The sequence below is a fragment of the Lepisma saccharinum genome, unplaced genomic scaffold (assembly GCF_977018435.1).
Source record: "Lepisma saccharinum unplaced genomic scaffold, izLepSacc3.1 HAP1_SCAFFOLD_656, whole genome shotgun sequence".
Taxonomy (NCBI): Eukaryota; Metazoa; Arthropoda; class Insecta; order Zygentoma; family Lepismatidae; genus Lepisma; species Lepisma saccharinum.
The window spans coordinates 8,096-69,325 of record NW_028143327.1 but is presented as its reverse complement, the minus strand read 5'-3'; the positions used below and the strand labels follow the sequence as shown (position 1 = coordinate 69,325).

The window sequence follows — 61,230 nt, the reverse complement described above, 5'->3', positions numbered from 1 at the left end:
AGTTTGAAAGTTATGAGGGGAAGATCAGGGGCCGAGAGCAGGTGAAACAACTTGTATCTCAGTGCTTTATAACACACAAAACCCAATATGAATAGCTCTTTCATATTATTAACGTTTATACAGGGTTTGTCATAAGTCTCCATACAAATGGTGAAAACGGTGACTATGTTTATTTTTCCTTTTCAGGCAGGTGAACCAATTAAAAAGAGATGCCACTAACGAAGGAAGAACTGATTGACATCATTCTGTTGGCTGGGAGTGGTACCACACATCATGTAGCACGTACATTCAATGCAACCCATGGAATGCAGCTAACCCATGACACCGTGGCCAAACTTATCAAGATATTCAGAAGGGCTGGTTCTGTCGCCGACGAAAGCAGGCCTGGAAGACCAAAGACAGCAACGAAACCTGTCCTGAATTTCTTGATAAGTTTGGCCACGGTGTCATGGGTTATCTGCATTCTGTGGGTTGCATTGAATGTACGTGCTACATGACGGGTGGTACCACTCCCAGCCAACAGAATGATGGCAATCAGCTCTTCCTTCGTTAGTGGCATCTCTTTTTCATTGGTTCACCTGCCTGAAAAGGAAAAATAAACATTAGTCACCATTTTCACCATTTGTATGGAGACTTATGACTCACCCTGTAGTTTGGATCACTTTAGTTTTGTAACACATTTGGCGAATTTACTGTGCCACACTAACGATTAACACATTTGACTGCAAAAGGTAATGAAAAATAGTTTTCAATAACCTCCATATTTACTAACTCATATTAAAGATACACAGAACAGATCAGCAATCATTGCAAAGCGTATAGTTATGGTCCCTGACTTGAAGTATATGCCTTGCTTTTTTGAATTAAACAATAAATTCTGATACGACATTTTACATGATATGACAAGACAGATCGTGTAAATTTGAGAAAGACAGCAGTACAAACATATCAAGTATAAAATTACAACATACATATTCAGTTCGAAATGAAACAATTTTCTTCCCCAGGAGATTGCAATATATAATATGTGTGTGTGTGTTCAGTCAAATGAAACACTGATCACAAGTGACAAATACAAATTCATTTTTCTAACATTTTTTTTAAAGTGCACATATCATATTTCAAGACACAATTGCTCTCTGCATATTCTCTCCTAATTTTAGGAAATAACAATGAGAACAATAATATTAACACTTGATTTGATATTAAATATAAATGGTGCCTTCAAACCATCTTTATTTCAAATAATCTGAAACTAAGATGATTTGTCTGTAGATCATGGTAATTGTGAATTAAAAAATGGGAATATTTTTTTCTGAATAAATCATTTACTGGTGAAGATAATAGTAGAAAATATTAAATAGTGAACTTGTAAACATGTGCAAAATCATTTAGCCAAGTCTAGTCCATGAGTGGTTACTGGTACTTCCTTAGCTATTATCCCATACAATAATTTAAGTTAATTCCTCAAACTAATATGATACAAAACAAACTCTTAAATTAAGAAATATACTATGAAACAATAACAGATGCTCAGAAACTGTCTTATCTCATATACATTATTTGAAAATTAGTCTACATTTGTTACAAAACTATTTACCTAAACACCATTAAAAAGTTACTTAAACTTATTCGAAATAACATGTTCGAAATTTTTGTTGGTACATCAAAGTTTTCAATAATTATTAGAATTCACCCAGGGAGTGGAAATTTCTGCCTAATGGTTAAAAATGTAGCATATTTATTTTTCATATTATTGTTCTCTGCTGCACAATAGTGCAATTTTCTTGCTCACGCAAGCAAGGTTTGTTTAAGGTTCTGACTGCAAATGTAGTCAACGGCAAAGATAAGAGTATGCAAATTATACACCAGTATGTTAACTTGTTCTGTTATCTGCAATGTGAATATTAAATTAAACAAACGTACAGTGAGATGCAAAAGTTTTGCTTAGCAAATTGTCCACGACCATTTTCATTAATTTTTATCTTGCATCCTGTATGTTTTTAAGAAATTTGTTTTTGCTCATACAGAGATTGCCAGCAGCTTGTTTGGCATTTTCTTTCACTTTCTGAAGCTCTCATTGCATGAAACAAAGAAAAAAAAACATTGTGGTGGACAATTTACTACTAATATTTAAGAATCCCACTCTACCAATAAGTGGATGACGAGCTCTGGTCCAGAATAACTACAACCCCACTCCTAAAAACAAGGAAAATGAACGAAAAAAGCAATGGAAACTTTGGCTATGGTTATTTTTGCCACTGATTGTATGCATAAGAAAAATTACTTCATAAAATGACAAAAAAAATAATAATGAAAATATGTCCAAAATTTTGTACTGGGGGAGATGAAATTACATGGAAATCTCTTCTGTTCAAATCTTTAGCCTTGTTCATGTGATTATATATACTAAATACACAACTTTCTAACTAAAAGTCATTATAGATTACTACAACTTTGTGGGGTTCTAGAAAAATGGCTATTCCAAGAAACGAAAGGGTTGCTAAAACAGCTTACAGAGCACTGAAGTAAGGAAATGCAACACTTACTGCAGAGATTAATGTTAATACGTCTTAAGCAGAGGGTGATGAAAATCAACTTGGCTTCATGAAAGAAAACAGGTAAAGGATATTATATACTAAGTTCACATAAGTAACAAGTCTTCAAAAGACCCCTGAATATTTATCAGCCACTAGTTTTAATTGGTGTCTTTGTTTATGTGACTATGAAAATGAGGATGAATGATGAATGACTGATGATGATAAAATTATGTATGCCATCATGATATAATAACCTCTAGATCATACTTTAGTCACGACTATTATTGCAGTACCATTAAGTGACCGAATTTCAGTGTTACAATTGATTCACACTACATATTTGATTATTCCAATTATAGATACATGCTAACAGGAAATTTTAATTGATTCTGATGCACTACCAATATGAAATTATCCATAATCTACTGATACAACATGAAGTGGTTGATATTTAATACGTAACAGTCATACTGAATGTATGGTGGTAAATACAGCTTTTCTTGCTCAGTGGAAATACCCAAATTATGCTTTCCCAAACTATCCTAGCCACTCCACCAATGCTGCCAAACTTCGATATCATTCGGCAAGAAGAAACTGCTTATTTAGAAAATTGAAAATCTGAATTCATAGTTTGAAGCTCAAACATGGTAAAATTCACCTATCATGTATATAATGATGTATAACTTGTGAAAATCAAACAAAAATCATTGCCATCATTCACAAAGGGTTGTTTGCCTTGAGCTCAAACAACTATGTTATTGTATATTTATGTAAGAGGATATTTTGTACAAAATAAATAAATAGATTTGTTGATGTTGAAGCAAGTTATAAGACTACTTTTTAGTGACCTTCAAGGGGTCAAGGGTTCGATACCCGGTGGAGGCACATAGTGGTTCGGATCCACTTTAAACTGTAGGTCCAGTCCCGATTAGCCTTACTGTGCATAAAGTGGACTTAAAACACAAAGTCAATCAATCCATTCAATACCTATAATTGAATATCATAACAACTGAGAGTTGCATATAAAAGTTATGTTATTAAACAAGTGTTCCAATGCAAATATGCAACATCCATCTTAACGAGTTTTGCTAATAAATGTTTCAAGAACAAATGAGATATCAAAATAGTTGTAATTTAGTCATGATATCACCTTTGCGCACAATATTGGCATAAAAGTAAAGGCAGTTTCACACTTTGCATACTTATCTGGACTACACATCAGTAATTAAATTCAAATCAGCATTTTCTGAAACTTATAACAGTGACATTGGTTTTAGCTCGTAATGTTAATAGAAATATAGTATCAGTATAAGTAACAGTAATTTTATGAGCAGAGAGAATTTAGTTCCCTCCCTATCAAATAATAATAGTTCAAAGTGCAAACATGTGAATATAAAGTGCACATTAAGTAAATGGCACTACAATTGTTGAGATTTAATTTGTCAACACAATTACACAAGTTGTATGTTAAATTGTGTGTTTGGAATGTATTTCTATTTCAACAATGGTTCCTTAGGACACAAAACACCAGCAGATCTAAGAGCTACCTGATTAAAATTCCACATAATGCATGCTTTTACTTACACAAGCCATTGAAAAAGAGTTAAATGCAATCATTACTACCGACACAATACACTATAGTACATTGCCAAATCACATGAAATGAACACACAACATAAAACCAGATTGACAACTTACCATGTGGAAAACATATCACATGACTTTGTTTCAGTGTTTGTGGTTCCATGCTAGATAAAATACTGACATGCTAAAAAAAAATGTACTTGTTAGAATTCACTGCGAGTTTCCGGTTTTGAGTCACTTTTCTGCCACTTTGGACTATTTGCGGCAATGAGAATGACTGATGATTAGGCATTTGATGAAGGGATACTCACAAAGGAACATATCCAGGGTGAGACTCAAACCCGGAACCTTTGGTTTGAGATTGTAAGTTGATCACTCAACATGTCTGGTTATCGATGTGGGCCACAGTTTTGAAATAAAAATATAGATGTATCCTTTATCGTAAAGCGTATCTTTTAATGCTCAATATAAATGGTAATGTAATTAAGCATTCATTCCATTAAAGAAAAACACTAAAGCTGCTGGCCAAGTCAGTCTTTTTGTACAAAAAACAAGACTATACTATACATGCGACATTTCCACCCCATATCAGGGTCTTCTTGTCTACAAGTAGCTTTAGTGTTTTTGAATATATGTGGAAATCTGATATGAAATCAAACATCATAAACCCAAGATGCTTGAAAGTTGCAATTATTCATAAAATTGTTTCATTATTTGAGTGTTGGCTTATTTTGAAGTCTATGAATAAAGATTTGAAGAGGGCGGCTAATAAACACAAACACTATCATAAAAGGTATCACAACTATTTTATTTCCCTGCCTCCAACTAGAAAATTGCCGTGCTTTTCAAATTGCTCCCAATTGCCAAAAAGCTGGGGAAAATACTGAAAATTTGGGGTTTCCACTGGGGATATGTCTGCATATTTTATGCTCCATACGTATGACAAGTCAAAGAAATATTTCTTAATTATATGTATATGGGGCATTCCATGTCGAAGTAAGCCTGAATCCAAATTTTTAAAATTAAATGCAATGCTGTACCTTTATTTTATCTTGAGAGTGAACAAATTGTCATTTGGATAAAATTTCAAGTACTACACTATACATAATTAAGTTAGAATGTAGAAGGTCCTCTACATATTGTTTGTTTATTTTAACTTTTAGATTCACCTTTGATTTTTATTGTGTCCCACCCATCACACCAAAAAACAATTAATTCTTCTTTATCTGTTACATTTCTTCTTCACCTCCATTAGAATATTCAAACGTAAATTACCTGCTCTCTTTGAAACAATTTATTTTCATCATTTGACAATTCACAGATATCAAAATATATTTCTTATTAAGGGAAGAGGCAGTATTTCGTCTGTCCCACACATGACACTGACACAAAATTGCTCATTTCAGCTACAAATCTGGGAAAGTATTTTGAGGGTATTAGGTTTGATCAACAATGTTAAGTTTCGTATTTCCTTACCTAGAAGATGTAAGAGAAACGCTAAGCAGAATAGTTACTTTAATATAAGAAAATGTAGTCCACATGTCCCACCTGTGACGATGGAATGCCCCATATTATTTTTAAGCACTGAATGTTCCCGGGGTGAGAAAAAAATGTGTCTTTACAGAATTTAAAAATGCTAAAGGCACAAACAAAACAATTCTAGCAACAGTAATAAGCCCTACACTCTACTTATCCAAGAAAGGGGAAGTAAAATATACACAAGAGTAGAGTTACAAAACATAATTTTTCACAAAAATAAATTACAATTTTTAAAAAAATAACAGAAAATTATACTTAACATTCTGTTTTTTAAATTTCTGTACATATTCTTACCAGTGTAATGTGTGTTGTGACATTACTTGTTGGAAAAAGGGGCCATCTCAATGTGAACAAATCTACAGATTACATGAGACTGTGTGCACATATTAAAACAGGCAGGTTTTTTCTGGTAATCTTCAGGCAGGCACTGTAGAAAATTAGGAATCCATTTCCACTATGAGCATCTCCTCAGGGAAGTCTTCCTTGAAAATCTACCACAACCCTGGTAACATTTACAGATTTACAGACCAAGGCTGTCGCACAGTATACAGCTTGGAACTTATTAAGTTTACATTCAATTCTCAGAAGTATTCGAAAGCACTGTGGTCTGCAGATTAACGATGTTTTCAAGTTTCCTTTAATTTTCTTACACCAGGACCATTTAGCAGTCACTATAATTCCAAGTTTAAAAAAATAATGTATTTATAAATAAAATGGTATGTAATAGCAATGATTATAAAAATAAAGAACATGTCTAAAACCAAAATAGGAGACATATTCGCATCATGACTGCAGTTCGAAAAAAGTTGGGACAGGAATCAAAAAGAATGGACTGTCCCTACATATCCTGCCTCTATCCACAACAAACCTATTAAATTATGCAAGGACAAAATCAAAATTCTTGCAAAATCTCCAAAAAATTGGCAATGTTATCTTCGTAGATTTTTATGAGTTCACATTAAAATACCTCACAGTTCCGAGGGGTTGGGAGGGCCATGGCCCCTCCCCTGGGTACAAGTAACACCTACTTTACACTGGTAAATACGAAAGTATATACATACAAATAAGAAACTGGCAGAAATGTGAACTCAGCTATTTTCCTAATTAACTGATGTGCCTATCCATAATTTTAGTTTTGAGATTTTTTGCAAACAAATCAGTAACAAGGAGCAATGTGCGATTTTTGTATTTGTAGCTTTCATAGAGATTCAAAATTCCTGTTCAATTTCTCACGGTCAGTTTTTACATACATTTCGACTAAATCACAACTGGTTCAATTGCTTTTGACACCAAAAGACTTCATTATAATTTACATCTTACAACTCAGCCATTTAGTAAAAAATGTTAATGAGTTGTTCAAACATGAAGCAGGCCACAAAAAATTGTCTTGCATTCACACAATGTGCAATATATGTTAACAAAGAGTGGAAAAACAACAATAAAATTCAATAAAATCTGAGAAGATATTACATATATTTTACAGAGAAAGTCAAAATAAGTTATGGTACTTACACGTTTGTGGTTGTCCACCTTAATCACCCTGTTGCATCCCTACTTTGAAAGCTCTTGACTGTCTTTTTCAATTATTTTCTTTACACACATCCAGCTACCGAGCTTAGATAAAAGTAACTCAAGACAAAGCGTAAGAAAGTTACAAACTGAATATGCTGTAAAAGTATCTATTTGGGATATCATATCTTATGCAAACTGCAATGCAAAAACATGACTCAATTTCTTACATATATACAACACTGTCTGTTATTTTACAAACATTTCATGGATTGGTAGCTTAGTGGTAGAGCACTGGCGGAAAATCCTCAAGGGATGTTTCACACAGAAGAGGTTGTGAGCATGGGCATACTTAAGGGGGTGTTTCAACCCCCTCCCCCTTAGGTTCAGTAAAATTACCAGATTACCTGTTCTATCCTCTATGCGCAGATCTCACAAAATAGAAGCGTATAGAACGGGATACGGATGAGAAAGAAATTAATTCCACACACCAGATGGGACTGCAAAGCAAATGTCTACAATTTCCTGAAAGTTTCAAAATTTCTCTGGAAAATACCCAGAAAGCTCCTGACATTTCACAAATTCTATAATGCCACATGTAATTTCTACCCGAAATAGCTGCTTGTGAACTTAAGCACAAATATTATAATTTCATTAGAAGTTCCCGATATGGTTTATTATGATTCAAGATTCAAGTATTCCTCAGGTTCTAATTTTTTGATAATTTCAAATTTCCCAACTCGTACTGTTTGATAATCCCGAAAATTGATAAACCATTTTCCAAACTCTACATTGGAATGGGAAACTTGTCCCTATTGGAGATTGTAACTGGATCTGGGTTAGCTTCAGCTATTAGTACTTCTACTCTCTCTGGGTTTAGTGTGTGTGGATTTAGAAAAAAAATAGTTGGTGAAGAATATGATGGTGTTACTGTAATGGGTGGTAGAATTAAGGGGGTGAGATAGACAGATAATTTCAGAGAAGTGTCCAAAAGCAATTTTTGTACATTGTTCAGCACATATTTTAACCCTGGCTATTGCAAATTTCTGTTGATTTTCTGCGATACTGAAACTGTCAAATCAGTTAAAATTTTTTCAAGTTCACTTTATGCATAAATAGGCTAATCGGCACGGGATCCAAACCACTTCCCTCCACCGAGTATCAAACCTGGGAGCCCTTGAAATACATTAATCATATTTAATGTTTCCAACATGAAATTTGCTCATTATGTCAACACTAGAGATTTTTTCAGCTTACAGACTATACAAATTAACGTAGGAGACTGATTGTTGTAAATCATAGTCGAATACTGCAACATGGATTATTGTAAGTAGTTTTATATAATATTTTCAGAAAAAATGTAGAATTGTGCATGTCATCTCTTGTTTATACAGCAGTAGAATTATTTTCTTAATTACTGTTATGTCCATTTTGTGTATTTTCAGTGCATACTTTCAAGGTTTTTAAGTCATACTTGAAGTGTTTTCAAGTTGGTTTTTAGGGCATATAAATCCTCAGTCTAGTAATAATAACCCCTCTGTGCGCCATAACTGATTTCAGTATTGCTACTTCTATTACTTTTTAATTTGTACCTTTAATTCATGATTTCTTTTTAAAAAAAATCTTTAATAACATATTACAACAAAAGTTACATGACACGGAATGATTCTAAAACCATATAAATAAATATAGCAATATGCTGTACAGCTGTGCACAAATTCAGTTCTATTTGACTTCTAAAAAAACAAACATGCACTAAAAATATCAATATCCTCCTGCAAAACATTTTCAAGAACACAATAAAAAGAAGATCTCAACTTTTACATTTACAGTACAAAAGGGGAACACCCTAGTGCTACAAACCAAACTGAATCATTCTCACAAGCAAGAACAAGGGAATCCAGCACACATCTTCCATAAAGAATGCCATCTAACACTGACATAACAAATACGTTCTACTGTCTCCATAAAATTTTATTATGTTAAATACTACATCATGCTATTGGGATGTAGGCCTATGATAAAGGATCCATTGCACTTCCGAAATAAAATTATTAAAGAAAGAAACCTACAGCACTTGCATCACAAGCACTTGGGTGATAAGTTCTTGGTAACCAGGTCTTAACAAGATACAAATCCATTTCTGTGAAAAAGAGCTATCTTCTACAGAGAGGAGAGTGCCTTTACTTCACAACATTGGAAGTTGAGTATCAGTCTTTATAAATACAATATACAAAAGAAATCCTTATTGCACGATTAAAAAATATTACATCTTCTTGGCACCCAGTTTCATGGGCCCCGCCGTGTGTCGGCTGGCCCTGCGAGCCTCCAACTCTTTCTGCCTCTGCAACTTCCTCTGCTCTCGCTTCTTCCGGGCTTCCTCCATCTTTGCCGAGGCTGTAACGAGAATTACAGCATGTTAATACGTTGCTTTCATTTCCATTCAATGAGTGCAAGGCGCATGATGTGATTGCTGGCAAATATTAACTCGACTCCATTGTCCAACGAACCTTTTGGGACCTAGGCCTAGAGGGAGCCAGATTGTGGTACTGATCACATCACCTTTACACTGGCAGAGTTCGTCAATGTGTGAAGCCCCTATTGTAACCTCCAAAAGCTTGTTGAAATGTGCTAGGGAATGCTTTATTTCATTTATAATGTACATTCACTTCAATGAAATACATAGCACAAACATTTATCAAGTGCATTTAAGGTGTAACATCAGTTTCATTGTTTTTTTAAGTTTAAATCTGAAAGCAACAAAACAAGGAGGAGTCATTTGTATGCATCCACTGATTGGAACTCCTTCCTGGATGAAATCAGGTGTGTGTAGAATACGCTAGAGCATAAACTGCCCGACTTGTCAACATAAACACCAACCGTATTGAAATTACACATTGGACAGGCACGCCCTGTTACATTTTGAGCAATACAACTGAACTATCAACATATAATGATCCTCAAGCATACCTTGCACTATAAAACCTTCTCACCTGACGAAATCTCATCCACAGCTTCCCACTCCGCATCATCCCAGCCCTCTCCCCCTTCCTCCCTGGTGGGGGTGCTCTTCATGTCTCCCGTAACAGCTCCAGGGATAGGAGAACGCTGAAACAAGTACGTGCAATGAAACTGAATCTAGTATCTAACGACAGATTTGAATACAGTGGGACCTTGATTACTTGGGAAATATGAAAATCTGGGGAACTGTCATTGCCACCAAGAAGGTATAAAAAAAAATCCGCCAATGTATTTCCGTATTGCACATTAGCTTAATTAATGTCAGTATTCTCACTCTAGTTTAATTATGATACAGATGAAATAAATGAAGGATTAAATGCAATGAAATGTGCTTGCTTGGGTGAAAAATTGAGGCCCCACTGTACTCAAAACTCAGCATAATATCCAATGGGAAGTGACAAGAAAAAACGGAAAAGCAACTACAAAGTGATATTAGAAAAATGTGCACGATGTAATATAAATGATAGCCAAAATTTTAAGGATGGATTGTACACTTGATATAGACGAATTTCTCATTCTTAAATAATTACTTCCTGTAGCAGTTGCTTGTAAAATGAATATTTTTGTAAGTAATGCAAACTAAAGTGGCAATTTGAGTCTCAATCAGGTACTGACCTGAGTATGTTTGCCAAAAAGGTGATCAATTTCTTGCAATCCTTTGGTGATCGAGGGAGAATAAGATTTCAGAATTCTGTAACTTTTTGCATATTGATATGCCACTTATTTGAAAAACAGCCATGAGAACCTATCACATTTCTTTTGTATTTCCTTTCTTTGACTTCAATCTTGCGATACCCAATGCTTGCAAAGAGGGGAAATGTGTCTGTATGTTATCTCCCCAGCTAGGAAAATTTATGTACGTATTGCATTTCTCCAGGCCTCTCGCTGTCGCAATGTTAAATCATAGGAGCATCTCCAACAGCTAGCCCCAAACCTTGACCATCCTCTCTCCTTACAATTTCCACTTGAACTGCTGGCACAATAAACATTAGAGACTTGCATAAGGAACTTAGTTATATCAAACCTGAAAGTTTCTACAATCGACAGCTAACAAAATTAACGTTTCTCACATTTGGTACTTATGCCTATTCATTCAGTATGGAGGTGTGCAAAAAAGTGCAAATAAGCGATGATTTAGCAGTACGGGAATAGGAAGGTCAACTCTTGTCCTCATGCATGTTTACCCATAACTAGAATTCAATAGAGCATATCACATGTAAAATCCATCCTTAGAACTTCAACCAACTTTTAACATTGTGCACAGGGTGTTTAAAAAGTCCTGTACCACAGGGAAATGACAAGTTCTGTTCTTATAAGAGCTCCTCCTAGTTCAAGATGCATCTAGAGAGGAAATCTTATGCTTATCCAGATATGGAACACCATACCCAGTAGTATGGGACAGCAGTAGTTCCACACATACTGTCGTTTCCCTATGATGAAGAACTATTCAGATATCCTGGATGTTTCCATAACTTACATATCATTTAGTTCATTCTTCTAGCATAACTTGCAGATTCTAGCGTGCATATTTCTGTATAGTATATGAATATTTGCAAACATACAATGGAGAGATATCCAATCAACATAGCAGAATAAATGTACAAGATGGATTAAAATATTCACGGATATCGGATCTTACCCTATTCAAGAAATATAGCAAAGAAAACCATGAAAAAATGAGAAGTTAGTAGGAGCACATGCTGCAATCATTTACCCATTCAAAACTCCTGCCCTTGTCCTCTAAAGATTTTTTAAGTAGATGAAGATTGTTAGTTAATAATTAAAGCAACCCTAACACAGTATGATTTGTGTCACTTTGCTGAAGGAAATGGTATTCTCTTAAGAGTCTTACAATTTTCATGAAATGCGGTGACATCATCAATCATTATCCATAACAGGTAACATCTGAATAACTGTAAAAGCAACATTCTCAATGAAAGGTGAAGAAAAGAGCCCATGCATAGTTTGACAACAATTGAAAGGAGGGGAAAGCGGAACTGTCTCCTACGACCACTCACTTGCAGCTTTCTCATTCCGTGGAAATCGTCTTTGGATGGATCTCCCCAGTTGTAAGAACTAATTGACTTTACGCTTGTGGGATCGACTGGGGCAAAGTCAGACTGAATCCAGCCTTCGCTGGGGGTGGTGAACTCCCCATCAGCACCTGCTGGCTGCAAGGAGGAAGGGTTTTCCATTTCACTACATGTTTTCCATCCACAGACACACCACACGTCAACATCAGCATTCATTTACAAAAAACAGAAAAGTGATTATGTACGTTAAGATTCGTGTCTCCATGTTGCACAAAAGGATAGTTTTTTCAGCAAGCCTTCGAAATTAATCGGAAAGAAAAAACTTTTCATTTGTGCAAGGAGGAAACACGAATCTTCACGTACATAATACTTCAACCACGTTTACAGCATCCATCATGCATCAGAAAAGTGCTCATTGAGCATACAAACAAATAATTCAGTATTTAAAAAAGTAATGTCATGTTTCCGGAACTTAAAACAAAAAATCATTAAAAATATAAATTAATGTGCTGGAATACAATACTTGTACTTGTACTTAGGCCACGTCGGAATCAACAAGTGTGTTGTTTCGTTCTCTCCCACTGCTTTCCTCTGTTGAAGTCATTTGATTTGAAAGGCTGCAGTACAGTTGCTCTCACCAGGTGTCAGTTCAAGTGTTACCCTCCGTGTTCTGGGGGAACTACATCAAAAACCTTCACCTATTTACTAGTTACACTAATCAAACATTCACCTGCTTAAAAAGCTACGTTGAAAATTTGGCATGTGATTTCTTCTTTACAATTTTCCTAAATACAAGGTGCATTCAATAAATAACTGGAAAAGTAGTATAAAAAAATCTATAATACGACCGTGATTGTTTTATGTTTGTTATTTTGTGAAGGCATCTGTAAGCTATTCATAGCTAGAGCTGGCACGCCTGCCTCGTGCACGGGATGCTGGGAAACAATTACACAAGATGGCGGCACCCTTACAGGAGTGCTCCAAGCTGGAGCAGCGAAGTGTCGTGAGTTTTTTGTTGAGTGAAGGCATGAAAATGATAGAAATTCATATGACAGTTCAGTACGGTGACAACTGTATGAGTCGATCACAAGTGTACGAGTGGGTTGAGAAGTTCAATTAGGGCATAACCAGTGTTGAAGATTCTCCGCGCATCTAGGTTGCTCTGTCACTGCAGTCATGGAAAAGCAACAGGTCTCAAGTGGAGGACTTGATACGGGAGAACCGGCATATTACTGTCAGTGAAATTGCTTCCCGGATGGAAACAAGTGTAGGATCAGCCCATCATGACATACTGATGCTCGAAAAACTAAAACCAACCATTCTGCAGAGACGACGTGGTCTGGTGTCCACTGGTGTACTTTTGCTCCATGACAATGTGAGACCACACACTGACAGTGTCACATTGTCTACCCTAGAGGACCTACAGGGCTTACCCCACCCTCCACATTCACCTGATCTTGCACCTTCCGACGATTTCCACACCTTTGGCCCACTGAAATATGCACTAAGTGGATCGAGGTTCCGGAATGACGAAGTCCAGTCAGCGGTGCATGAGTGGTTACACATGCATCCAAAAGATTTTTTTCTTACGGAATCAGTGCCCTTATCAAGCCCTGGCATAGTAGGTGTATTGAACTGGGGGGAGGACTACGTTGAAACATAGTACTGTAGGTCTTTTGGTGCTAGTAATAAATATTTGTTACAACATATTTCCGGTTATATATTGAATGAGCCTTGTATAGAGTTTTCATTAGTCCCGCACCGTGTCCGTGCGGTCAAAGGCATCATGCTGTGGACCCTGGCTACGAGATGCAAGCAGGTTCGAGTCTCCTGGGGGGAAACGTAACAACTTTTCTCCTGAGATTTCGGCCTGTGTATGGGACCGGTGGCCAGCCACCATCGTGAGAAAATTGGGGAGCTACGAATGAGTAGCATAACCTGGTTATGGAAACCTACAACAACAACTTGGGAGTTCATCGTGCTGACCACACATCAATCACCCTATACTGGCTGGACAATCTCCCGCCTCAGCAGGTGAGAGTGAGCCAGCAAGCGGTAGGTAAACCCTGGCCCTCACGGCTGTTACGCCACAGATTAAAAAAAATAAATTATCATTAAAATGTCCCAAGTTTTAGATCATCTATTAAATAAATGTTGCCTCCCGAAAGTGAAAGTTGGAATATGGCTGCCACGTGAAACGTTTCAGTGAGTTGAAACTTGCACTAATCACACCTTCCACCTCTTCCCTCAAACTCCATCTATGTCAGGGATTCAGACTACAACGGTGCAGGGATTCCATACGTGGAATGGTGTTTTAGGGGACAGCACCTGTCGATTCTGACACAGCCTTAATTATCTCTGAACCATTCCTGAGTGGATGGTGGCAGTGGAAACAGAAATTAATAGAACCATTGATAAATAGCTTCATGGAAGAATTTTATTCCAGTACATTAACAACATAACCTCTATCTCTCTGCAATAGAAAATTCAACGTTTCTAAAATTTCACTTTTGTGAAATGCTTGGCCTTAGATAACCTACTTTTAAAATTATTGTTACCTGATCTTTGTGGTAAGCATTTAATGCTTGTATCTTCTGTTGTAACGTGAAGCAGCAGATGTGCAATTATACACTAACATGAAAAAAAACGCAGAGAACAGAGTTCCCCTAATTTTCCTCAAACAATTTCCCTTCTTTTCAAAACATTTCCAAGCCATTTGGTAATGTTTCAACTTACAGATTATGTAAAAAAGAATTAACAACTTTACACATTTGCCTGGGAACACTTGCGAGCACAAACTGCTCTGAATAGAGAGTAGTGATGAAATGAAACTGCAGAACCATTTGCTACAGAAGTCTCAAAGCGCCGTTATTGTTCTACACCGATAAGAACATTTACCAAAACATACAAATTTATGACAAAATATAAGGAACACACTGCAAAAGTAGTGCTGATGAAGCTTATCGAAGAGACAATCAGAAATAAGCATTTATCCAGGGCACAAAATAACCCCACTCAGGAAACATTTAAAAATCCAAGCAGAGAGCGATACTCACTGGACTTATAGGTTCCTCTAAGCTACCCCAGTCTTCAGTGTCCCAGCCATCTGTGCCTGCTGCAGTTTCTCTGCCTGCAGATGCCGCAGGTGCACTCTTCTCCTCATCCCCTTGACCCTGTCGTCCTGGAGTCTGGAATTATTTTTTCTTTAATTAGTTTATCAGCTGATGGTCATTATACATAACTCTTTTTCCTACTTTCTTCCTCTTTCTCACAACAGAAGAGAGGGTGGGGGTAGAATCCTTTCCCCATCTCTCTTCCATCTCATTCCTCTCTCTCTCTCTGGGAGAGAGAGAGAAGGATTGAGAAACAGATGGGAGGGAGGGGAAGAGAGAGAGAGGAAGTTGCAGACATTCCATGAAGAACTGGAATGGTTCATTCACCTCTTCAATTAATGTGGTGACTGCTACAGGTTTTGCTCTGTTAACTGTGCTTGCTTTCTGCATTGCCTGCTATGTGAGTTTATATTTGTAATGTTGTCTTGCTGTACATGTGCTACATTTTCCATCAGTTGTGAAACCGAGACAATCTGCTTTACGAGGTATTTAGTACTTTTGCATGTACTCAAAATAAAAAAATGCATAAAAATACTAACTTTCTTTGTTTTGTAAGGTATTACTACACTGTCTTTAAGCCTGAAAGGTAAAAATCCGAATAAGAAAACTGTCCTCCCATCTCACTAACTGCAAGCAGAAAGAAAGGACAGAAGCATAATGATACAAAACAAATTACACCTTTATACTCATTACATAAACCAATTTAAAGAACGTAAATACAACAATACATATAAAATGTACCTCCATATCTCCCCAATTTTCAGATTCCCAGGTTTCGTCATAATCTGACACAGAGTCGGCACCTTTGCTCTCTTCTTGCTCCAGAGAGGTCATCGAGGTGACGCTGGATGTGGTGGTGGAGATGCTGCTGCTAGATGGTTGCTCTGAAAAGAAAAGCAAAACAAACAATGTGGATTCATTCAGACTTTGACCTCTGACAATTTGACACCTGTGACTTTTGCTCCATTTCACTGGTGCTTTTTTAATGAAAATAGAAAACAAAAAAGATTCCAGTATTGTTCACACTTCTGTTTTCTTTCTTTCTATTTTGGTTTAACATTGCCTATTGATCTCTTGGGTTAATTGCAATGATGATGGACCAAACAAACTTATACATCCTAACCTATAGCGAACAGAAGTGTCACACACCAGTAAACCCTCTCCGGATGGGAACTTTTCAAACTTGGTACAAAGTACAAAAACGTAGCTCGAGAACTAATTGTAATAGAGGTGTCTTGTGTTTCTGCGTGGCAAACTCAATTGTTTTTCTGATTAACTTCCTAACCTAAACCTCTGAAGCTCTGAGCTCGAGATACAGCAATTTCCCGTGAGCGAGCAACTTTTGGCCTGGTAGCCGACAACTTCCGGTAACCACTTTCATTAAAAGCGTGTTCTTTGTGCCCTGTAGAACTTCATAAAAAAAAAGGAAAACTGTTACAGGTAATCAAAGCCGCATAGACCAACTAAAGATCGTCAACCCGTTTAATGCGTTGTCATCTAGGTTTCCCGCAAAAGTTGACGTCGATCTTACGTATGTTGCAACTCCAGTTTCCCGCTTCATACGTTTCCCAACTGTGCCGGTCATAAAATTTGCCAAAACAGTGTTTTGTTGTCTGAGTGACTTCTCCCATTTTTCTACAATGCAAGTTGAGGAAGAGTTTGAACTGATCCCTGGGAAAGGGAAGGGGGGTGAATATGAAGTTAACTGAAGCAAAGAATACGTGACTTTTTTTACGATGTGTTTTAGACAGCCGAACCAGAACTACATTTACAGCACCGATTTTTTTGTTTTGTTTTGTGCCAGGGAAAGTTTGTGTTCTCTCCCAAGAGAGTCTTCGCTTACCAGTTAATCCTGTAACCGACAATGTTCTAGTGAACGCAGATACAATCCAATATTCATTCTGTCCGATTATCTCCCGTCTCTTGCTCGCACCAGTGTGACTACTGTCAAGATTCTTCTGAGTTTCACTTCTTGCAATAAACGAGATTGTTTTCCTTTCCGTAGGTCTCCCTGCAAACGGGTTTCTTATGAACTAAAATTGTAAGAATTTCGTGGAAGAGCAACGACTTTGCACAATTAAAAGAAAATACCGTTTTTTAAAAGGCTTTTTGCCACAACATGCATCCCGTGCATAACCGGTTGTATAACTAGGCAGGATAAATGGTGTTAAACGTCTCCTTGGAATCTTTGTGTCCGCGTAAGCTCAGTGTTCTCATTTTGTGTAACATTTTTTACACTTTCTTTAAAACGTACAATATTTTTATATAGTATATAGTATAAAACATCCTTTGTGGAGGTAATTTATACTCTACTTTATTTACACCTGAAAACAGGCGCCATCTTGAAAAGTTTGGATAACTCGAAGTCGTTTAATATGAAGTTGACTTTTTTTGGTCCCTTGAACTTCATATTAACGAGGTTTTCCTGTATACAGTTACACAGATACGGCTATATCGGCCGATAATAATCGGTCCCATCCCTAAAATATATTGTTTTGTTATTCCAGTATGTTATACTTTTGTATGTACTGTATATAAATGATTAAAAAAGACAGAACTGAATTATCATCTGTAGTTTTCAAGAAATAACATAATTCACGATATGTGCGACTTACTCATTTTATATATATTAATTTGTATTTTCAATAAATTAAAAATACAAATTAATATAAAAAAGAATAATGACATGTTAATTGCTACAACGTGGTGCTAGTTTTGTTTGAAATCAGCCAATCCGAAGTGCATAATTTGGGTGGTTTTTGTTTGAAACCAGCCATTGGCTAAGTTTAATTCATATTTCTGATACCTTAACGACTATGCATCAAAATCAGTGAGAATCAATAAGTGTACCTGCATCGGTATCGGTTCAGAATGCTTCTCATATGTCAATTTTGCCTGCAACATAACAGCTTTTATTTCTCAGTACAATTTTACAACAACAGATCATTTTCTTGGTTATGTGTCAATGCAGTATTGGCCAAATTATTGGGACTCATTGTAAAAAGAAGCACATTTCCTTGTTTTGAAAGTGTTCTAACTAAATATATTTGACGATTGTTATAACTTTTTATGGGATTAAACTGTATGTCTGCTTCGATGTAATCTTGATACCCACAATACAATCCTTTCTTTTAGTGTGTCCCAAGAATACATGGCAGCATGATTCTTTGCACGTTTGCAAAAATGCCTGGAGCAATACGTACATTGTTTACAGTGTTATTTATGCCATTTTTTGGTTATAACCAGGGATGTGCCGAAGCCGATTACAGATGTATGAAAATCGGCAGAAATTGACATATCGGCATCGGCAAAAATCCGATATTTAGACCGGTACAGATAATACTACAGTTTTACAGTGCGTACAAAACTCGAATTTGGCTCTGTCGTATGGAACACAGAAGTTCAAAAACGTACAGCAAATTTAGAACGTGTACAGTCAAAATTATTGTGATAAAAGGTAAAGTGTTCCCCTGTGCATAGCACCACGCCATGAAGGCGTATAGGGGGTGTGGGGGTAACGCCCCACACTTTCTTGATCCGGTCGTGAGTGGGGGTGATGTGATCAGCATCACGCCCCTGACCGCCTTTACCCCCCAGGGTTTCCCCCAGGTACCCATGTTATTCGACGCTGGGTAGGCGCCGGGGCCGCTTCCACCGTTAGAAAAGTTCCCGGATTTGAACCGGCCGGGGATCGAACCCGGGACCTTGAGCATGGTAGTCAGACGCGTAACCGACTGAGCCACCGCGGCCACTAATTATTGTGATACATGAAATTCAAACTGGAAGGCGAATTTCCCAGGTTCGAATCGTATACCAACTTAATAGAGCAATTCCATATGGACAGACTTGACCACAGAAGGACAGCCCGAGACCTTATGCTACTTTGGAAAATTTTTAACGGCAAACTTCGATCTCCTCTGTGGCTTTCACAATTCAAAATATGCATTCCGAACATAAAAACACAACCCAAGCATGGAACCTTCTATGTGAGCAAAGCACGAACAAATATCATGAAAAGGTCACCTATTTGGAGAATGAGTGCGGTCTACAATGCTATGGAGAAAGAGAATAAAAGTGTCGATTTATTCACAATGTCATATTCCCAATTCAAGAAAACAGTTATGAATACATTGGCTAAAAAAATAGATGGAAATATGTTATGAAACTCTACAATATTGTTATTCTATGTATTGTATAAGAAATTGTACTATTCTATTACAATGTGAACTCTGTAAATTGGTGTAAACCTGTTGAGTTCAATATAATAAATAAATAAATAAATAATAAAATTATTGCAAACTCTCATTCAGACGATCAACCTACCTATAAATCGGAAATAAAACAGTGCATTGCTGAACCAGGATCTGCTGTTGTATTGGAAATTCAAAAATGAGTATTCAAACCTGAAGCAAGTGCTGAGAAAATACTTGAGCATACCTGCTGCATCAGTATTCAGTGTTCAGTGTTGCTGAACAGATTTGCGATAAGAAGTAGGTTACTTCCTGAAGTGTTTCCAAATCTCATATTTCTGAAGTTGAATCTGGCAGAACAGAAAGAAATTCATTTTGCATTTCAAAGAACTGCTTGTGTACTAATGTTAAATCTCTAAGTTCACATAACCTTTTGTAGATGGAAATGTACATTTGCATCTCTTGAGAATATATATGTATATACATATGATATGCAATAGAAATGTACATAGCAAATTTATTTTTGTCATGCAGAAAATAACATCCCATTTCTGTTTATGATTGATTTGTTGTTTTAAGTCCACTTTATGCACAGGAAGGCTAATCGGGACTGGACCTACAGTTAAAAATGGAATCCTAACCACTGTGCCATGTGCCTCCACCGGGTATCGAACCCGGGACCCCTTGATTACAAGGCGACGACGTTACCACTACGCCATCGGGGAGGCCCCCATTTCTGTTTAATAATCTTATGTATCGGAATCTGTATCAGTTCCAAAAATTATCTGCGAGTACATGGGCATCAGTAAATTTTCAGCTTCGTCATATCCCTAGTTATAACAAAGGAAATAATATTAATTCTGGTTGTTGTAAGGGTGTTCTTGTATCTTTGGAGCAACATGTAATTTCATAAAGCACATGGTTTGAAATTTAGAAATAAAGAGTGATATGGGAACTGTACAGAAGCAGTGATTAAAATGGGCTAGAAAAGAGATGAAGGTGGTTATACTTCGTACTTGCAGTGTGTATAACAATGCAATGTGTATCACAAAAACATAAAATCTGTCAAATTTCTCTACACAAAGTGAGTTTATCTGTGTTTCATTGTATCAACTAATGAGTCCAACACTGTATTTACATCTAAACAAAAAAATACTGCAACTATACTCACCCAAAGACCCAGGCTTGCTCAAACTCTTGCTTGTGATGGTGGTCGACCTCACAGTGTCCGATTGGCTCCTGTAGAACTTTGAAGTGACGGCACTCACAGCCCAGCCTGCCCACGTAGCTGCCGCATTTGATAAGCTTGGTGTAGCCGTGTGGACATCAGCCTCTGCAAAAACACCAACAAAATTAAAGTTTTTGCACAAAATCCAATTATATTTAACCTGTATGGTTTATTCCACAACCACAATGGAAATTTAACAACCACTTTTGTTCAGAGTAAGCATTAACACATTCCCCGCGTGGGTGGTTTCGCTAATTCCTTCCTCCTGCACCAAAGTGGTCATTGGACTATACTTTGGAAATTCGGTTATGAAGTTTCTTTTCCTGTACAAAATAGAACAGCCAAAACATATTTATGTGCATTTGACTCCCCACACCTTATTGATCATGCCTTATGCACATCATAGTTCTACTTGTGATCCACAGCACGCTAGGAACAACCAAGTCAAGCCTCATATTTCGGTCATTATGACTGACGTGGCCGAAAGTAGGTGTGGGTTTATAACTAGGGTGCAGATTTATAGGCACTAAAAACCTTTCAAATAGGCAGGCAAATAGGCACCAAAAATTATGAATATAGGCACTTAAAAGGCATCAAAAATGAAATAGGTGATAATGTGATGAAATTGATTAATGGACACTCACAAAGATTCCCCATGCCCAGGCAGAGATTCGAACCCAGGACCCCTGACGTCATTGGAGCCTTTATGGCAAAGTACGAGTAACAAACAGGTTTTCCAGTTATTTTCAAAGATCTGACATCTCTTTGAGACCCTCAAATCTTGCAAATACCATATTTCAGTCACTTCAATGTAAACAAAAGCTTTACTTCTTCAATGTAAGGAAACCGAAAGGTGCATAAAAAAAATGTGAAGTAAACAAAAAATGGCAAAATAGGCATTTTAGGCATGATTAAGCAAAATAGGTGCTAACCCTCAAAATAGGCATTTATAGGCAATACAAAAATGCATTTTCAGACTAGGAACACCATGAAACAAACTTTAAATACTAAAGTCTATGTTTTACTACCAAGAAATATAAAAAGGCAAAGAGGCAAAAATCTGCACCCTATTTATAACATTAACTTAGACAATAGCCACAACATATACCTTCTTTCTGTTGTCCAAAAAGATATATGTAGTCTATTGTATGAGTTAATATTGCAATACTGATGACGTGTAGTGTAAATTATACAGTGCGTCCATTTCGATCTGCAGCCGAGAGATCGGGAGAAGCGTGGCGGGCGGCACTGACGGAGATGCCGACATTTGCGGCCTGAAATGCCCGCTTATTTTTATGGACATATGCAGACATTTATATAAATATTGCAAAACGAGCACTAACCTGTGTTATAAGAGTATGGTTTTAATTTTAGTAGCTTAGTGACTGTATGTGCCGATGATTTTGACACGCCCACCTCTTGTGAAACACGGCGTAGAGGTTTGTTTGGAGAACGTTCTAACGCTGCACCAATATCATCGAGTTTTACTTCGGTTAGAATCCGTCGTTTTTGCTTAGGTGTTTTAAAATTTAACAATACAGTTTCTCGTAATTTAAGGACAAGATATCTAACTGTATCTCTGTGTGGAGTTGAAACGCATGGGAATTTCTGTACAAATTACCTACACACGTCTCTACACGAGTTTGTTTTCACGTAGGTACGTGTCATACATAAAAAATCTTTGTTCTAACGTGAATCTTGCGGCTGGCATTCCAATCGTCTCACTGACACGTCACACATACACACTACAATAACACAAACAAGTAACTGCAAGTAACCAAGAATAACACTCTTGCGCACAGTACGAAATTAACACGCTCTTGGTTTACATTGCTCGCCACTATATTTACAACTCTGTCTTCATCTAGTCGCGAAGGAACAAAAAACTCGAGCTCGGATATTTCGGATTGTGAGGAAGCTCACGAAAACCATTCACTTTTATCGGTTTCGTCTGCAGTGTAATCCTGATACAGTGTTGCACATTCGAAACCTCCAAACGATTCCCATCGCCACAAAACTCTTTCAAGGATATAAACTTAAGCAGGACGTTACTGATCAAAACCATGATTAAAATGCTTTTTTATCTGTGGCTCTTAACATCGTTTCTATAGCGTATTTATTTGTGTATATAAGAGCAGAACTTGGATGAATTACAGAAGAACTTTTGCGTGTTATAACACAGGTTAGTGCTAGTTTTGCAATATTTATATAAATGTCTGCATATGTCTATAAAAATAAGCGGGCATTACAGGCCGCAAATGTCGGCTTCTCCGTCAGCGCCGCCCGCCACGCTTCTCCCGATCTCTCGGCTGCAGATCGAAATGGACGCACGGTATAAACTGTGGATCGAAAAAATGTATTTGAAAATATCAATGTACAAGACTTCTTAACATCTGAACCACCATGTAAGAGACCCGGTTTTGATCCCCAGCGGGGGAAAACCAAGATTCTTTCCACCTGTTCAAGTAGCTCCGGTGCCTACCCAGCGTCGTATCAAGTGGGTACCTGGAGGAAACTCTGGGGGTAAAGGCAGCCAGGGGCATGGTGCTGATCACATCACCCCCACCTTCAACTGTGATAAAGAAAGTGTGGGGCCCTAACTCCACACCCCCTATACACCTTCATGGCATGGTGCAAAGTACAGGGGAACACTTTTTTACAAGACTTCTTAACACATTGTGAATATCTCTTCCAGTTATCATGTTGTGATAAAAGGTGTTGTTTACCCAACGTTTGAAACACACTGCAATATGAAAGGAGTAACAAGAGAGATTTGTCAGTAATTACCACAGCTTTCCCTACAAAAATAGTTCTTAAACTATGCATATCTTGAAGAGAAGAAATTTTGTCAGTATTCATAATTACTATTTGTTCAGAAGTATTGATTTCATTCCCAAAAAGGAACCAATAAATACATAAATCGATGGGAAGTGATTCAGATTTCTCACCCATTGACTCCCTGAGGCTCGGATCTTCCGACACCTTCTCCATCTTTCCCAAGAATCCCTTGATGGTCCTGAACACATTGTCCCGCACAGACTTCTCTGGGTCTATGGTCAGCTGGCAGAGGGCAGGGAGAATGCGAGCTGCTACCTCGGCCAACAGGAAGTACTGCTGAGTGGCTGCCAAAGCCAAGACTCCTGGAAGTATTCAGAACAGAACAACAAAATCAGAGCAAGAAATGTGTATGAATGAACTACATTGTGTACACCAGTGCCTTATTAAGTGACGATTATTTGTACTGTTACGTTGAAGTGTATCGGAAGGGAAGGACCAAAATTGCTGACACTGCCAAAGGTAATCTCAAAGAGTGTATATACAGTGACGGAGGAAAACAATGTGTTAGGATGGTTAGCAACTCTCCTACCACCCAACAATACACAACCGTATTTTCAGATGCTGGTTAACCACCGTATCATGGAAGGTTCATTCTGAAAAAAAGACGAATGAATTAGACAGAAAAAACATTGAGGTGTATTTTATGTAACCTTGAAGTAAAAATACTTTTATCCCTTTGTTTCAGTAGTATAAACTACCAAACAATGGGTTTTATCGAGGCTCAATGTATGTATTATCAGAGAAAAAGGGTTTGTTCAACTATTTTTTTTTATTATTATTATTATTAAACAATTCTGGATGTGCCTCACACTTATTCTTGTTTCACATTAAAGGTTATTTCAGTTCTGGGCAACTCTTTCCCAAAGGGAATTAGTATGCATTAATGGATTCTACAGTAAAATACTAAGAACATATTGGGGTACGTACCTGCACTTCTGGCTGGTGGGAAAGGGTCCTTCATGGCACGGATGAAAGCAGAAATGAGGACTTTCTGCCTTATTTGTGGATGCAAATGTTGAGCTATTTTCCCCAAGCACACAGTGGTGTTGGTTCTTATGCCACCCTGACATAAACAAATAAAGTATTATTGAATTATAAATAAGTACAACAATTGTTAATATGCATATGTTGGTTACTTGCTAATATGAGAAATGTCCAGAAAGTAAGATCCAATTAGCCACAAAATAAGAACATCAGTAGTAATTGACATTTATTAAATTAGTTACTTTGACTCATAAACTACTTTTTGACAAATTCTCCATTGTTTCACATTTGTTGTAGCGTGGCACTAAATTTTGTATGCCCGCTTCGTATGTGTCTGCTGCCAGATTGCAACCATCTATACCGCAGCATCCCTGTCAAAATGTTGTCCTGCCAGAAACCACATCAGGTGAAGGAAGCAATGAAAGTTCAAAGGCACGAGGTTGGATCCCACTTGAAGTGATGTAAAAGAGCGTGTGTGCACTCGGTTTGATTGATTGATTTGGTTTATTTTACTTCACTTTTCTTCCACTTTTTGGCTAATCGCGAGAATGAGTGATGATATGATGAAGGAAGATTCACAAAGAACATCCATGCCCAGGTCAGGATTCGAACCTGGTACCCCTGGCACATGGGGTTGTTCACATTGATTGGACTTCCATAAATTGTCTGCTCGTATTTTTGCTCACGATGTCTGGTTTATGAACCTTACACAATTACTGATGGATCTCTGCTGGTGTCCGCTTCTGAGCATACAAAAACCTGATTACGCAGTCACGGGAGACTCTTAGAGCTGGCATATTTCTTCCAGCACCATCTTAAAACGACTGCCTTCACAGTGCTGAGACAACACCAGATGACAGCCACATACAAACTCTTACTATAGTGGAACCACGAGCAAAACAACCTGCGCAGACCCGCGAGTCATGTGCACCGTACCCCCGCGAGTAGGGGAGGGGGAGAGTTGACCATGCTTCCTTATGGCCCGAGGTGGAGGGAAGAAGGGAAAGTTGCGCGGGGACTTCTCGTCCCAAGGTTTTTTTTCCTTGTGGTCGATCTATATCTACATACAAGATTTGTGCTCCAATACAGGGGTGCCAACAGAGGGGGTTCATGATGTGCCTGCATCATGGGATTTTTTTGGGGGGACAAGATCTTATATCAATTCTATATATATCTTCACACAAATGTAGGGGGAATAGTTTCTTTGACTTTTTTTACCTGTGGGTAATTGCGGCGATGGGTTGAAATGAAACACCACCTCTTATGCCTCTAGAATCAGTTCGGAAAAGAGGGGGGACATGTTGTTCACATTAAAACAAGATTAGTCAAGCAGACAAACTGTCAAGAATAAGGTCCAGTACACTATAGCTCTTTTCAGTTCTTACGTCGTCCGCTCTAGAAGCTGGCAGGGGAAGTGGGGAGCGGGGAACATGCCGCTGACCAACCAGAGAACAGACCACCTAGCAGTGGAGCCGAGAGTTACGCAGTTGCGGGAGGAAGCTGCATCGCTAACTTCGTTCTGCACGTTGCTGTGTTGCCAATTCACCGCGTTGCTGATGGTCTTTTGCCCCAGTGTTGATTCCTGTTTGTTATGAGCGGAATGTAGGAATAACATACATGGGAGTAATTGTTGTCGCGTCGTGTATTGCCTAACTGCATTGTTTCTTCGATAAACGTGTATGTGGCATGTGATGTGACGTTTATTTGTACTCTCGCTGTTCCATTGTGACGCGAACTGTGCAGCATATTGTTAGGGAAGGCAAAGACAGTCTTGAGGCGTCGGGTTCCACGTCATTTGAATCACTGCGCAAACGAATCAAAAGGAACAGTAGCTATCACAAAGGCAATCGACGGTTGCGATAAAGATATAATAATAAGAATTATCCTCGGGTATTATGTAAAGGGTGAATATCCAACACTGAACAAGTTTTCGTTGATTTGCATACATTAATAAGCTTTCAGTGGGGAGTTTCGTCGTTGTGGAGGATACTGAAGTATATGGGGTTCAAGTACAAAAAGAGCAATGACGGTAGACGATTTCTGATAGAGAGAGCCGATATACGAGTTACAGGCAGAGTAACGTTTTTGCGAAAAATGCATCTTCTAAAAGATAAGGAACCTTTGCCCTATATAGGTATTTCATTTAGATGAAACGTACATACATCAGAATTACGCTCCAACGAAAATCTGGCAAAATAAAGAGGGTACAGGGGGTTTAAAATTGCCCGTGGGTAAAGGTGGGCGCTTTATTGTTTGTCACGTAGGTTCCAGTCACACTGGTTTTCTACAGGCATGTAAATTAGTTTTAAGTGGTTTTTGCAGTTTTTAGATACGCTTGACGAAAGGAACATCAAAGACGCAGTGATTGTAATGGACAATGCTAGCTACCATTCGGTACAGTTGGAAAGAATTCCTACAACGTATACACTTGATATCATACACTTATCGGTATTCTACTGACCACAAGATAGGAATAATACGCATTCTCAGGCCATACGCGAACAATGGGACGTCTGTATTTCATGGTTCTTTCGATTTCAACTCCTCTTTCCCGCTACTCTGGCAACGCTGCAGTCTCTCTCTCTCTCTCTAACCGGTCTGTCTCGTTGCGCTGGATAGGTCGTTTCCCCGCTCTCCACTTCCCCTGCCAGCTTCTAGAGCGCACGCCGTAACAACCGAAAAGAGCTATAACAATGGCAGTGAGCCTAAGCAGTTTTGTACATTTTATGTTAGCAAACATGAAGGCCTAAAGTACTTAAACTAAACATACATTGCTTAAATATGTCTGTATTATATTGTTTCGCAAATTTTGTCTGACCAAAATAATATGAGTAAATATTTTGGCTTAATGGGAGAGGGGCAAGAGGAATGCTCTACTTTTGGGGGGAGTGCATCATAGGCCTTGGTGGGATGGGTACCCCTGCTCCAATCACTAGCATCAGGCATGAATGGCATTGGAACTCGATATGGCTGATAATTTCATAAATCAAGTATGAAAAATTTTGAAATTTCAAGCGAGACAGTTGATCAGTCTCATGTAACTTGATTGATGCACACTGAAGAATTTCACCAATTGAACACATGTGAGGCCTGATCATGCTACTACAGTGTCAAACGTTAACGTTGATTGGCTCTTTTCCAAGTAAGGTGTGTCGCCTGTCCCTTTGGTGTGAAATATCCCTTAATTTGAAGCAACTTTATTTCTTCTTACGTCTTCTACCATTTTAAAGTAATTACACACACCAACAAGATATTGCTGACATTCCTGTTGAACTACTATCATTCAAAAGTGCTGCATGGACTTAACTTAATACCAGAGTACTCAAAAATGGTATGATTCAATACATGTATATATGCACCACATTACAGGTTCTCTTAATACCATGTTGACAAAAGGTCACAGATAATCAGGCTACATAAACATGAGACTTAAAATAATAACTCTGGCATCTCTGTGAACGAAGATGAGAGACTGTTTCTCATTATTTCATTCATTTAAAAATAGTTGACCCAACATATATTTATGATCTTCACATTATCAAACCATAAACCTAGTCTTAACAAGTACCTTTATCGCAAGAGAAAGTTGAACAGAAAAACACAAAGATGGTTTGGACATGTAAGTTGTGTGTGAAGTGAAGAAGTCTACTCACCTGATCGTCTTTGGATTGAAGCCTTGCAAAGTGTCTCAAGACTTCCACATTCAGGTTATTATAATTTAATTTTGGAGCTAAATGTATCACAGACTGAAAAGGAAATGGGGTAAAATTAATTTTAACATGTTATCAATACTAACACCTACATATACAACCTCAAACAATATTATGCCACAGTGTATCAATAAAATTTCTGATGTAACAAGTAATAACTTTAAACTTGCTATCATCTACAGAAATGTTCAATAAATAAAACCTGTAATTCTCACTGGAGTTAAAAATTTTCATTCAAGCCTAAAACTAACAAAAAGCATGGATAAAATTATTGCATAAAAGGAGCTGACATATGTAGGAAAGTTTCATTGGTGTTATTATACAATTTGAATTTAAATGATGTGTTTAGCAGTTAGTTGTAAAAATTAGAATATATGTAAGTTAATAATAATTATTCACCTTTACAGTTTGTTCTCTAATAGTTGGATTTGTGTCCATAAAGCCATTAGCAACCTGAGGGAAGATCTGGTCATTCACAGTGCTAGCTTGCAAATGGCCTGAAAGTAAACATTACATTAGAAACTATTAATTGGGCTTGCGCAATCAATATTTTACTTAAACATTTAAAATGCACATGAAGTATGACCTACGTGAAAGTCCCTTAAATTGAATTTCTTACAATGCAATGCAGATAGGATGGGTGTGTGGAAGTCAAGAAAATGGCAAGTTGGGATAGCTGATAAGTGAATGGGACTCCTGGTGTAGCAGCAGGCTGTGCTAACCACTCCCATCAAGAAGGTCAGCTGTAGTGCCTTAAGAATCAGTGAGAGGTGTAAGGGATGACTTCTGGGCACCCAAAAAGAGTACGTCACACTTTCACTACTAGTACACAACAGCAACTCCAATGTTAATTCCAACGAGGCTCTGGCATCTGGAATTACGGCCATATAATACTCCATAGGATCATGTTCTGTTTTTGTTTGCCCTATGCGTGCCGAGTGCACCTTCACAGCATCAGATTGTAACTAGTGTATGGAGATTTTATCCCCGGAGACAGTACAGCTTTAGTTGATAGTAATGCACTGCAGTATTGGTTTTAGAAATTGATTGAAGCCAACCTCCGTGGCAGAGAGGTAAACAGAGTATGCTACAATGCCAGAGGTCCTGGGTTCAAATCCTGGCCTGGGCATTCTTTGTGAGTGCCCTTTCATCAATTTCATCGCCAGGGTTGGCAAGGTAACACATATGTAAAAACTAATTTTCTTTCGTAAATTAGTAATATAAAAACTATTTTAATGATATTACATTTTACACTTTAGTTTTCTTTCATATTTGAGAACAAAATCATTATTTTCTGAAGCTTGTTCATAGAGCCACTTCACACCCTCACTAACAGATTTTTAAAAAATAGAACTTTTCTTTCACATGTCTTTATAAATTGAGAAATCCATTGTTATATACCAGTCTTGTACTAGTACTTGTATTTATAACATAACGATTATCGACAATGTATTTGGATTTGATTTTAAAGTTTTAGTAACAGCTTCAAATTCCTTTTCCATGTGTATTACACACTTGCATACGCTAATTATGATGTCAATGTGAATATGGCAGTTTGTAAAATTCCAATATCAGAGCACAAAAAAATTCGGAAGTTTTTTAAAGCATTTCTTTGGCATCCTACCAATGACATCTGCCATAAATAACAATAACAATTGCAAAAAACATGTTTTCTTTTAATTTTTAGGTTTGATCCAGATATTTACGTCCTTTACGTTTCATTTTACACATTTTTTACACGTAATTTACATGTCACGTAGAAAACTTTTTCTTTTACGCATAATTGCACAACCCTGGTCATTCTTGATCCTCATCGTTGCGATTAGCAGCAGATGATAGAAGCATCAACGAAAAATTGCAGAGATGATACACAGAATTGATGAATATGTTTGGACTTTCCTACTTAATCTATGAACGTAGCACATGACAAAGTAGTGCATTAACTTTACATAGCCATCATAATATGTATCTGTAATTGTAATCTTGCATATATTACAAACGCCTCATACTCCACATTGTTGATTTATTGATTGAATTTATGTTTTAAGTCCACTTTATGCACAGAAAAGCTAATCGAGACTGACTTTTACTGAAAAATAATTCAAAAAGACACTAAACCAGATAAAAAAAGATGACATTGTGGTTGTAAAATGAAGGATAAGGACTCGAAATGGATCTACAGTTTAAAGTGCGATCCGAACCACTGTGCCATGTGGCTCCACTGAGTATCGAACCTGGGACCCCTTGATTACAAGGCGACGACATTACCACTAAGCCATCGGGAAGTACCAATAGTCCACATTGTCTTTACCTTTTTTGGTGTAAATGAACCACCCGAATGCCACCCAACGAGTACATGTACAAAGGAAGCACAAGATGGATGGCATATTGAGTAGTTATTTTTTAAAAGCCTAGGAGCTACGAGTGTGTTAGTGAAAATTGCAAGAAATGATAACAGGAAAACCAATACTAACATTTCAGGTCTAAAAATATTATTCTTTGCATGCTTACATACAAGGTGGGGAAAGCGACTTTGTGTCCACCCTGTATATGCAATAAGACAGGGGATCTAATTTCGAATTCTGCCGACATATGACGTACAAGCAAGCTAAAATAAACCAAATCAATTAATAATTTTGAGTTCTGAGTAAGACTTGGACTATGAATTTTTTGTTCATATTGATAAAGCAACAATATTGATGAATTAATATGAATGTACTAATCTGTCCCCATCCCTAAAAATACACATACATGCTACCTCCATGAAGCTGTATTTAATGATGCTTAAAACGAAATTATACCTATAAAATTCTCCAGTTGTTGAAGAAGTCGTATCCTTGTTGCCCGATCATTGGAAGCAAACAGCTTCACCACACATGGCACAATCTTCTTCTGGTAGTCGGCTTCGTTGAGCAAGGATCCCAGCTGGAGAAATAAACAAACTGAATCTGCTGTTTACAATAAATTTACACTGTTCATTAACACTCCTGAAGGGAAATATAATACGAGGAAGTTTAAAATTACTTAAAACTAATACAGGTGCTCACTCATTTTGGGAAATCACATTCCCAGAGTTTTTCAGATTTTCACAAAAAAAATATTTCCATGCCATTTTATAAAGATTTAAAGGCATTCAAACGTTAAGTTCCTCAACTTTTATATTAACAAAGCATGAATCTCAACTTGTGTGTAGTTTGTAAGTTCTATACTAATTCTCCCTTGTCAGATCTGTTGGCAGTTCCTTTCTCGGGCATGTCCAGAAATCACATTAAGGAGAAACACACTAAAAAGTAGTTAAAATGATGAATGACTTGGGATTGAAATCTGTACCTGCATCCTTTGCACAAGCAGCTGATGATGATGATGCCGGTGCAGTTCTTGATCACAAATGTTTTAACCATTTTTTATTTCATTTTTCCATAATGTGATTTCTAAATGCCTGAAAATAATTTTTAATTTGAATTTAAAATTTTGGGGGCATCAGCATTAAGGCTATTTTGCACCCGTCACATTATACGGGGTCCAGCCCCTTATCGTTACAAATAACAACTCTAACGTTGCAGAACTAAAATCATAAAATATTAAAATGTTCTGACTTTCGTTAAAAGCTGATGCTGTAAAGGGGCACTTAGCACACACAAGGACAAAAGAACAGGACAACACAAACAAAATTATACTGGCCATGGGGCCAGTCGCCAGAGCCTCGTTAGTCTTCAGTCCAGGGTGTACTAATGTGGAAGTGAGGTTGACATTTGGGTGTACTACGTGGAAGGTCACCCCTTACACCCCAATGCCTGAAAATAAAGACGAAAAATAAAAAAAAAACAAGTTTAAATTGTATAAACTGTTAAATTCAGAAAACTGACATCCTGGTTTATTTAAAGGTACCAGGACACTAAGCGTATACCCTCGAATGTATGCAGGCTCACTTCGGAGGTAACACCTTTTTCTCTCTCTTCCTCTTCTTCTTCTTTTTTTTAATTGATCTGAATGCCCGAGGAAGAAACTACAACAGATCTGAGATTTTTGAATTATACCCAGGCCATGCTAAGAACCAACCCCTCCCCTCAGTGCAGAACAGCTATTTTGATAAAATTATGTTTCTCTGCTGGCTGCTTTGGGAGGAGGGATTTTAAGGTTGCCACTTCTTGCACAAACAGGGGTGAAGCGGTAGGCCTAATTGTTTGTTTGTAAACGCAGCAACAGCAGGTTACTGCCATAAAGGTGTTTCCCATGTCAGCTGTTACCATGGCCTCACTCTGGTGTAAAGCAAATAAACCACAAACAAGTAGAGAGACTTATACTTTGCTCAGATTTCTAAGCTGTGGTTATACGAACATTTGCATAATAATTAAATGACTGCAGTTTACTCAACAATGTTATGTCAATTTTAAAAAATATTCATCTATTTTAGTAGAGTTGAGCCAATAACACTGAACTGATACAAATACCAATACACTTACAATTCCTACCAACACCAATATTAAAAATTGGAACAAATCAAAGTAGTTCAGGCATTAATATATATATTTACATAATTTTTTATTGGTATTGTACCATACTCAAGTTTTCCATTAAAATATTCAAAATTTCACACGAAACAATCATTTACTCACTAAATCCATATCTCCACACAGTGTTGTTGCATTAAAAGAGGAACATAAATTAAAGAGCATTTGAAAATAAAATCCTCAGGAAATTATTTGGACTTAAAAGGCAAGAGGAGACAGATGAGTGGAGGAGGTTACATAACTTAGAACTGTACAATTTGTATTCATATCCAGATATTATTAGAACAATTAAATCAAGAAGACTTAGGTGGGATGGTCATGTGGCACAACTGGACGAGGAAAGAAGAGTTTACAGGATTCTTGTTGGGAAACCTGATGGTAAGAGACTTGCAGGAGGGATAACGTTGAGATGGACCTAAAGGAAACCGGTAAGGATGGAAAAGATTGGATTGATCTTGCCCAGGATAGGGACAGATGGAAGGCTTACGTTGCTGCAGCCAGAAACCTTTGGGTTTAATAATGATAGAGAGTTAGTTAGTGTTGTTGCAAAAATAACGACAATTTGGCATAATTTTGAAAATAGTCTCCACAAAAGCGTCATGCAGCAATTTTGTGCACTCTGTGAGATTCCTGGCCTACAGAAACATATTAGCTGGCATCAGTAAATAAATACCAAATGCTACTTTCCAATACTGACATCAATACACCCATATCAGTACCACTTCAGTCCAATTTAACAAAATCAATGAAGAAGCTTGTTGGAGAAAAAATCTGAAAGGTGTTTTCAGTCTGTAATCTAAATTCCTTGACTTTTATAGGTCTCTGAATGTTGTTATAAAATTCTGAGACTTCTCCAAGAATTCCAAATTAGTGGAAACTTGCAATAATGTCTTATGTATGCATTTATTGTTAAGGCATGTAGAAGAAATTAGTTTTTAAATGTGTAAAACAAATATCATGCCAATAATTTCCACAATGAAAAGAGTTTTCTCTTCGCTTATCCATGGTTCAACAGCACATCAAATCCCATCGCTGCTTTCTGCTGGCTTTTGAGACTGGAGCCTGCTAGTTCTTTTCAAGTAGCCCCAATTGTCCTTGCAATGCTAGGGGATCTCACCCACTTACTCTCACTCATACTCATTTGAGTCTCCCACCCTCGAGCGTTTGCAATGGAATATCATTTTAATGTGACAATAATCGTAAACACATATATGTAAAATATCCATCCTGGCAGTTTCAGCCCACAATCATGTATTCATTTTCATGTATCACTGTATTAGTAGCATAGATTAAACTAAATTTTAACATGGAGATATGACTCCGTTCACTTAATTTTAAATTTCACTGCATTTTTCACCTCATGATCCATATTTGAGGGGGCCCTACCACAGAAAATTACAGGTCTCCATGCAGCACTCAAATTCACATCGGTGAGAGTGCTAACCATTTGACAGTGAGGGAGGCTATTAAAAATAGTTACTTTAGTTTATTGCAACATTAAAAGAAGTACCACTTAAATTGTGTTACACGAAAAACAAGACTACATGTAACAAACAATCACAAAATTTTAATGCACGCTAACCAGCTACCTAAATGTTTACCTTGATATATTCAGCTAGATATCCAGGACAAAACATCTCTCTTGTCTATAACTTTACTGATAAATCAGACCTTTAGGACAGATATCAACTGTTGAGTTACCTTATTGGTAAACCAGAGATTTAACTCTGTAGACATATTCACTTTCAATTTTCACAACATATTTTTTACTGTAACACCATAAAGATTATGATCAGCAGACCTCAAACGAGGACAGAAAGAATACCTTAAGAAGACCTTAATTTCCTCTGCATGGTCCAATTCGTCTCCCCATCTCCTGGCATCACCTTCTCTTGCCACTTCTCAAAAGCAACTCCCCGATCAGGCATGACTTTCTCTTCGCTAATGTCTCACTTTTCAATACTAAGCAACGACATTGCCCGATGGGAAGTCACACCTGCATTCCTATTTCAAGATTGCCTTGAGATAACTCAACATACTTGTTAAAAACAACACAAACAGCACGATAAAAAACACTTTAAAGGTTTGTCCAAGCTTTCAATTCCATCTCTGAATCATCGTCAGGGCTGGTCGAGAGAAGACGAAGAGGATGCGTTTGAAGTTTTGCTGGCATGATTCCGAGATGGAATCAAAAGCTTGGACAAACTCTTAAAGTGTTTATATCGTGCTCTTTGTGTAGGTTTTAACAAGTATATTGCTGGCACATGACGTAAGAGAGAAGAGGAAGAGAGAGAGAGAGAGAGAGAGAGAGAGAGAGAGAGAGAGAGAGAGAGAGAGAGAGAGCTTTCTTTCTCTTTCTCTCTCTCTAAACAGAGAAGGAAAGAAAGAAAGGAGAAAGGGAAAGAAAGAAAGAAGGAGGAAGGGAGGGAGAGAGAGAAAGAGAAAGAGAGAGAGAGAGAGAGAGAGAGAGCGAGAGAGAGAGAGAGAGAGAGAGAGAGAGAAAGAAAGGAAAGAAAGATAGAAAGAAAGAGCTTTCTCTCTCTCTGCCTCTCCCTCCCTCCCTCCTTCTTTCATTCTTTCTTTCTTTCCTTCTCTCTTTAGAGAGAGAAAGAGAGAGAAAGAGAGAGAAAGAGAAAAAGAGCTTTCTTTCTTTCCTTCTCTCTTTAGAGAGAGAAAGAGAGAGAAAGAGAAAGAGAGAGAGAGAGAGAGAGAGAGAGAGAGAGAGAGAGAGAAGAAAAGAAAGAAAGAAAGAAAAAGAAGGAAAGAAAGAGAGAGCTTTCTCTCTCTCTTTCTTTGTTTCTTTTCTTCTTTCTTTCAGAAAGAGAGCTTTCTCTCTCTCACTCCTTTCTTTCTTTCTCTCTAAAGAAAGAAGGAAAGAGAGAAAGAAGGAAAGGAAAGAAAGGAGGAGAAGGGAAAGAAAGAAGGAGGGAGAGAGAGAGAGAGAGAGAGAGAGAGAGAGAAAGAGAGAGAGAGAGAGAGAGAGAGAGAGAGAGAGAGAGAGAAGAAAAGAAAGAAAGAAAAAGAAGGAAAGGGAAAGAGAGAAAGAAAGAAATAAGGAAAGAAAGGAAAGTGACTATCTCTCTCTCTCTCTCAAAGAAGGATAGAAAGAAGGGGAGAAAGAAAGGAAGAGAGAAAAAGAAAGAAAGAATGAAGTTTTTACTGTCATGTAACTCAACACAATACAGCCATCAATTCCCCACCCCCACCTCTCTACTTTGGTTTGTGGTAACAACAGGAGAAAGAGATAATTCACCAACAGAATGTCTACGATATTTAAAAAAATCAACACAACATTGATATTTCCACTTTCTCCACAAAGTAGTTCATTTAGTCCACTCGCATATCCCACTTTTCCTACAAAACTACTTAAACTTTACATTTCATCGTGTACCCTCCTTGCTTACTTTAAACATTGGGGCCAGCACAGCTGATCCTGCATCTCCATACTCAAACGCTGTTATTAGCTGCGGAAGGATTTTGTGCCGACATACATTCTCCGGAAAATTGTCCAACTGCGGTGTCAGTCCACTGAAAAAACGATTCTTCTCACTTTTATCTTTAATCTGAATCTCTTCTAGAAACAACAGGGTGTCCACCAGTTCATTCTTGAAATAACCACTAACTTTTCGACACCTCGTAATCACATCGGCTGGATTGGGGCGAGATCCTGGGTTTGCTCCAACCAGCTCACAATACACTGGAGTCAACTGCTTTGGAATCTAGAAAAAAAGGGAAATGTAAGAGGGGCATTCCAGTGTTAAGTGTGTGTCATTCAACCACAAAATTTAAGGTGCTAGACATGAAATTGGATACAAATATTTGTCATGAACTGATTTCATAGAATTATGAAATACTTTATGGTGTCAGCTAATAAAGAAAAAAAAAATGTGTATGATGACAGAGCAAATGCATGAAAAGTACTAACAAAAATGCATTACATGTGTGACGCTCTAAAAATGTAGCAAAGTTTAACTTCATTTGTCTATGAAGCATACAGTCTACAGATGCTAACAATTTCTGTTAGTGAAACATGCAAATTATATCCATTCACAAAAATTTAAAACTTAATGCAATTAAAAATAATAATAGTTTCCAGATTGAACATATTACAATGATGCGTTATACTCACTATCAATTCAAATAAAAATATATAAATAACTTACGTGAGTGAGTAGGAATGTTTCAGAACGACGTTTCGGAAATCTGTACTACTTCCTTCATCAGGTAATAAAATAAAAAAAAACTTTAGGTGCCAAACATGGTACCGCATTGTTAAATCGTAAGTTGAGGATTCAGGTTGAGGATAGAAAAGGTAAAAAAACTTACGGTGACCGCATAAAAAACTCCGATGGAAGTCTTCGCTAGTTAAAAATTCCCTATGTTAAAAACAAAAACCACAACTAAAACAAATAAAAATTGAAGACCTATTACAGTCCCCTGGTGGCCGCGGTGGCTCAGTCGGTAACGCGTCTGACTACCATGCTCAAGGTCCCGGGTTCGATCCCCGGCCGGTTCAAATCCGGGAACTTTTCTAAGGTTGGAAGTGGCCCCGGCGCCCACCCAGCGTCGAATAACATGGGTACCTGGGGGAAACCCTGGGGGGTAAAGGCGGTCAGGGGCGTGATGCTGATCACATCACCCCCACTCACGACCGGATCAAGAAAGTGTGGGGCGTTACCCCACACCCCCTATACGCCTTCATGGCGTGGTGCTATGCACAGGGGAGCACTTTACCTTTTTATTACAGTCCCCTAGTGACTTCCGTCAGTGTTGGGTAGAACACATGATCTGTGAGCGCTCCTATCCTGCATGGAAGGTTTTTATTCTATTACCTGATGAAGGAAGTAGTACAGACTTCTGAAACGTCGTTCTGAAACATTCTTACTCACTCACGTAAGTTATTTACATATTTTTATTTTCCAGATTAAATAATTTTGTTAGTAGAACCACTTTTTGTGGAACGACCCAAGTAGTTTTGCTACAAAAGCTATAATACTTCTTTCATGTACAGCATGAACACTTCTGGGCTGTAACAACTTCAATGCATAATTATAATTGAAAAGTGACCATGACTTTAACAATGCCTGCATTTCTAGGTTTTAGAAAAGGAAACAAATTTAAGGTCACTTACGTTATCTATATTTCTAAGAGCAGAAGGTTGTGGCAAAGATCCATTAAATGCTTCCCATATCAAACATCCCAAACCCCACATATCTGTAGAGCTGAAAGAAAAAATTAAAAAGTCAGTACACATCCATCTCCTTCAAAAGTATGTCATAAAACTTGATTATATTCTTATTCATACTATGGGAATGAGAGATGAGGTAATAGATAATTCAGGTACTTATGTTTTCCGCGAAGCTGTTTTACGTTATTTTCTATTAATTTTGGTAGCCACTGCCACCATACTCATTGGAATTCGTTGTGGAGTTGCTTGGCACGTGTCTGCTGTTCACCAGTGTTAATTCCCGCAGTAAAGGAAGCCAGGCGTGGTGTGCCTGACCACTATCTATGTTGAGTTCATGGTTGTAGTGCATGATGGCATGCGTTTCTTTGATTTTTGTGTCTATTAGAATATGTGCTTTGTATTTGACATGACCTTTTTCAATTTTAGGGTTGTGGAATTTCATTATGCTTTTCAAGTCCGGTGGTGGGTTGGGCCATTTTTGCATTTGATAGGTGCTGCTGAATTCTCTCACTCACTACTCGCTAAACGTAAATAAGCATTTTTTGTGTTATTTTAAAAGTTTTTTTTAAACACGACATTATTTAGTTTACCACAAGTGAGTAATACGCACATGTGCTATTATGTATTCTCTCACTGATGGGCCTGATGGATCTGCGGATGTAATGAGCCTTGCACTCGCATTCAGCATTATAAGACAACTGGGTTGTTGAGGGGGGAGAGGAGTGGAGAGTTGATCAACATGGTGTAGCAAAGCTGATATCCAAGTCAGACAACTTGCACCATCAACACAACCTGCTCCATCAAAGCAACCAGATCCCAGTAGCAAAATTAAGAGGTTTGCCTTCCCCTACCATCCTACCACATCCAACCACCTTACCAAAACCCTCCGCCCCTACAACAACCAAATAGCACACAAACCAACCTCCAAAATAGCTGACCAACTAAACAAACATAAACGATACTTCCTGCACTTTTAGTGCAGAAAACATCAAGAATTAACCATTTCTTAACATGATAACACAATTATTTGGAATTTTCCAACTGTTTCAGGATCCCAAAACTTGATAAATTATTGGGATCAGGATAAGATTTATGGAACCTTGTATTTCTGTGTCACTCTATTTTATGTAAGTTTGTTGCATAAGGCAAGTCGATTTGGTCTGTACAAGAATGTGTAAATACAAAACCACATATTTCCAACGAGAAGTGGATGAATACTCCTAATCTATGTACCTATTTCTAATCACTTCATTCTTTGCTGCAACCAGTAAATCAATTTTACAACGTCATGTATTTTTTATAATTAGCAGCACAATAAGATATAACTCTGTGAAAAAGAAGACCCTTACCATTTGGTTATGAGGCGTTGCTTGCTGGAGTCTGACTTCTCGGGAGGATCATATTTCTCTAACAAAGGAAGGATCTTGATCGGGAGTCCTGTGCCGTCAGTAGACCCAGCCACGTATTCCACACCACCCAGCTTCCACTCACCAGCTGCATTCACAAACACAGACGACAAGCACACATTGTTGTGACGGAGGTTGCCATCATTGTTCAGGAAACTAAGTGCTCGCTGTAATCACAAATAAATGTTTTCCATAAATGATACAAACATTTGCTCTGATCATATGCCGGCAAATACTGTATTTGAAGTTTGGGCGTAGGGTACTTTTTTCTACATGTATTTCTTAAAAATCATTCAACATTCAGGTTTACCTCTGGTGGACAGTTGTTCAAAAATCTGAAAATTTGTACACAATACAGTAATCTATGATAAGTAGCTTGAGTTAAAATTTGAGATTAAAGTGGTTTACAAGATACGGTCTTGCAAAAATCATGAAAAATTCAATAATTTGCACAAGGTAAGGTATGCCTAATATCATTTTATTAGTGTATATCACATTGATTTTTTTGCAGACAAAGCAGGTATTGGTAAATAATCAAACTATGAATGGTGCCAGATTGTTTTACAGTAGAGACTATAAGTTATAAGAATTTCAGGGTGTTTTCTGTCAATTTTCTCCTCACCGTATATCTTACAGATTTAATGCAGACAAACATCAGGTAGCAACGGTTTTGAGCAACAAAAATTGCTATTTTTCTTCTGCTGATGATGAACAATCATCAAGTAACTCACTTCCAAGATCATCACACTGTGAAAGTACATAAAGAATTGTTACCACATGAGAAACACTTACTGTAATTTGGAATATACCCCATGCGAGATAGAGGTCTCGCTGGCATCCCTCCCTCGACAACTGCTTCAGGTGAGTTTCCAAAGGTTCAACATACTCTGTGGCCAGGTACACAACTCTTTCTGACTGCAAATAAAATAAAATGGAACACTGTACTTTCATAGCACATAATTGAAACAAAAAAAACAGGAGCAATCTTAAGTAAATGTTGGGGAGTCTGTGACCATATGTACCTTATATATATATATATATATATATATATATATATTTATTTATTTTTTTAAAAAAAAAGATGCTTTAGAAGAGTTGAGCTATTATTGATGATGATGCATCATTATTAGAAAGTGTCAGTTTAAGATACTGGCAGATACTTTACAGAATTTGCAAAATTTAAAGTTTTCATTCATTCTGCACCAGTATGTTGTGATTACAATCCAGCCATTCCAATGTAATTCTTTGGATATTTTTAAAGCAAGCCTCCAGTTAATTAATGTGGTATAATTGCAATGATATGTTTAGATATTAATATTGACAAATATTCTGAACAACTTTAAATTGGGTAAGATTTTACAATACCGGACACAGCTGTAACTTCTATCCTACTTCTTATACTCACAAAATACGTAGTTCCGATGAAGTATCTCAGGTTAACATGTGGGGGTGACGTGTTGATATTGTTATTTGACATTCAGAAGTTGTATAATAAACTTTTCAATTACCGCAATCGTTCTCCGCATACAAGAATGGAAACCATGTTTGTTGAAATCATCCAGTAAATAATGAGCAATTGTGCATTGTCGGTTGCGATCACTGGCCGCACACCATTCATGGTAAGGTTAGGTTAGGTTAGGCAAACATAGTTAAAGTTTGGGGTTGTAATTTCGTTTCTTACGTATGGGAAACACAAATCTTCCGGTAAATAATGAGCAATCGTGCATTGTCGGTTGCGATCACAGACCCCCTTTCTTTCGAATTTCTACACGTGATCCCCAAATATTAACAGCAGATTTGTGATTAGCAGCCCAAAATCATTAAGTATGCGAAATATGAACGAAATCGGGGAATGGTCCGGTATTGTAAAATTGCTCCTTAAATTGTTATATTGAAGAATCATAAAGTGATGACAGTATGAGTATCTGCTAACAGAAACCCTTGCTTTAAATAATGTAAGCTTTGGTTCATCTTGTTGTTGTCACATATCAGCGAGACATTTGCCCCAGAAATTTGATGTACAAAGGATTGTTGGATTTTCATCTTAACCTTTATTTGTGTGTAAAATTTTATAATATTTGCTGGTGGGCATTCTACATGACTTCCTTAATTTCTATACTGACAAAGTGTCATATTAGAAACTACACATATGATATACTAAACAATAACTTACCTCCAGACTATCCAGGTACATGAGAATGCTAGGATGACGTAAAGTCTTCAACCTCTTCACAGCAGATTTTGCAACATCAAACTGAGTTTCACCCCCGTTCTTGATGTCAAACATAAAAACTGACACATCCTCACCAGATCCCTAAAAAAACACATTATTGAGGTTCACAAAATACCATGAAATAAAGTTTACGTATGATTGAGATGTAAGTAAATGTTGTAACAAATTTTCACCTGACAGATGGAGAAGGCAAATCTCACACGTATGTGTAACTCTCTCTCTCCTTCACACACACACACACCATATACTAGCCAATACTTTTTGGAGCCTACCAAAATGCCACACAACATTTTCACTTAGTACAAATTGCTTGGAAATTATGCAAATGCAGAATTTTCCATCATTTTTACAACAACATTGTAGGAAACAATAGCTTTATGGTTATTTCATGTGAAATTATAAATCTTTAAAGCAAAACTCTGGAAGATTCCTGTGATATAACCCCACAGTCATCGATTTATTGTACATTGCTTTCCTGAAGCTTTTGGCTAATTGTGACAAGATAAGAAATGGATGAAGGGATAATCACAGCTCGATGCCGAAATCTTACACCCATGATTTCGCGTACATTTCAAATGTTTTCATCAAATAAATAAGTTTCTTGTAACAAAGGGTGTTTCTAACTAGCACGGAAGGTATTTTTTTACATCTACGGGTACGTAACTTAGCCCCCCCCCCCCCACGTTTTTTTGATACTGAAGTTCCCTTACGTACGTTGCGTCTATACAGCTTTTCAGGGATTCCATATTGGATTCATGTCACAGGTGGACGTCTAAACATTTTCTTTTTCTTCTTATGATTGGCTTGTGCAATGGAATAATTTGAGACATTTTTTGGAGGAGTATCTGGATGAGTTTATGTGGTTTTACAGGCATGGAAAACAGCAACAAGATGCGATGAGGAATATCATACAACATATTGTTGAATGGTATCCTCAGCGTGTGTAAATACATTATCTTGTGGAACATCGTGCACATTTCTCTATGCAACTGCGGGCCAGAAATGACTTGGGGGATGGGATAATTTGCAACTTCTTATTTCTATGATGGTATGGACAGGGGAGGGTAGTATTCTGGGGAAAAGGACAACAAATACTTTTGACATACAACTAACTTCTCTTTTGCACTTTCAAATTAACTTTGGCCCGCAATTCAGCCTGCACTTGATATAAAGAGGTAAGTTACCCTTTGAGGTTTAATTTTAGCCTTATTTCTTTGGTACCTAAATGTGTCGGTGCAAAAATTACCAATAGTATCAGGGGCAGGTGGCTCCAGCCAGTTTCTAACATACCTTCAAAAGGGACTCTATATAGAAAGGTGGGGCCATGGTAGCGGTAGGTTAATTACCCCAGGGGCAGAGCCCGGGATCTGTGGGAAATTTCAACACAGCAACCAGCTCGCAACTTTGAACGACTGTACAGTCGTAAATACTTATTTCCGAGCTCCAGAATATTATTATTCACAATTAGCAGGACATACTCTTTATATATGTAAAAAAATCTCCTGCGAAATCGAGGGTGGAAGTTTTCAACATGGATCCATAATGACAACACACATGAACAGAACACAAGCTTCACAGATAATTAAGCCGGCTTTAGACGGAAGCATTTACCCCCCCCCCCCCCCCCGACACACACAAACTATGACTTTTCGGTAAAATTTTCGTATCCCCAAAACGTATTTCTTCAATTTTACAGGAGAAAGTACTTACCGAAATGGGTTTATTTATACTTTAGGAAGGTCTTGGAAGTTTGCTTTCACCTCGTTGAAATTTTTTTGCCGATAAATCATGTAATTTTCGACATTAATGTCACTCCGATGCACGAAAGCTGTTCCCTTGATGTCCGTCTACTACGTGAACCAAATATTTGCGAGCGTTTCATGACGTAACAGCCGGTCAGTGTTTCCAAATGCGCGGTTTTGTAACTGTGTAACAGTTCTAGAACGTAAATAAACGTGAGTTACTGTTCATCATTTCTGATTACGAACTTGCGAAAACATGACGTGCACAGGATCAGTGGCATGCTCAATGTGAGGTTGATGGGGGTTATAACCCCCCCCTTTTCGCCCAGTATCTCTAAGGCTATTTATCAATGGTTCGTGGGGATATTTATGAATGGTTCGTGAGGCTATTTATGAATGGTTCGTGGGCTATCCGTCAATGGTTCTTGGGGCTATCCGTCAATGGTTCGTGGGGCTATTTATGAATGGTTCGTGGGGCTATTTATGAATGGTTTGTGGGGCTATTTATGAATGGTTCGTGGGGCTATATATGAATGGTTCCTGGGGCTATCCGTGAATGGTTCGTGGGGCTATCCGTGAATGGTTTGTGGGGTTATTTATGAATGGTTCGTGGGGTTTTCGAACCCGAGAAAAAAAATTAATTTTGAAAAACAAATTTAACTATGTTTCCTAACCTAACCTTGCTGTGCATGGTTCGTGGGGCTAATATTTGAAGGGTCAGGGGGAAAAACGATGAATGTTCATTCGAGACGATTTGCCAGGAAATGAAAAACAAGTTTTGCTATTCAATGTTATTCCCCCTTGTCCCGTACGTTTGAATGCGTTTTTCAGGCACTTCTCACCGTTTTCCCCCCAAGGCCTTTCACAATCTTATAGTACAGCTTCTGAACTATCAGATGGTGCTGCGATCTCAAAATATGCGAAAAGTCGACATTCATCGTTTTTCCCCCTGGCCCTTCATTTATGAATGGTTCGTGGGTCAGTAAAAATTTACTATCCTTCGGACACCTCTAATTTTTTCGTTTCAGCAATTTTTGACATTCGTACTTATGTATCTGCTTTGCGGAACATTCCTGAAGGTGTATCAACGTTATTTTGATGAAATTAATTGCAATTTTTCACATTACCAGTAAGTCTTTCTGATAGGCCTTTTCGCTTGCCTGAGATGAACTAACCTAACCACGTGCCAATGGTTCGTGGGGCTAGCGCCAATGGTTCGCAATTATTTCCAATTTCTAGATCCTGATACTAACACGACACCAAATTTTAACTATGTTTCCTAACCTAACAGAACTAACCTATCCATGCGCCAATGGTTCGTGGGGCTAGCTATTCTCCGTCGGAGAATTAACTTTCAACAAACAACATGAATTTCAGCTATGAAACATTCCCACATCACACAAAAAACCTTCCCGATGTTCGACAATGCTACAGGAACTTATTACGGTAAGTAGTTTCTTCTGTAAAAATAAATAAATGTGTCCGAAGGATAGTAAACAAGTACCGGTATTTTTCTATGAAGGAGGTTGCAACACTGGGTACTACTTTACTATACCTGAGACACCTGGGAATCATTTCTTTCGCACTTTTTTACATTGCTAACATACTATTCTGCATTCCGGAACACTTACTTAGGTGAAATAATTGAATTTGTTAGGAAAGTAATGTATATTTCTTACATTTACGAGTACTTACTGTTCTTGTTTATTTCCACACACAACATGGCGATAGCTTACCGTTGATCATTCCTTGAGCCAGAAAAACCATTGACGTTAGCCCAAAAATTCACGATAGCCCCACAAACCATCACGGGGACGAGGTATGCCTACTAGGTTAGGTTAGGCCTGTCAGTTTGGTTCCATTAGCACTCCTTTCGTTCAATTTAGCATATACGGACAATACGAGAGCGTATTGTGTTCTCATGCAGGAAGCAAATGGCGGCAGCAGCAATAGCGCGTCGGAAATAGATTTTCGTACAAAACCACATACATTCGCATAAAAATGAATCAAAATTACATTCCCGAACATCAACAACGCTACAGAAAATGATTTGCGTAAGTACTTTCTCCTGTAAATTTGAAGAAATCTGTCTCAGGTATAGTAAAGTGTTACCCAACACGGTAAAGTGTTACCCAACACTGCATAACCACTGATCATGGACTACGCTAGTCAAGATTTTTCCGCCATATCGCGTGCAACGCAAGCGAAAGCGAACAAAATAAAAATACTCGATATTTCGAAAATTGAGATTATTTGCGTGCAAAAAACGAAACGCGAAATAGAAGAATCCTTACGAATGCAGAATATGTAAGTATCAATGTTGAAAATACGAAAATAAGGGAATTAGAGACGTTTGGTGGTTACCGAAATTTTAATTTACATTTTGAATAATTTACCTATTTAAACTAAAATGTGAATTCTACATTATTTTGTTATCCTTCCCACTTTTTAGCTGCCACAGAATTCTAATTAGAAAAATTCTGGACTTCACACATTTTACGCTTGGAACCTTGTAATTCGAAGCTTACCTTCTTCTTAGCTTTATGAAGTTGCCAGACACTTTTGTCTTCTAAGCCTGGTACTAATTCTCCTATTTCATAGGGAAAATCTTTGGATGGGTCCCTCGAAAAAAACGACCACATGTTGCTTACGATATAAAACCTTTCTTTGGCATTACTATAATTAATTCAGTAACACTATATAATCCTTTGGTGTGAACTTATTAAAAAACTGCAACTACTGCAGTTCCTTTTCGTTGTTATCATAATTTCTTCCGTCAATGCCACCGCATAAATTTTTACGTTTGCGTCTGCTAAAGCAATTTAGGAAGGTGACGATGAAAATACTTCTTTTCGTTCCTTTAGTCCTTTCAGAAGCAAATATAAGATTTCGAAGCAAATTATTGTAGATGGCAGCAGCCCTGTTGTGACCCCACGCTTTTGATGGGCAATTGTTCTCCCATTATGGGGAATTTGATGCTGAACGTGCTGCTATTACATTAAATTGCAAGTTTAATTTCATCTTAACCTCAGAATTTTGTCCGAACATGATAGATGAATAATCAGTGCTGTGAAACTAAGACTTTTAATAAGACGATCGTCAACAACAGAATATATATGGAAACTTTAAAAAGCCTTAAAATTTGCACAGCACCTGTTTACGTCACTTGCAATTTTCACAATTTAAGCATAGAATAGTAAATTCTATGATTTTAGTGCTTTATTCATGTGAATCTGGTAAAGAATAATACATAATAGTTCCATGCGACTGTGCTTTTTATTTTTATAGTTGTTATTAATAACCGACTAATTTCTTTTTAGGTATAGAAGATTACCCCACATTTAAACCTCGCTGCGCTTAGAAATTGCATTTCCGTCGGTGGGCAGTAGATGGCGCGGCCGTCTTCTTTTGCTGCTCGCAGGAGATTCATTGTCCCACTGGAGTGGCCTTCACCACAGAAAGGACAGGGGTGAGTTGTGAACAGGCGCGGCTCGTGCATAATTTTCCTGGGGGTTCACCAAAATTATGCAAAGTGGACTTATCTAAACCTTTTGAGACACTACACGCTTTGGTTCGTAGAGATAGTACTGGGAAAATTATCAATTTTTTGCCGGTAGATTACTGACAGAGTTAATTTGCTTTATGTTCAGATAACAGTGACAGCACCAAGGAGTGTGTGTGTAGGGGGCGATCATTTTAATTTAAGATTAGTATGGTATTGTATTTTGGGGTATCTCAGAATTCAGAAAATATTCTAGCCTCAATTTTGTCTCTTCCACTCTTGTCAACTCTTTTCTGGTCCCACCACTGTCAAATAGACTATACAGGGTGTCCACAAAAAAACACTCCTCGATTTTATTTGGTTATAAAATGAAAACTTTGAGGAATATAGTGTTCATTTTTTGGGTAAACGTGTAAAAACTCATAAAGTTTCATGTGATTGAATTTCATTACAGACACTCAATGTGTGCCCCACCTGTCACACGGCAAACATCTAGGCGATAATCGAGCTCATTCCAGACTCTGGAAAGCATATCGGGCGTGATTGTGTTTACAGCTTCTGTGATTCTGTCCTGTAGAATTTCAATGGATGCATGGATGCAGGTAGGGGAGGTACGAACACTATGTGTTTGATATACCCCCACAAGAATAAATCGCAAACACTAAGGTCCGGTGACCTAGGAGGCCAGGGAAGAAACACCTGATCATGGCGTCCAGCATTTGTTTGGCAGGACCTCATTGAGAAAGTTACGGACATTACGATGCCAGTGCGGTGGTGCCCCATCTTGTTGGAAAAGGTAGTCACCTACCTCAGTAAGTTGAGGCATCAACCAGTTTTGTAACACATCCAAGTAACTGTCGCCGGACACAGTTTCGCCTTCAAAGAAAAAAGGACCATAAACTCTCTGTTCAGATATGGCACAAAACACATTACACTTAGGAGAATCACGTTGTATCTCCAGCGTGGCATGGGGATTCTCCAATCCCCATATCGCACATTGTGTCTGTTTACCTTACCATGCAGGTGGAAGGTTGCTTCATCACTGAAAATGATCTTCGACAGAAGATTGTCATCATTTTCCATTAACTGCTGAAGATCTGAACAGAACTGCTGTCGCTTTGGACGGTCTTCAGGTTTTAACTTCTGCACCAGTTGCAGTTTATATGCCTGAAAGTGCAAGCGTTTTCGTAACACCTTGCTAATCGTACTTTTTGGGATTTGTAGTTCAATACTCGCCCTGCGCACTGACTTTTTGGGGCTCCGAACAAAGGTTTCCCTCACACTCTCAACAACTTGCTGTGGGACTGTCGGTCGGCCAGAGTGCCCTTTCCGCTTGTCACAGATGCACCCTTCTTCGACGAAATCCTTGTACCACTTCAAAATGGACTTGTTCGAAGGTGGTTCCACACCAAATTTACGCCTGAACGAACGTTGAACAGACACGACACTCTTTGTTGTGTGTAATTCCAACACACACCAACTTCGTTGCTGTTTTGAAAGCGCCATCTTGAATTTACTGCGCTCTAGCGGAAAAATGGGTCAATTTCACAACCTGTAGGGAATAAACAAAAATATTTTGAGTTGCTACTCTTTCTGACACCATACTTACAAACATGTTGCAAAAAGTTTTCATTTTATAACCACATAAAATCGAGGAGTGTTTTTGTGGACACGCTGTATTATTGGAACTGGATCCTGAACCTACAGTTAAAAATACAAATCTCTGCCTGCTAAAATGAGTATGTATCAGTAATCGAACCCAAGACCCCTTGATTACAAGATAATTCTTATATAACTATTCGAAAGTATAGCGCTAAGCGATTAGATTCTATTCTATGCAATATGTTAACTTCTCGCACAGCAACAACTACACTCCTTCCAATACACAATCCACCTCACTTCACTCAACGTATCACTATGCCATATATATTTCAATCACCAGCCATGCACTTCAAAACAAACTAACAAGTATGGAGACAATGGCACGTAACAAAGTTAAATGCGCGCGTCCCTTCGAACACCCTCTCGCGCTAGAGTATAACTGATCGCACGAAACCCAAACAACTTTTTGGTCGTCTTCTGACGTAAGTGCGAAATGCCTTCATTGTTAGGTTAGGCTTGAATAAATAGCAAATAGTACATTTTTGGTCAAGCACGGTAAGCCCCCAAAATTGAGTGTATATATTCTAAGACAACTAAACCTAAAAAGCCTAACATGTCAACGAAAGCATTTAGTCTGACGTAAGAAGACCAAAAGGTTGTTTAAGTCTTGTCCGATAAGCAACCCCTCGCCCTCGCGCTATTTTTAACTTTTCGGCTCCTTCCACCTGAAGTGTTTCCATCTTAAAGATGAAAACTCTGAATGTGTAGGCAAGTTGTTTTCTATAATATTTATCTTATTTGTCCCATCATCTTTACTTCTAGCTTTCGTTTGGGGTCACCTCTACATTTATATTACACCCTCTTCATTAATCTAGTAAGTCTTGTAAAATATAAAAATACAAAGAGAATGTCAAATGAATTCAAATTGAAACACATAGTGCAACACTGGAAGAGAGAAGAGCGTGGTTAACTCCAGCTCGCTGGTGATCCTACGAACTGCGCATGTCCGTTTTGACGAGACGACCTTCCTGGAGTAGCCGACTGCATGTATTTTCGCCATATGTACGCGTCGAGCTTCTGCTAGCCGCTCTAAGCTTTTAGCATGGTAGGGGTTGGCTTGCGGAGGTTCAGCGGAGGCTTTGCACGAAACGGAACTAGAGGGGAGCTGAGTGGCTTTGGCCCGCGGTTTCTCCTTCTCACTAAGAGAATTTGGCACTCTACGCTTATGAACTTCTCAGTTATTGTTTATTTTGTATATTACTGGGGGTTCACTGCACATTTGCGCTATACAGCCAACCGCGCCTGGTTGTGAAACAGGTTTTCTGAAAACGAGGGGGGAATATATGTCGTTTTCTGATTTCATGCAGTTCGTGAATTTACGGAATGAGGACTTTGCCAGGCAGCTACATATCCTACCAGGGCGCGAAATCATTGAAAATTGATGTTTTTTTTGTGGAAGGGGGGGCAAGAAGATTGTGGTCTACACAGACATACACAAACTATACATATATATTATGCATGTGCATGAAATTTTTCAAATTTTCTACCAAGCAACTAAGAATTAATATTTATAATGTTATTAAATATAAAAGTAAATTACTAAACATGTAAAAATACATTAGTATTAAATACATATAAGGGAATTTATTTGATATTTTTTTATGTATCAGATATTTATAATTGCCTTCTCGATTGCGCAGTGAATACGTTTTCGCCTTGCAATCGAGGAGTCCCGGGTTCGATACCTGGTGGAGGCACATAGTGGTTAGGATCCCACTTTAAACTATCGTTTGATTGACTTGTTATTGATTTTTAGTCTTGGTTATTATGTATAGGTTTTCTACCTACCTGTGGGTGATCGCGGCGATAGGGTTGAAATAAAACATTATCTCTTATGCCTTTAGAATCGGTTTGGATGGAAGGGGGAAGGGTGCGTGATATTCGCATTAAAACAAGGTTAGTCGAGCAACGGTGCAGATTAAGGTTGACTAAAAATGGCAGTGAGCCTAAAGTATCCCAAATAAACATATATTGCTTAAATATGTCTGCATTATACAGTGACTCATCTACAAGGGGGTGCAGGGGATCATTGCGAGCAATAACCCCTTCGATTTCAAATTTTATGCAAATAAAAATTCATTTTGTAAAATTTTCTTGCTTGTTTCGCTCCCATTATCTGCTTTTCTTGTTTTCATCAAGTTCAGAGGGGCGGCGGGAGTCAGCCATTGGGGCCGAATGATCTAAATAAAAGTTGTAAAAGAGAGAATGCCATGGCGTCCAGGGAAATTAATTGCGCACTATTAAATCAATATTGTTTTCAATTGAACAAATTGGATCTAAAAATTTTTGAGGTATCTATCTGCATTTTTCCGGACCTTCTCATCGGACTAAAATGTATGATATAAAGTAATTCCCTCACATTAGACTTCTAATACTAATAGTAACTAATGTATTCAACAAAGTGCTCATTTCTGTTTTGGGGGTTGAACTGGACCTCTAGATTTCCAGTGTTAACCCAGCATCACAAGATCAATTGGAATCTAGTAGAAGGAAATATGGCGAACTCCAGCCTTGAAAGACGGGTAATAGGGCGGTGATGGAACTTCATTCACTGAAAATTCGTCACTCAATGAAAGTCGATCGGAAAGACTGAATTCCGAAAAGGATTTCAACTTTAATAATAGTGGACATTATTAATAATAATTTCAACAATAGCATTTCTTTTCGATATATTTCATGAAACAAGACCTTTTTATATTAATAGATCATCAGTGCTGGAGTTGTGGGTGTTGAGAAGGAGTGCAGAGGGGTGCTTTTCCCCCAGTTATGTAAATTTCCATTAACCATCCCCTCCTGCTAGGATAATTTGCATAAGCATCCCCCACTTCTTCATTGTCTCCATGCTGATCTACACAAAGACCCTCCTCGAACAAGCATACCAGCTATAGGAGTATCCACTTTGAGCACTGTAGATCATAAAATAAAGACACACTGGAAAGAAGGAAATGTCCACAGAATTTCAATATGGAAGAAAAATTAACTTCACAAAATGCCCCTAAATAATGGTAACATTTAACCCATACGCTGTGAACCCTAGGGCAAAGGGATAATTCGACTCCACATCCTACTGAGTTTTGGGACCACTTTGAAGTAACATGGAACAGATGTAAACTATTTGAGAATTTTTTTCAGCTCTTATTTGAATATAAAAAGGCTTAGAGCCATCTTGAAAATATTTGATGTGGAGTTGCATTCAAATACCACACGCAAAATTAAAATTAGTGATAAAAGTTCATGATTTATCAAATTTAATTCTTTATATTGTGCAGCAACAATGCAACGACTGGTTGAGTAACTGAATCTTTCTATACTGGATTCATGCAAGAAATAATAAGTTATGTCAGCGTTTCGTTAAAAAACGCAACAAAAGTTTTATAGTGCCTAAAAAACCTATTTTGCTTGTTAGAAACTATTTTAGGTTCCACTGTTACCTGTGCAATACAAAGTGGTCTGATCTGTGTGGTCTTGCTCACTTTCGCGTCACTTCCATGCTTTGTGGCATTCACGCCTTGCAAACTAACATTTCAGCATTGAAGTTTGCACCACTCACTATATTTTTGTTGTAAGATTTTCAGAATATAAGATGATCCTCAAAGACAAAATTGCGGAGTTTTACTGTGGATAACATGAAAACAGATTGGTGCCTAACTATACGGCGATGAGTGGATTTTAATAGCAAATTTCCAATGTTAAGTTCTGCCATCGCCGTAGGGTTAGGAATCACACATAACGTTGTGCAAGATAGTGCATATTTCAGGATATATGTGTCCCATTTTCATTGCCGGTGACTATACCTAATCAGCAGTATTCAGAAATTTTGAACTATTTTAAATTTTTTTTTAACCTACTTCAGGATTTTTCGAGCCTAACTTAAGATTTTTAGGACTAATTTCAGGATTTTTAGAACCTATTTTAGGGTTTTTCGAACCTATTTTAGGATTTTTAGAGCCTATTTTAGGAACCTAAAAGCACAATTTTTAGAATCTAAAAATCCGAGGTCTAGTTATGAGATATGGGATTTTTCCTATAGATGTCCACCTGCGAGCAAGGAAGTTAATTCTGCATTTCGGAGGGGACACATATGTTAAGTTAGCCGGGCCCCTCTGGCCGAACCAGAACGCCCCTGCTTATTATCGAAGATGTCGTATCATATGTTACTAGAAACCAGATTTCTGTCTTGTAAATCAAATTATTTCATAAGCGACACTTCCTGTTGAATTTCTAAGCTATATAAAATTTCAGAAGCAGAGGGAGAGAAAGAATATTGCGCCACACCCTGCATTGCCGGGCGGCCACTACGCCACTGTCTCTAATTATCATGATCAAATGAGCTTTCGTGGCTCCCTTCAGTAGCTGTTATGTCAATCTTCGCAGGTTTCAGTTTCAAATCTTCTGTGGAAAAATAGCGACGCATTGGCTTCGAGGAGGAGGGGGAGAGGGTAACCTTGAGTTAGGACTCACTCACTGTCATAATGTTCCCAAGTTTACGACCGCAACCATTACCCCGATTGCCAAACTGCTCGCGGAACTGATTCAGGTTTGGCCCGCTTTTGAAGGCCCTACAGGCCTTCCCCCCTCCCCAACTCTCGTGTTTCTCTGTGACGCAGGCCCGTAGCCAGGAATTTTTAGTAGGAGGGCGAAGTCAATGCTAGAGGGGGCAAATCCGGACACGGCCTTTGTAATGATCATTCTTCTGTGAAATATCCCTGCTGCTCACTTGCAAGATATTGGCCACGGTGGCTCAGTCGGTAACGTGTTGGACTACCATGCTGGGTTCGATCCTCGGCCAGTTCAAATCCGGGAACTTTTCTAACGTTGGAAGCGGCCCCGGCACCCAACCAGCGTCAAATGACATGGGTACCTGGGGGAAACCCTGGGGGTTAAAGGTGGTCAGGGGCGTGATGCTGATCACATCACCCCTACTCACGACCAGATCAAGAAAATATGGGGCGTTACCCCCACACCCCCTATACGCCTTCATGGCATGGTGCTAAGCACAGGGGTGCACTTTACTTTTTTTTACTTTACTCACTTGCAAGATAAATGAAAGGGTTCTGCTGCGTGCGTGTTCTCAGGTCATGCGAAAAATATTGCTTGTAAAATTGGTTGCTGACAAAACTTTCAAAAATATATTTTAAACTTTTTACCGTAACCTATGTAGTGCAAAATAAGAATTTTCACATTCTTCACTTTATTTATAAAGCCTATTTCACATTGTTTTCCATAGGGTTTTCGCTCCTCTTATCTCTGCTCCATCCAATATCAGTTGCGCAAAATATGGAGCTACCGTGAATGCATCTCTGCACATGTTAGATTGCCGGAATTGGCTTTCATACATCTCTCCAGAGGCGTGGCGTGCATGTAGCCGCTGTTACCGCAGGTAACACCAAAATATAAAGAATTGAAGAACCCGTCTTAAAATATTATTACGTACATAAACTGGTAATACGAGGGTCACTATTATATTTTGGGCCTAACAATGAAAAAAAACAGGAATTTGGTATTGAAAACTGCTTTATTGTTTTTCGAAGTATTCTCCTTTATGGTCAATACACTTTTGCATTCGTTCGAACCATTTGTCAAAGCAGTTTTTCCAATCTTATTGACACACCTCCATAATATGGTTTTTGAACGCATAAACGGCATCTTCCGCCGACGAAAATCGTTGTCCACGCAATTTATTCTTGACATTCGGGAACAAGAAGAAGTCATTGGGTGCCAAATCAGGACTGTACGGCGGATGACCCATCAATTCGATTTTTGACTGTTCATAAAGTCGGTTGTTAGACGAGATGTGTGACAGCTGGCATTGTCTTGATGAAGAATGATCCGACGGCGTTTGTTTGTTTTCCGTATTTGACCGAAGACCTCTGGCAAACAAATTGTTGTGTACCATTCAGAGTTGACCGTTCTACGTTCCTCTAAAGGCACAGTTGCCACATGACCAGTTTTCCAGAAAAAACAGGCGACCATTTGTTTCGATGTGCTTCGAGCGCGAACAACTTTTGTTGGATTGGGTTCATCTTGAAACACCCATACAGTCGACTGCTGTTTACGTTCCGGCTCATATGCATATATCCATCATTCGTCACCTGTTACAATCTTATATACGTCTTTTGAAGCACCACGATTGTATTTATTGAGCATTTGTTTGCACCAATTGACGCAAGCGTCTTTTTGAGTTTTTGTCAAATTGTGTGGGATCCAACGAGAACATACCTTTCTCACAGCTAAATGATCATGTAATATTTTATATATGCTGGTGGAACTAATGGCTATGGTTGCCTCAATCTCACAGTATGTCACATGACGATCTTGCAGTATTAGGTTTTGCACAGCATCAATGTTTTCTTGAACAACAACTGACTTTGGACGACCTTCGCGAATCTCGTCGGTGAGCGAATGGCGGCCATGATTAAATTCGTTATACCAGCATTTCACAGTGGCAAAGGATGGGGCTTCATCGCCAAATGTGGAAGTAAGTTGATCGATGCACTCGTCTTGATAATCCACGTCGAAAATCGTAAAACATCATCGCACGAAAATGTTCACGAGTTAATTCCATTTTATTGTTGTCGCGCAATCTCCAAGGCAACATAAACAACACAAATGAAGCTATTGACAAAACATTTGAAGTACGTTATGGTCAATAATGCCAGACGATTCCGTGCAAATGTCAAATCGTGCCTAACTTCAATCAGTGTTGCCAAGGCTCAAAATATAAATAGTGACCCTCGTATTGTCGTAAAGTAAACATTGCAGACTGACATTTTTTCTGACACCGGCAAAAGCGAAGAGGAGGACTGATCCGGTACCCTCCACAGGCAACATGAGGAAAGGGCCCTGAGCCCACGCAAGGAAGACTTCGCGTTGCGGCAAAGACTGAGCGTGGGGGGAGGAGGTGGGTTTATGGTATGCCTGTTTATCCAGTGCAGTTCCCGGTGATCCTTACCGGAAACATACCAGGGTTGCCATCAGTGTTGCCACAATATGAGGGCACAATTTCCCTTTCCAAAGGACAAAATTTCCCTTTTTGGACCAATTTTTCTCTTCACCTAAGCAAAGCATACAATAATAATAATAAGTATTATTAGAGTTAGTAGCTGTAGCTGTAATTATTATTATTATTAGTGGTGGTGGTGGAAGCAGTAGTAGTAATATTTCCGTTGGACCATGTCCTTGTGAAAAAAAAATGTTAAATTTTTCACATACATGTCACCTTCAGCCCTTCCTGATCAGATGTCCCAGGTTTGGATCCTACTAAGGAATCCATTTAATCGTTAATCCTCATCGTTATTATTCGAAGGTGCAGAAAAGCGATACTTAACAGAAATATAAATAGATACAGGCTATATTCAAGGAAGCAGAAAAAAGAATAGAAAAAATAATATGCGAATAAGTGGAACTTAACATCAGGGAGTCGTAACGTACCCAATTTGCGTTACACGGTACGTTCCATTTTGTAGGAGGAAGAGTATGGTTCAACTGCTGGTACCCATGTAACGTAACGAAATGCAATATCTTATAGAGTGACGTTACAAGGAACGTAACAAAATGTATTATGGTAGATATTAACGTTATAAAGGAACGGAACGAAATGAGCACATTGGAACATAACGTAATATGCAATATGGTATATACTACCGTTACAAGGATACAAGGAACGTAGTAACGAAATGCATTGTGGTATATACTAGCGTTACAAAAAAACGTAACGAAATGCAACATGGTAGTAAATAACGGTACATAGGAACGTAATGAATGCAATCCTCCGTAACGGAACGAAGTGAAAGGCAATATGGTTAATTAACGTTACATAGGAATGTAACAAAATGTAAACCACTGTAGCGGAACGGAACAAAATGCAGTTGGGTACATACCATCTGCATAAGGAACGTAAATAAATTCAGTATGGTAGATGTTAACGTTACAAGGAAAGAACAATTCACAAATGTTTGCTAGTAACGTTATAGGTGCGTGACAAATATAATCTATTAAACATCAAGGAAGAAAAAGGAATAGCCCAAATCTCTTGCCATTCATTGGAACGTTGCGAAAAATAACTCAGTATATTGTGTGGGATTAATGTTTCGTTAAAAATATGGTTGTTTGTAAATTAATGAATTTCCACCAGGGTTGTTAAAGGATCAGGAATTTTAAATCAATTCAATTCAGGTTCAGCAGGGAATATTAGCAAGCATAAATGGATCTGGACCGTAAAGAGCCTTTTTATGTTTAAGGTATTTAAATAAGTTCCAGGAACCTTTTTTCTGGATCAATTGAAATACGGCACAGGGTCCTTCGTTCCGGATCAATTTAAAGACGGTCTAAGTTCCATATTTGAAATGAAACAATACGCAACTTGGACCGAATTTACACTGTGATAGAACAGGTTCCGGTCTTGTTGCGGAACCCAATAGAACCCATTAGAATTTATGGGTTCGTGGACGTTTAACAATCCTGATTTGAAAATTACATTTTTGGCTCGAAATTGAATAAAGCTTCCAACTAGTGTAGAAATGAGTAGTCATAGACTACTCTTGAGGAATCTTATCGCCGGATTAAACGATATTATGCTCTTGAAGAAAATGAAGTATTACGAAGCCGATGAAAGTTCACAAAGCAACAACGGCGGAAGAAGGTGCAGTGGCGCAACCACAGGGGGCAGGGGAGATTAGCCCTCAAACTTGTACGGAAATCAATTCTAGGAGGTAAGGAAGGCAAACATTGGACTATAGAAAGAAAGGTTGCAGAATCTAAGAGTAGCAAGACAAAGGGATACTGAAGATGGATTTAGTTTTCACGTCTGTCGTGCACTATTTCTTCCAGACGGTCAAGAGCACCTGCAAGGAGGCACAGAGGGGCAATTGCCCCCTCTTGATTTCTATCTTTATACAAATATAAATAAAGTTATATAAACTTGGACAGTTGCTGCTGCTTACGGTGTACGTTTTGCCCGTGTAATGTAATAAATAGATGTATTATTAATTTTTGAAACCCCACCGTTCATTTATAAACACACTGTATATGAGTCATTGTGAATTCGAGTCAATTAAAACATTTTGCGTTGTTGGGAGATTATATATTAGGATAAAATTTGGACATAATGAATCTAAGTAGAGAAAATGCAACTTGTATATCAAAATTGCCATGTCCAACTGATCTCCGAAAGTAGTGTTTAGCACGTCACATTTCAAGTATATTGTAATAATCTTCAATTAGGCCAAACGTTAACGAACAAAACAACATTTATTTAACTTATAACTTCATGTTATATAAACTACATGAAATACATTTAACAAAGACAAAAGACAAAATACAATCTCTCTCCAATTCGACTTGTTCACAGTATCTCTTCTAAAATTTTTATCTTTTTCTTAACTTCCATCATATATGATTGATTGATTTGAGTCCACTTTATGCACAGTTAGGCTAATCAGGACTGGACCTACAGTTTAAAGTGAAATCCCAATCACTTGTGCCTCCACCGGGTATCGAACCCGGGACCCCTTCATTACAAGGCGATGACGCTACCTTGCGCCATCGGGGAGGCCATTTCAAGTATAGTCCATGATTGTATCTAGTAGTATATGAACGAGATGTGTCCCTCCATTCAAACAATACGTGGCTTGTCCCTATAAGTGTGTCACTTATAAATTAAGTTTCCGAAATCAGGTATTATGCATGGACAGAACAAAATATACTCGTGAGAAATTACAAAAATTATAAGTAAGTTCGTGGCGGGAGTCATTGACGGTTTTCCCCACAACCTATCCGCTTTAGGTTCCGGGTTCGAGTCCTGGTCTGTAAATATCTTTTTTAGGTGTCTCTTCATTAATTTAATCTAATTATCATCCATCTTCATAGTTTCGATTAATTATAAAAGTCACATAAAAGCGAAGCAAAATAAGAACAAATAAAAATAATTGCAAAATGATTACAATGTCAGAAGTACGTTTGAAAAATAAAATGCGGACAGAAGATTCATTTTCAAACAGGTATTTGGGTAGAATTGTGTAGACAGACAGCATGCTCCCGAAAGTTGCCAATCCACGTGTGGCATGACCTTCGATACTGGGGTTGTGCTTTTTCAGGAAAGTTTGCTCGACGCTCCTCAAGCGTCTTATCAAGAATGCCTCGGTGTTTGCAGCATTACCAACTTATTTTCCGTCGGGAAAATCTTTTTTCTCCTATTTAATCTGCGGTTGACTCTACAATACAGCATATTAATCAAGATACAACAACTGAATTACGGCGAAGTAGGTTAGAAACCCTGCGTGCTCAAGAGCAGCTTCGATAAGGCACCTGAATTGTTTCGAGCTGAACCAGGAAATGGGCGATGTTTATTCCCCAAGGCCATTCTGTAAAACTAATGCCACAAGAAGTTTTCTGTGTGGATTTGTGAGCATGAAATTGTAGGTTAATGATAGTACTACAAGACGTCAAGTGGATTTATTTTTCTGTTTCGTTATTTTATATAGCTTTCCTACCTATATAGTTTGAATAACTAATTAATCATTTCATAAGCAGACAAACACGAAGAAGCCGATCCCGTGGCAAATTGGTTAGCGTAATAAACTGCGAAGTCTAATGTCGGATTAGATTGATTGATTTAGTTTATTTTACTTCGCGTTTTGTGCCTCTAGGCTAATTTGCGAAGATGGGGATGAGTGATGAAATGATGAAATTGATGAATGGACATTCACAAACAACCAAGCCCGACCGGGATTCGAACCCGGGAGATGTCGGATTAGAGCCTGGACTAGAAAATATGGATGGGTTGGGTCATTGTCTTTATACCACTTTCATCACCTATCACATCCTTTATCATCGCGATTAACCGAAAGTGGTAGACGCGAAATAAAAATAGAACCTTTGCATGGAAGTCCGAAAGAGAGGCAAGGGGGGGGGGGGTGCACGACCCACCTGGAAAATGAAAGTCAACCAAAAATTATATATATATCTCACACAATTCCATTTCAGCTGCAATAATATATGTTAATTATTGCATGAACATAACTAGCTAACTAACTAACTCTCTAGCCTTCTTAAACCCGAAGGTTCATGGCTGCAGAACACAGGCCTTCCATCTGTCCCTATCCTGAGCAAGATCTATATACTCTTTTCCATCCCTACCGATTTCCTTTAGGTCTATCTCAACGTTGTCCCTCCATCTTCGTCTTAACCTTCCTAAAGGTCTCTTACCATCAGGTTTCCCAACAAGAATCCTATAAACTCCTCTTTCCTCTCCCATTCGTGCCACATGGCCTACCCACCTAAGTCTTCTTGATTTAATTATTCTAATTATCTCCTCATCCCTTTTAGGTCCAAATATTTTCCTAAGGATCTTATTTTCAAATAAGATGAATATGATAACTTCAAATTAAAGCAATGTTTTTTGAGGAGACAACACTGTTATGCACCTTGTTTGCCTCCCTCCCCCCGGAAAAACTACCTTGCTTGCGCCTCTTTGGAAAAAATCCTGCAGACGTTCATGAACCTTTAGTATCGACTTCGGAGTATAAAGCATTGATTCTTCAATGTATAGAGCGGCAATATACCGCGACAGCCTCTTACAGAGTATTTGCCAGGAAATATCAACACGAGAACAGGGATAGGAATTCCTCTTATTTTAGATTTTCTCAAACTAATTTCAAGTATCTGGTGAAAATTCTTTCTATTTAGTATGCAAATAAAGGTTTTAAATTTGAATGGGCGTATTAATTTTCTGGGTTTTTCCTAGAGACGATATGAAGCACTGCGGATACGAAGGGCGAACTCAACAAAGTGCATTGTGAGGGAAATGCGTTTCAAGTTGTCAGGCACAATTCGAGCTCCACAAAAACTTGGTAACTGTAGATCGGAATGTTTCATGCGTGATTTTCAAAGATTTTATGGAGTTTGCACTGTGCCTGGCAACTTGAAACGCATTTCCATCACAATGCACTTTGTTGAGTTCGCCCTTCGTATCCGCAATGCCTCATATTTTCAATTACTTTGAAGCATTTTGGACCATTTTTTATTTTTATAAGCAACTGCATTAATTGATAGAATGATCTTAAACATGAAACTAATTGTTTTTTCCAATGATTGACTGTTTTCTTTGCCTTTCATTACGCTAGGTCACTCAGCCGCTATCTTTGTTGTGAGCCTAGATTAAGTGTGATTGGAGCTTATCCTATATGCTCTCTTCATACAACATGGCTGTCGGCTACATGTTTGACATCTTAACACAACTTCTTTGAAACATCGCTCATGAAATGTATTTCACCTATCGTCCTACGGGAATCAGAGGAACGTAACTACAAAAATTCTGTCTTCAGTTTCGTTAAAAAAAAAATCCTCTGAAGAGTATTTGGAGAAAATCGACATTTTCCACTTCTAATTCTTATCTGTAAGGCGGAGTCACGTTTAAGAGTCATATTCCTAAGAATACATTATTTCCTCTCCTATTAATTTGATAAATTAGAGTTAAGTCGCTCTGGTTCTCACACACGCTATCAGCCCCTATTTTCCAAAATTTGGCACGTTAGGTATTACGCCAGATGTGTCATTGGGTATGATGCATTTTTGTTATATGCCTGTGGAGATTCGAACAGTGTTCTCGGCTTGCGAGCCAGGTTATATCGGCGTCAGCGTCCAACGTTTGGAGCGCATACATTGCTCTAAGCAGGATGCTCTCTACCTTATGATGGGA

General features: G+C 38.1%; 1 protein-coding gene across 2 annotated transcripts; it reads right to left on the bottom strand.

The window, feature by feature from the left end:
- Positions 1-8,777: 8,777 nt before the first annotated feature.
- Positions 8,778-46,228, bottom strand: LOC145983114 (N-terminal kinase-like protein). Of its 2 annotated transcripts, XM_083116392.1 has the most exons (17): positions 45,898-46,228; positions 41,568-41,708; positions 40,187-40,309; positions 39,338-39,561; positions 37,932-38,022; positions 36,205-36,519; positions 31,091-31,214; positions 28,689-28,786; positions 28,233-28,325; positions 24,523-24,658; positions 23,706-23,897; positions 20,701-20,862; positions 16,081-16,223; positions 15,283-15,414; positions 12,212-12,364; positions 10,166-10,280; positions 8,778-9,569 (listed from the first exon to the last, which is right to left on the bottom strand). In XM_083116392.1, exons 1-17 carry the CDS (start codon positions 46,009-46,011, stop codon positions 9,439-9,441), a joined length of 2,487 nt encoding a protein of 828 aa, XP_082972518.1. In that variant the 5' UTR covers positions 46,012-46,228; the 3' UTR covers positions 8,778-9,438. The 2 variants fall into 2 exon arrangements, with proteins under 2 accessions (XP_082972518.1, XP_082972519.1); XM_083116393.1 differs by lacking the exon at positions 12,212-12,364.
- Positions 46,229-61,230: the final 15,002 nt, after the last annotated feature.

What these genes read in the sequence shown, in the direction of transcription:
- LOC145983114 (XM_083116392.1), bottom strand. Translation starts at nt 46,011, where the DNA reads ATGTGGTCGTTTTTTTCGAGGGACCCATCCAAAGATTTTCCCTATGAA. An exon ending in TTAGAGAACAAACTGTAAAG is followed by an intron (nt 28,326 to 28,688) that starts GTGAATAATTAT and finishes TTTCCTTTTCAG; the next exon opens with TCTGTGATACATTTAGCTCC. An exon ending in GAGCAAGCCTGGGTCTTTGG is followed by an intron (nt 16,224 to 20,700) that starts GTGAGTATAGTT and finishes TTTTCTTTTCAG; the next exon opens with AGCAACCATCTAGCAGCAGC.